At 44.1% G+C, this 72089-nt stretch overlaps 1 protein-coding gene across 1 annotated transcript; it reads left to right on the top strand.

Annotated features, from left to right (window-relative positions):
• The first annotated feature begins 40123 nt into the window (after positions 1–40123).
• LOC143810105 (transcription cofactor HES-6-like) lies at positions 40124–66108 on the top strand. Its single transcript, XM_077293004.1, has 4 exons — positions 40124–40261; positions 53529–53624; positions 57841–57919; positions 65420–66108. The coding sequence occupies exons 1-4, from the start codon at positions 40205–40207 to the stop codon at positions 65734–65736; spliced, it is 549 nt and encodes a 182-aa protein (XP_077149119.1). The 5' UTR covers positions 40124–40204; the 3' UTR covers positions 65737–66108.
• Positions 66109–72089: the final 5981 nt, after the last annotated feature.

Below are 72089 nucleotides of genomic sequence, written 5' to 3'. Positions count from 1 at the left end.
GGGACAGTGGTCAGAATTGTAAAAATTGGCCCGGTCATTAACGTGCAAACCACCCTTGGGGGTAAAGGGGTTAATGTGCAGAAATGAATTTACAGGTGATTTCTTGACATATGAGTGCTTACTTAAAAGGGTTGCCAGTCTGTGCACTGTGGAGATTTGCCAGTTTCAGACCCGGGAATGGAGGGTATGTATGATTTACATATGCCCTCAGCCAGTGGCCACGGCCTCGCTCTCTATACACTTGTATGGAGAGAGGTCAGCCCTCTACACAGATATGCCCACTGGCCGTTCGCGCCACTGGTCGGGCCTCAGCTCTATACAAGTGTATGGAGCAAGGCCACTCTCACTGGCCGTGAGTATGTATAACTCATAGATACCCTCCGCTTCCAGGTCTGAAACTAGTGAATCCCTGCAGCGGACAGTGTGTGCTGGGGGATTCATATTATTATTGGTTTTACTGAACAACCCCTTTAACACTCATAGGACACCAGAGAGCAGACCAAAAGAAGCCTGCGACCCTTACTGAGATCGCGCCGGAGTCATAGTGAAGGGTGTCGGAGTGGATGCCTCTCTTGTGCTGCTAGGTGGTAAGTGAATATAGGGGGGAGGGTTTTGGGGGGTATATATTTCCAATGGAAGAAACAACAATTTGTGGTGTTTCAGCTATTGATCTTACATATAGAGTATATATATAGTATATGTAGTGTGTGTGTATATATGTGTATATATATATATATATATATATATCTATATCTATAGCCCAAAGACTAGATTTGCAATGTGAACACAAACACCACAAATTGTTGCTTCTCCTATTGATAGAGAGGTATTGATCATAAATACCTGCGTGTAAGTTTGAATTACTATGATTTTTGAAGGGATTATTTGAGCATTACTTTACACATGCAATTCGTATTGATATATTTATCATTACATGTCTCCCCCCCCCCCCCCATATCCGTCCACTAGCTGATCAGCGTGACAGTATCCAGTTTTGTATTTGATCAGTTGTAGCTCTTACCTTCTGATATATTTCCCGCTGTGCACTTAAACGCTGCACGTAGAGACCTCTGTGGTTTTGTGAATAAAAAACTTTTGCGAATTACATAGCAGGGAAGCAGCAGACCTACCAGAAAAGACCTACAGTGTGGTTTGTGATTAATGGATGTGAGGAATATTCAATTCAGAAAACATGTACTTGTGATGGTTTTGTTGCTGTATCCATCTACTGAAAATGGTTCTGGGTGCTTTACCATGTACTGACAATCATTGTTAGGGCTCATTTCCACATGCGAGTCACACGTCCGTATCTCGCATGTGGAAACCAAGCTGTGGAGCCGGCACTCCAGAGCGGAGCGTGCGGCCGCATAGGAACACATGGAGCTGCACAGCTCCGCTCCAAAGTGCCGGCGCCAGAGCTTGGTTTCCACATGCGAGATACGGACATGTGACTCGCATGTGGAAATGAGCCCTTACTGTGTTTATGTACTGGCAGAAGGATTGGAGAGTAGAATGAAAGCAATGGTATGAGGCACCAAGTTTGAATATATTTTAATAAATTACTGTTTTATTCAATAACATTTAATTAGAATCTACTTTGAAGGGAATCTGTCAGAAAGGTTTTGCTACCCCATCTGAGAGCAGCATGATTCCAGCAAGGTATCACCAGGAGCAGCAATTTTTATTAAAAACTGTTTTCTCTGCTTTATGCCTTTAGACTTCCAGGTGACTCATGTACAGGAAAAAACAGTATTGGTGAGGTCCATGTACCATCTGTACTTACGTATGTGACATCCATGTGTCCGTGTTTCACATCCGTATGCTGGGAAAAGCAGTACAGTTTGTGCTAATTACAGGCACTGGCTGCTGGAATCAGCTCTCATCATTGTCGCTTGGTCTCCCTGAGATCAGCGCGACCAGGCGGCAATTATGGGAGCTGTATTCAGCAGCAGCTGTGTCTCTCCTATGTAAAATAAAGAATTTAAATTTAAAAAAAAATGGTGCAAGCTCACATGTAATTTTCATAACCAGCAGAGGGAAACTGCTGGGGGCTGATGTTAATAATCTGGGAAAAGGGACAATATCCCAAAAGGTTCCCAGGTTATTAATATCTGGTCCCAGCGGTTTGCTTATCCTTTCCTGGTGAATTTATGGGGGACCCCAGAAAAAAAATGACATCGAGTTCCCCTTATAAATTCTAACCAGCAAAGGCTAAGCAGACATCTGTGGGTTAATATTAATAGCCTGGGAAGTGGTAAGAGATATTGCCACCCCTCCCAGGCTACCAACATCAACCCTCAGCTGCCCCAGAAATTGCATATTCATAAGATGTGCCAAATCTGGCCCTTAACCCTAGCCTCGCTCTTCCCTCTTGCCTTGTTGCTGTGGCAAGTGGGGTTGGGGTTCGTAATGGAGAGGTGTCTATAAGAGGCCCTACGTCTAAAATCACTTTTATTAATTAAAACAAAGGCAGCACTATACCACCTGTAGTGACAATCAAAAACCAAAGAAAAACGTGCTCAAAACTCAAATACCAATATCCTTATGGGTGGTACTAGAAATCCTTAGATAGAGCACCTAAGCTTGCCCCTACCTGGCTGTGGAGGTTGACACCCTAGGGGGAAAAGTATTGGCACCCCGCTCCACGATGGCTCGCCCTATGGGTCCTGATGTACCCTGCAGCCACTAGGTAGATCCTCTACCCACATCCTAGAGGGACCCCTACCACTAGACATACATGGTACTGTGCTAAGGATTAACTAGACCCCCAATGTCTAAAAACAAAACATGAACACATATGGCGATATACGGTGTTTAGATAAACAATTCATATCTGTTGACAGTGGAACGTACTCTTCCGGAAGATGTGGTTGGTATTTAATGCAAATGACCAACCTCCACCTAGATATCCAATATGATGGAAACCATCTAGATTTTCATATGCATTTCATTTGTGTCTTTAAATGTTTCCAATCCGGGGGCCCCTCCTCTCATTTAGATGCATTTATAACCAGAAGTTATCTCAGATATATAAACACCACCCCGGTATGGATTGACAATTACAGCAAATCAAATCATTTATGGACACCATCGATACTCATCTGTTGCCTGTCCATCTGTCATTCACCATTCGCCATCTACACATCTTCCGGAAGAGTACGTTCCACTGTCAACAGATATAAATTGTTTATCTAAACACCGTATATCGCCATATGTGTTCATGTTTTGTTTTTAGACATTGGGGGTCTAGTTAATCCTTAGCACAGTACCATCTATGTCTAGTGGTAGGGGTCCCTCTAGGATGTGGGTAGAGGATCTACCTAGTGGCTGCAGGGTACATCAGGGCCCATAGGGCGAGCCATCGTGGAGCGGGGTGCCAATACTTTCCCCCCGAGTGTGCCAACCTCTGCAGCCAAGTAGGGGCAAGCTTAGGTGCTCTATCTAGGGATTTCTAGTATCACCCATAAGGATATTGGTATTTGAGTTTTGAGCACGTTTTTTCTTTGGTTTTTGATTGTCACTACAGGTGGTATAGTGTTGCCTTTGTTTTAATTAATAAAGGTGATTTTAGAGGTAGGGTATTTACATGATATTGGCTTTAGAACCCTGAATATATATATTTTTGAGTAAAGTCTATGAGGCCCCCATTACTACCCCCATAGTAACTATTGAAATAAACATACAGCAACAATAAAATCTTTTGTTTGAAATAAAATTCAACACCCTGATTTACACATTTATTTAAAAATAAAAAATCAGTTATACTCACCTAATCCATTGACGCCTATGTCCCCTGTAAAAAACAAAACAAAAATAATAAACAACCATATCTCTCACCTGGCCGAAGTAAAGATAATCCAGTCTGTGCCACACTGTAATCCATCTCAGCGAAAATTCACATGGTGCTAGGGGTGCTTTTTTATTTTAAAATAAATGTGTAAAAGAGGGTGTTGAGTTTTATTTCCAATAAGGGATTTTATTCTTGCTGTGTGTTTATTTCAATACTTGAAATGGGGGCGCCTTATAAACTCCTCTACATTACTAACACCTGAGACATCAACCCCAACCCTATAACCCCACTTGCCACCGCACAGGACAAGTGGGAAGAGCGAGGCTAAGCTCCCGATTTGGCACATCTTATGGATGCACTATTTCTGGGGCAGCTGATGGTTGATGTTAGTATCCTGGGAGGGGTGGAAATATTTCTTACCACTTCCCAGGCTATAACCCACAGCTGTCTGTTTAGTCTTTGCTGGTTAGAATTTATAAGGGGAGCCCTATGTTTTGTTTTTTTCTGGGGTTCTTCGTAAATTCACCAGGAAAGGCTATGCAAATAGCTGTGAGCTGTTATTATATCCTGGGACCCTTATGGGATATTGTCCCCTTTCCCAGATTCTTAACATCAGCCCCCATCCGTGGGCTTTCCCTCTGCTGGTTATGAAAATTACACATCAGCCCATGCCATTTTTAATTCTTTATTTTACACAGCAGGTGCTGAATACAATTCCCATTATTATCTCTTGGTTGCTCTGACCTCAGGGAGACCAAGCAACAATGATGAGAGCTGCGTTTAGCAGCCGACGCCTGGGGACAGCGTGAAATGTACTGCTTCCTCCCAGGCGCCAGTACATGTCACACTGATTACACAAGGATATCATCCGTGTGTCATAAGTGTGCACATCTGCGGCATGCATTTTGTCCATGCTGCTGATAAAAAACCTCTGATGTCTGCGGGTTTTTCACATGGACTGAACATGTGCGCCCCACCATAGAATACAATGGGTGTGCGTGTGTCTGTATTTGCGGCCCTTAAAAACGGATGTGTGAAGGGGGCATGCGATCTACCAATTCTCTGAATACTGAGCTCTTTATAATGCAAAGGGGTTAAAATGCAAAAGGGACCTTTTGGGCCCCTTAGATTTCAGGACCCAGGTGCGGTTGCAATTGCTGCACCTATTCTAGTTAACCCCTTTAACAGTAGGTAATAGCAGGAGTGTATCAGGGATCTGAATGAATTTGTCTAAGTGCCCTGTAGTTGATTAAAGAAAAAAAACCCCGTGTTTAATCCGCCATTACTCCAATGTTCCCCACCAGTCTTTGTTTACTTCCATGTAGTGATGACGAGTTGCACAAGTACTTGACTGCTGCAGCCAATCACCGTCTCCAGCAGCGATGCTTGCATGTACCACAAGAGACAGCTGAGGTGAATAAGTAGACATTTACTAATAGTAGCTGGAAATTCCCAAACTCATAGCTAGAATTCATAGGACCCCATAGCAAGATGAGATGTGCTCTCACCACCAAGTGGAAGAAAAATGCACCATTGGCATAAGTAGCAATAATGGATTATAGCTCCATATGTATATCCGAGAACACACATGATAGGTTCGTGAGCCAATTTTTCCTTTGTTCTGAAAAATTAAAAAGATATAGGCCTTCTCAAAATGAGGGTCCCATAGCTGCTGCTGCTACAGTTATAGTTATACCCGTGAAGAAGACGCATACAGTAGAAATGCTTAGAGCCATGTGCTGGCATTACTTGCCCACTAGAGGGCAGACTGTGTATAGAGTTGAAGGTATACATTGGTGTGAAAATGTCAGCTCATTCTTGGGTACAAGTGTGTTTGACAATGATTGGTACCGACCACTGTTACAGCCCATATAGGATGTCACCGTTATCCGTTCTCCCTAATTTTACTATAATGCATGCCAGCTTCATTGTTGCTTCATAGTTAAGTAGTTTTGAAACTTGGGTCCTTTAGAAAAGCTTGAGGAGGCGCAAATTCGTGAAGTGTTCCATATTATTATTTCTTTTTTTAAAAGAGAATTTCTATTCACTGATAGCAACCTGACACCTTGAATTAGAAAGAATTTGAAACCCAGAGAGCAGTAAATGGCTGAAACTATTAACAAAGATGACTGATGGCAAAAGCTGAGAAATTGCTGATGAAGGTTGTATATCTATAGAAGCGATGAGGGGACGTGAGATGCGAGCTGCACTTCACATGAGATAAGCCATTGCATCCCAAGGAATTACAGGGACTCTGCTGGCGCAGAATCACTGTTGAAACTAATTAAAGGCGCTCGGTACGTACTTGGCATGGCCAAACTTTTAACCCTTTCCCGACATACATTTTTATGTCATAGGCCAAGTCGCAAGCCAAGCCCACATCTTTCCCAGCAGATGATGGCTGTGATATTTAGCCATCATCTGCCTCTTAACAGCCACAGGTGAAGTGGAGCTCCACCTTCGGCTGTTAACCTGTTAAATGCAGCTGTCAATCTGTGACCGGCATTTAATGCGTGCCAGCAGAGAGGTGCGTCATTGTATGTGCCCATTGGCACACCCGTGACGTGATCGTGAGGTGTTGATGGGTTGCCATGATGGCCAGGGGTCTGCTGAAGACCCCAGTGTCTGTCATTACAGTACTCTTGTAAAAGCCAGCCTGTCGCTGGTGTTTATAGGAGACCGTGATTTTCGGTATACTCAGCAGTATTTGAATATAAATTAAACCGATCGGTAAATGGCGTAATGATAAAAAAAAAAAAAAAAAAAAAGCCCATCACACATCCCCATTGACCAAAAATTGGAAAAGTTACTTGTCTTGAAAAATGGTGACACAAATGAATTTTTTTTCTTTACAAATTTCCCCAAATTTTTTCACTACTTTAACAAAAAAAAATATACATGTTTGGAATCTGTGTGCTTGTGCTAACCTGGAGAGTCACATTGCCAGGTCCGTTTTACGATATACTGAACACAGTTTTAAAAAAAATACGGAATTGTGGTATTTTTTTCACTATTTTGCTCCACATGGAATTTTTTTTCTACTTTCCAGAACATCACATAATAAAATGAATGGTTTTGAATTGAATACTACAAGTCGTTCCAGAGAAAACAAGCCCTCGTATGGCTGTGTGGATGGAACAATAAAAACATTTTAGCTCTTGGATGAAAAAAAAATGAAGGTGCATAAATGGAAAATCACCCGGTTGTGAAGGAGTTAAAGGGACCATGTCGGCACAAGATGACTGTTCAAATGAAGTCCTGCTTCATGGTAGGGCTTATCATTACATACACCTTCTTCCCACCTGCTTGGGTCCTCTTAATCTCCATTCCATACACCCTTTGATTTGATTGACAGCTGTGGCTTCATAGAGCCAGAGGGAGGAGGAGATAGATGGAAACCAAGCAGGTGGGGAGGTGTATATAAATGGCCCCACCGTGATGCACCGACTGCCTGTGCTTGGTTTGAACAGTCTTCTGTGCTGAAGGAGTCCCTTTAAATGCACCATCCCACCTGCTTGTTTTCCATCTACAGAGCTCATTATAAATGAGATGTCAGAAAACCTTTTGTTTTCTTTCAGAATTTATATTTTTTTGTGGGTTACCATAGTACAAAATGCTCCCACAAATGTGGGCCATAGGTGACAAACAAGATTTGATATTTTGTAAATCAAAAAAGGTAATTTTCCTAACAAAATAATTTAAGACCATATAAGGGCTAATAGGAAAAAATGGATGTCACAGTTTTTTGTAAAATTTATCCTGAGTTCGCCAATACCCTACATGTAATCGGGAACTATGTTTCAGGCACAGTGTAAAGCTCATACGGGAAGGCAAACCATCTTATTGTGCAGATTTTACTATTATGGTTTGCGGCTGCTATGTTGCACTGGCAGAGCACCTGAGATGCCAGAGCTGAACCCTCTATAAGTGACCCCATTTTACAAATTACACCTCTCAATGAATTAATCTAGGGGTGCAGTGAGCATGTTGACACCACGGGTGTGTCACAGAATTTCATACAATTACCACAAAAATGTTGTTTATACGCAGTGACAGTTTAAATTAATGACGGACATAGCACATCATCATGCGGGAACTGACACCCGCTCATGACTGCTATGTCCATCTTTGGTCGTTAAGGGGTTAAAAAGAATTCAACCACAGGTAAGTCTAATTATTAATTAAACAGGTGTCCAACAGAGTTGATTTTAAAACCGTGTTACTTAACAAAGAAAAACCCTTCCTATTTCATGCTGTCAACCATAGCACCACATGGAAGAGAAATGTAACAAGACCTGAAATAGAAAATAATTTATTTACACAAGAAAGGTGAAGGCTACAAGAAGATCAGCAAAGTTTTACTTATCCGTCATAATGCTGTAGTAAAAGTGATACAAAACTGTAACAAAGATGGAACTGCAACCATCTTACAGAAACATCCAGGCCTACCACGGAAGTGAACACCTAAACAGGAGCTTCTTCTGATATGAAGGAATGAAGAAAATCAACATACTAGTTCACTGCAGTAGAAAGCCTAACAGTGCTGAATGTTTTGCATGACACAATGCGGCTTACATTGCAGAGGAATTACATGCATCGGTATTGTCCACGAAGGAAGCCTCTCCAAAAGACCATGCCCCAAAAAAGCCGCCTACAAATTGCCGAGGCCCATGTAAAAATATGAAGACACTGGGGCTCTATACTTTTGAGTGACGAGACCAAGATAAATGTTTTTTGTAACTGATGACTTAAAACTGTATAGCACCGCAAAGGTGAGGAGTATTGAAAAAAAAAAAAAAAATGCCTAGTGATTACAGTGAAGTATGGTGGTAGCAGTGTGCTTATGTGTGGCTGCATGACTCTTCCTGGTGTCGGGAACTTCATTTCATTGATGGTATCAGGAATTCCCAGGCGTACTCCTCTATATTTAAAGAGAAGATGTTATGATCACTCTGTGCCCTTGGTAGACGTGCACTTTTCTAACATCACAATGATCCATAACAGACAACTGCTGCATTCATGAAAAAGAATAAGGTTAAAGTGACTCTGTGGCCAAGTATGTCTCCTGATCTGAATCCAATCGAACACCTATGGGGAATTCTGAAGAGACAAGTTGAGCATCACACTCCATACAGGCTGTAAAAAGAGGTTGTTCTTGAAGAATGGAAAAAGATAGATGTTGCAAAATGCCAACTTGTTTTTCCATGTCTCGAAGACTTTTATGTTATGGGTTTAAAAAAACGTCAACAAAACTCAGTTTTAGCAAAATTTTGGAAATTGTTTTTGTATTTGGTGAATTTTCAAAGAGGGTGTACTCCTTTATGATGAGTACTGTATCTGTGCTCTTCAGGAGGCAGGAGACAATGGGTAAAACAAGTAGATGGGAAGATGCACTTAAATGTTTGACCTCACCAAGGGTGCACCGAGTGCTTGTACTTGGTATGAACAGCCATTCTCTGCTGACTGTCCTAGAAAATAACATATCTAGCAGCTCACAAGTCTATATCTATCCATCATTTACATCGCTCTTTCCCAAACTCCTTTCCTCATTGCCTCCCAAAAGATCATGTTCTCTTTATTGCGCAGGTGAGAAGACCTGTAGTAATTTCTGGTGCCTTCCTCCTGTGCAATAATAAAGAAATCCTGATAACACAATCTGCTGTGAGTATTGAAGTTTGGGAAACCCTGATTTACATGAATGCTGGAGTGAAGCGCTGGCCTCAGTGCTGATGTCTAATAATAATGAGCTGTCACAGCAGCTCATCACTTAAAGTGCAATTTTATCGTAACCGTGATGACTTACGGAGGGTCATTACTGGAGATGAGCGAATTTGATCACGTCCCTGCTTATTCAGCAAGCTATAGCGCTTATCGAATAGGCTCCAGAGGGAACCTGGATACATGGAGCGCTCCAGATAATCAGCTGTTCGGCTCCGCAGCTGCATGTGTCGCGGCTGTGTCACCGTCACAGCACATGTATGGAGAGCCTGCGTGTTGTCACTGTCACAGCACATGTACGGAGAGCCTGTGTACTGTCACAGCACATGTACGGAGAGCCTGTGTACTGTCACAGCACATGTATGGAGAGCCTGTGTACTGTCACCATCACAGCACATGTATGGAGAGCCTGTGTACTGTCACAGCACATGTACGGAGAGCCTGTGTACTGTCACCATCACAGCACATGTATGGAGAGCCTGTGTACTGTCACCATCACAGCACATGTATGGAGAGCCTGTGTACTGTCACAGCACATGTACAGAGAGACTGCGCATTGTCACCGTCACAGCACATGTATGGAGAGACTGTGCGTTGTCACCGTCAGAGCACATGTATGGAGAGCCTGTGTGCTAAGAAGAAAAGAAGTTTGAGCGGGCACCACTACAAGTATTAAACAAATTAGGAGAAGGGGGTGCAACTAATGCGCCAAGAGACCATGCAAAAGGAGAAAGAAAAGAAGCGCAAATAAAGTGCACACACAACCAATGTAAAGTGAAACACGGCTTTTATTGAGACCAAAAAAGTGCTAGCAAGACATAAAAACATTTAAAACACCTATAAAAAGACATACCCAAACAACAAGAACATCCCCTATATATGGGGATGAAGCTCAAGCAGACTCAAGGAAATAAATAAACCCAGATATTATATCAAATGTGAAATGAAGATCCGCAAGTACAGACATAAATACACAAATAAATAAGTATACAATCACCAATATGCTCAAATGAAAGAGCCCCTATGGATCTAGAAGTAGAAAATCATTTATTTATTTAGGTGGACAATATCGCCACACAGTGGCCATGAAAAAACATGAGGATCCATAGGAAGCAAATATTCTATTTAGAAAGCCAACATGATAGACCAATCAAAAAAATGTATAAATATATAAATGAGCCACAAGTAAGTGTTCACATTAGGCATTCAGCTCAGAAACCATAGGTAAGTGTTCACACTAGACAGTCAGTGTAGTTACCCATTCGATCTGAGATTACCTTGACGTTTTGGTGAATGGGCTCACAATATTTGCAAATCTTGTGCTAAAAATCTCATGTGTTTGTTCATTAAGTTCATAAGCCAGTATGCTATTCACACTTCACATATTTCACATTTTCCTATTTTTTAGCACAGATGAGTTTGGCCATTGACCTATTTTATATTTGACTTTTTTTGGCTACAAACTATTTATATATATATATATATATATATATTGTTCGGTCAGTTGATCTATTTACTATATATTATTTTCTGACTTGAACGCCCTGCCCTTCTCCATGTTTTAATTACATCTCAACACTATTGGTTCTGAGCCTCCTATATAAATGGCTTTACCCTTTCATTAGCCACAAGTAAGTGTTCACATTAGGCATTCAGCTCAGAAACCATAGGTAAGTGTTCACACTAGACAGTCAGTGTAGTTACCCATTCGATCTGAGATTACCTTGACGTTTTGGTGAATGGGCTCACAATATTTGCAAATCTTGTGCTAAAAATCTCATGTGTTTGTTCATTAAGTTCATAAGCCAGTATGCTATTCACACTTCACATATTTCACATTTTCCTATTTTTTAGCACAGATGAGTTTGGCCATTGACCTATTTTATATTTGACTTTTTTTGGCTACAAACTATTTATATATATATATATATATATATATATTGTTCGGTCAGTTGATCTATTTACTAAATATATAAATGAGTAATAATAAAATTACGGTCCATAATGCAAATAATAGCACATCATATTGAGCATATTGGGAATCACATACAATACATATAAATGCAGATAATCATACTCACTGGAGAGAGCCTGCTTGCTCCCAACGCGTGTCGCTACTCCAGGTAGCTTCGTCAGGGGAAGTGAAGGGATGTTAGTCACGTCAAGTATATATGGTCGTAAGTGCACTTACTAATAAGCTAATGATAGCCAGCACATGTGCCCGGCAATCATTAAGCAGTGGAACAGATCCATCGGGGTCACAGTGTCAATGGATAGTAGGGATTCATCAGTATCCAGAGCTTCCTTCTCACCAACGTATACTCCAGCTGCCCGGAAGTATGTATCAACAACAACTAGTGTGCTAGCGACGCCTGCGCAGATAAACTACCACCCCTGTACAAAATAGCGAGCGCCTATTCAGAAAATAGCGCATGCGCACTAGCTTGGGTCCCGGAGTTTGGAGACAACACAGCAAGGCGCAGGCGCAGAAGGCCAAACCACATCTAGAAGGTGGACGTCCACTCAAAAAGAAGCCCATGTGCGCTTTAGCAGAGCTACCTATAAGCAGAGGCTCCACACATTGCACAATATCGGCGGCCACAACTCCTGCACATCCTAAAAAACGGTAACTCACAACGCACAGGCTTATCAGTGCATGAGCACCAATACGAACCTCTCCTGAAATGGACAAGGCTCGAAACCAATGGTAAGCACAGGATTACAAGCAGAGAAGACTTTGCCTGCATGAACAAGAGATAGACCCCCACTCAGGGAAATGACTCATACATACTTAGCAAAACCAAGTGTGAGTTAAAGCTATATACATGGTACAATGGCAGTGACAGCAACGCTTGCGCCATAAGAATCCATAATCTCCATAGAAGCAGAATAATGCTACAAACCAGAAAGTACCCACAGACAACAGGGGGATCAAAAACTGCGTTAATAACGTCATGCTTATCATAGGTTGGAGAGCACAGCACAATCCTAATACCTCCAAATTTAACAATTTTAACACCACAAATACACAGTTCTAAGATATAAATAGAACATAGCAGAGTAATAAAACAATCTTACCACGAAGTGGCCAAGGCGAAAAAGGCAAAACAGAGTCAAAGAGAGTACCAAACCTTTAAGTAAGACCCACATAGGAACCAAACAGAGACCTCCATTACCTTCGATACAATATATTTAAAATTTTAATTTTAAATTTTATGGCAAGAGGAAACCGGTATAAAGTAAATCCTCATTAAGGCCTCCCGGAGCCACAGAACCAAGCAGATATATCCAACGGGCTTCCAGTCTAAGCAACTCCCCCTGACGATCTATTTTCCGAAAGTTTGTGGGGGCCTTCTGCAATCCCAGTACTCGTAAACATCGAATATTACTAGAATGGACCTGTAGGAAATGCATCGCAACCGTGGAGATATTTTTTCCTTTAGATAAATCCTGTTTAGCCAAGTTAATGTTTGAAATGTGTTGCTGTATGCGTCTGCGGAGTTCCTGCGAGGTCTGCCCCACGTATACCTTGGGGCAAGAACACACGAGAGCATAAATTAAATTGGAAGATCTGCAGTTCATATAGTCCTTAAGTGTATAGACAACCGCATCCCTTGGATTAGTAAACGAAGAGCCCCTGTCTACAAACGGACAGATGCTGCAGTCTCCACAAGGATACATTCCTCGGAGATGGGAACCCCTACCAATTCTCGTAGTGGGTCTCACAAAATGGCTCCTAGACAGGGAGTCCCGTAAATTGGGTGCACGTCTAGCTGTCAGTAAAGGAGTAACGGGCAGAAGGTCAGACACTCTAGGGTCAGTCTTCAAAATGTCCCAATGTTGTTTAAACAGATCAGAAACCAAATTCCAGTGATTGTGATATGTAATGATAAACCTCAAGTTATCGTCAGGACACCTCTGAGTCGCTTAAAGTAAATTGCCCCTAGGAATAGCCTTAGTGCGTTGAAAGGCATTTGAGATAATAGATCTTGGATAACCCCTCGCCCGTAGACGTTTTGAAAGCATTTCAGCCTGGGAATTAAAATCACTTAGTCGAGTACAATTCCGTCGAATTCTGTAGAACTGTCCAACCGGTAAATTCCTCTTCAAGTGATGTGGATGAAAACTCTTGAAGTCAAGAAGCCCATTGGAGGCTGTACTTTTACGAAAGAGGTCCGTATATATGGTGTTGTCCTGGCGAGAGAGCCTGAGATCCAAAAATTCAACTGTGGTGTGAGAGCCTGCGTGCTGTCACCGTCACAGCACATGTGGCCCCCCCCCCGTACATGAAATAGGATAAAGGGGGGGTCTCATGGCTATACGGGCCGTGGAGTGATAATTTGCAGTTTAAATTAATTGGATGTTTTATTATTTCCAAAAGAGCGGGTGACAAAGGGTTAAGGATTATAGCCTTTGTTTATTTGAGTTTATTTGCTCCAATCGGTTTGCTTGGCGCCGTTTCTACGGGCCATGATTGGTGGAGCTATTTATAGCAGGTTTCTATGATTTATAAAGCCGTGCTGAGGTGATTTTTCTGTCAGAACCATCGGTTTTTACTGAAGAGAAGAAGGTTTTTTCTTGTCATGGACAGCCTTTTTCAGCAACTTCTTTCTAGGGCCAGTGAGGAGGATGGGATTGAGTGGATTAAAAACTGCCTTTCCATGCGTGCATCAGGTTCGGTTCCTGATGTTAATCCTCTTACCTCCACTCAGAATGCGCAAGTTACTCCGTCGCCTCAGGCCCCATCTCAGCTTCCAGCTCCTTCTCTGCCTTCTTCATCCGGGACAAGGAATAGGAGACCTCCGGCGTCATTTTCCCCTTCAGCTTCTCCTCAGCGCTCTAGCCGCCAGAGTCAGGAGCGAGACAGGAAATCCTGCCGTTCATCTTCAGGCAAGTCTCGCAGCCCGGCGCGAGACTTTCCTCAGCGTCATGTTCCTGATCCGGGTACGTCATCTGAAACCGCCGGCAAGGCAAATAGGCGCCGCGGTCGTAAAAGCACTGCGGTGTCTTCCCCAGCTGACAGGCCGGCGGTTTTGGTGACTAATTCTCCTGCCGCCGACGATAACTTGCTTCCTTTACAAGCATCTGGAATCCCTCCGGCAGCGCTGTCATCTGAAGATGAAGAAGAAGTTTCAGCTCCGAGATCCTTTCAGCCGCGCTCGCCTAACATGGCAGGCTTGAGCGCGGGCTGCGCTTCAGACCCGCAGTCTAATGCATCAAGGAAGGGTGAGAACTTAAGTGTCCCCTTGTCAGTTTCCCCCTTTGACTTTAAATTGTTTATTAGAAATGCCGTTTCTGAGGCTTTGAGCGAGGCTATCACATCAGCCCCATCTGGTATGCTATTGAGTAATTCTATGGGTGCTCCTAATTTAAGCGCTACAGCTAATTTAAATACTTTTAAGGAGGCCCTTACATGTGACCTTTCACCTTTGGGCTTTCATCTGAGCTCTGCTACGAAGGAGCTCATTTGGAGCAATAGTTTTGTTGATTTATTCTCCTTATTGCCTCGTAAGGACCAATCGTTTAGATTTGAGAAGAAAGATGACAAACTAGATTCGGATGATTCAAAGCGGGGTCCTTTGAAATCATTTAATAACTGGATTCAGGCCTTCGCTATCTATTCGTCTGTTTTAGGTGAGAAATTTCCAAATTTATGCAGTAAGTTGTTTCAGCATCTTGACATCATTTTGGAAGCTTACAGGAATTTTGGCGGATCCGCCTGGCTCCTGTACGATGAGGCATTTAGACAGAAACTTGCAGTCCATCCGGATGTTTCATGCGGTGTGAAGGATGTTGGAATTTGGATAAATTTGATGTTGCCCCAAAGGCAATCTTTTAGCAAACAATCTTTATCTAATCCTACTAGGAAAGGTGTTTGCTTTGCATTCAATGAATCTATGTGCAAATGGAATCATTCTTGCAGATTTCGGCACGAATGCTCATTTTGCGGCTACTCCCACCCAGCATCCAAATGCTTCAAAAAATTGTCAGCTCAACAATCAAGTCCTAAAGACGCTAACCCTAAAAGCTCTGACTCCAGTGAAACTGGAAAGCATGCTTTTTTGGTTAAACAATTACCCAAACAAGGAGAGCAGTAGATTGATCTTTGATGGTTTTTTATTTGGTTTTTACGTCCCTTCATTTAAAGGTGAAGGTTGCAAAATTGTCAGGAATCTACCGTCCCTTTATGCACATCCTGATGTAGCCAGGGAAAAGATTTTTCATGAGCTGGAATTGGGAAGGATTGCAGGTCCATTTTCTACTCCTCCCTTTGAAAACTTTAGAATTTCTCCACTGGGCATTGTCCCTAAGAAAGAGCAAGGATCTTTTCGTCTAATTCATCATTTATCGTATCCTTCTGGATCCTCTCTGAATGATGAAGTGGACAAATCCTTATGTTCTGTGTCTTACGCCTCTTTTGATACGGCTATTGATATTTTGAGAAAATTTGGTTTTTGCGCCCTTATGGCGAAATCTGACATTAAATCAGCCTTTAGGCTTCTCCCAGTCCAACCATTGGGATTTAATTCTTTAGGTTTTTTCTTTGACAACGAATTTTTCTTTGACAAATGTCTCCCAATGGGATTCTCCTTATCTTGTTTTTATTTTGAGAATTTTTCTTCATTTCTTCACTGGGTTTTGGAATCAAACAGTAAGGATTCTGGGATTTTACATTACCTAGACGACTTTTTATTTGTGGGATCTGCTTCATCTTTAAGTTGTTTTCAAACCCTGTCCACTTTCCTTAAGATCTGTGAAAATTTTGGGGTCCCCCTTGCCAAAGATAAAACGGTTTTTCCTACTACCTCTATTGAATTTTTAGGCATCACTTTAAATTCAGTGAAAATGGACTGTTCCCTTCCTGCCGACAAAGTGTCTAAGTTGAGAAGTGCATTATTGAATTTTATCTCTAGAGATAAAATTACTCTTAAAGAATTCCAATCTCTATTGGGGTTGCTGAATTTTGCCCTTCGTATTATCCCTATTGGTAGGGCGTTTTCCAGGCGCATGTATGATGCTATAGTCGGTTTTTCTTCCCCTGGTTCTCATATTCGGATTCACTCAGAGCTCAAAGAGGACGCCAGGACATGGCTTCAGTTTTTATCAAACTTTAACGGCAGGTCTTGTTGGCAATCTGCTTTTGTTTTTGCAGATTCTATAAATTTTGGTTTTTCTGTTCACAAGTCTTTGGGTTGCGCAGTTCTTTTTCATTCTCACTGGTCGGTTTTTAAATGGCCTCAATCTTGGCTTTACAATCAAACAACTGAAAAATCTATGATCTTGGAGCTGTCTGCGGTCTTGCTAGGTATTTTACTTTGGGGAGATCTTTTAAGGAATTCCAGAATTAATTTTCTCTCTATGGACCAAGGGTTCATTATGGCAATCAACACCTTGTCTTCAAAAAATAAATTTGCAGCAAAGATTTTGAGACATCTAGTTTTGTTATGTCTCGAATATAATATCTGGATTAAAGCTAAAGCTGGTACAAGTGTTTTGAATTCTGCTACGGATTCGCTATGCAAAAGTCAGTGGTCCATTTTCTTTCTGCAGGTACCAAACGCAGACAAAGATGCAACTCCTTGCCCTCCGGAATTCTGGGACCTAATTGCAATGTAATAGATTACTTTATTCAACATTCCCTATCCGAACGATCATGGGCCGATTATTCGGCCGCATGGCTCCAATGGCGAAATTTTTGCAATTTGCATAGTTTGGATCCGAAGGTCTCCAATGCTACATCTGGTCTAAAGTTTATTGAGACTTTAGTTAATAAAGGTCTATCCTACTCAAGTGTATGTAAATCTCTTGCTGGTATTTCGTTCTTTCTTAAGCTTTTTGGAAGTACCCCATTGACATCCCTTTTTCCCATAAGACAATTTTTAAAAGGTTTTAGAAAACAACAGTTTAAACCGGATTCTAGACGTCCAGTGTCTTTTTCCTTATTAAGAGACTTATGTTTGTCCCTTTCTAAGGTTTGCTTTACTTATTACGAATCAATCCTGTTTCATTTGGCGTTTTTGCTTTCCTTTTTTGGTGCCCTTCGAATTGGCGAATTAATTTCTGCCAGTAAACTTCATCCTTCTGGACTCTTGTTATCTGATTTGGAACTTCATGACTCTCATATCTTGATATTTATAAGAAGGTCTAAGACAGATCAGATGGGTAGGGGTTCTAGAATAAAAATTGATTCGGTTCCTGGTTCTAATATTTGCCCTGTCATTACCGCTCGTAGTTGGCTTCAAATTAGGTCTAATGTTCCCGGCCCTTTATTTATACATCAAGATAATTCCCCTGCGACAATTTTTCAATTTAATTTCATTCTAAAAAAATGCTTATCATTATTGGGTAAAGAGCATCTTAAGATAACATCCCACTCTTTTAGAATTAGAGCTGCTACCGAAGCAGCTAGGGCTGGCCTTTCTGATTCACAAATTTGTAGTATGGGTAGATGGGAATCCAAAAGGTTTAGACTTTATATTCGACATGAGTTATATGATTATTAATTTTCTATTTAATTTTAGGCCCGCTGGTGGTTTGGATCATCGGCCACTCATTCGTATTTTGGGCCCAGAAGAGGGCTAGGCAACGTATTTATTTGGAAAATTTATCATTTGATCCTAATTTAGTCCTTATTTTTTGGCACAGTGTTCGTGGGATGAAATGGTCAAGTTTTGTTTTAGAGTTTAAGAAGTGTTTAACTTTGTTTCCTGCTCCCGATCTCGTTATCTTTCATGTTGGCGGTAACGATATCGGGAAAGTCAGGACCTTAGATCTTCTAGCTTTTATGAGGTCAGATGTTTCTTTTTTGAAACAGTCTTTTCCCAATACGGACTTTGTCTTTTCCGAAATAGTTCCAAGGTTGCTATGGTCTACAATCAATTGTCATTTTATGGATAGAATTCGTATTTGGGTGAACAGGAGTTTTAATAAATTCCTTCCATTAATTAACGGATTTTCATTTAGGCACATTGATTTGGAGGGTTTTCTTCCTGGCTTTTATAGACAGGATTTAATACATCTGTCCGATGTAGGATTGGATATCTTCAATCTGGGTTTTCAATATATGGTTGAAAAATGGCTGAGTTTGTTGGGGGGGGCCACGCTTTATTAAGCATGGCTTTTGGGAAAATCGCCCCTTGTTTGGGGCGGATTGGTCGTTGGTAAAGCTTTATAATTATTTATTGGATTATTTATTGAAAATTTGAGATTTATTTAACTTATGTAACCCATAATAAAACTCACGGCCATTTTTCATCCACTAAATTTTGTGTTTGTGTCAGTTATTTATTAAAGTTTAATCGGTCCTGTATGGCCATGTATGGGGAGCCTGTGTGTTGTCACTGTCACAGCACATGTATGGGGAGCCTGTGTGTTGTCACTGTCACAGCACATGTATGGAGAGCCTGTGTGTTGTCACTGTCACAGCACATGTATGGAGAGCCTGTGTGCTGTCACCGTCACAGCACATGTATGGAGAGCCTGTACTGTCACCGTCACAGCACATGTATGGAGAGCCTGTACTGTCACCGTCACAGCACATGTATGGAGAGCCTGTGTACTGTCACCGTCACAGCACATGTATGGGGAGCCTGTGTGCTGTCACCATCACAGCACATGTATGGGGAGCCTGTGCGTTGTCACTGTCACAGCACATGTATGGAGAGCCTGCGCGTTGTCACCGTCACAGCACATGTATGGAGATCCTGCGCGTTGTCTGTCACAGCACATGTATGGGGAGCCTGCGTGTTGTCTCTGTCGCAGCACATGTATGGGGAGCCTGCGCGTTGTCACCGTCACAGCACATGTATGGAGAGCCTGCGCGTTGTCACCGTCACAGCACATGTATGGGGAGCCTGCGCGTTGTCACAGCACATGTATGGAGAGCCTGCGTGTTGTCTCTGTCACAGCACATGTATGGAGAGCCTGCGCGTTGTCACCGTCACAGCACATGTATGGAGAGCCTGCGTGCTGTCACTGTCACACAGCCGCTACACATGCAGCTGTGGCGCCGGACTCCTGGTTATAGGGAGCGATACAGGTGCCCTCTGCAGCTTATTCGGTAATAAGCAGGGACCCAATCAAATTCGCTCTTCTCTAGTCGTTACCAAGAGCCAGCACCATTTTGTGAGGAATTGTGACAGGGCTAAACAACAGTCACATTTCGTCGATCCCCAATGAAAACTTTAATTCTCACGTTATATTTAAAATTACACAATGTTTTAAATGTATAAATAAGAAAAGTTAAGCAAGCAATGTGTTAGAGAGAGGTTGGCTTTTTAGTAGTATATTTATTTATTTATCATTTATTGACTCGATTCCTTTCCCAGATGAGTCATTCCCTTTCATGTTTTTTTTGTATTTCTGACAAGTAAGTACACTAGTCTCATCATGTCTAAAATATCTATTTATTAAAGTACGCAGTTTCTAAAGGTAAGTGGGAGATTAACCCAGGACCCCAGGGTTACAAAGCAACAGAGCTAACCACTGAGCCAACACGCTGCCCACACTGGTGCCCAGTGGCTTGTACAGGAGATGAAAGAATGAAATGTCTGTACAAAGTCACTGAACATCAGGAACATGTCAAGTAATATTTTGCCAAAGATACAATCTAGGATTCATTGTGCACTGATGCTCTGTATGACAGCACATGTAACCCCATCCGGCAAACCTCCAGAACGCATTTTTTTTCTTACTTTTTTATTATAATGTCTTGTTTGTGAATAGCAAGACAAGAATGAAAGAGTCTTGAACACTGATCAGGGGCAGATTAAGAGAACGGGGATCTGAAGAGCTAAAACCAATCTGTGGTCTCCTTTTTGGTGTTGGCTAAACCTACAACACCCTATACATTGTGACTCTTGACCTGTTTGCTCCTAGACGTCTCGGTGGCTGCCTAAATGATGTATGTGCCATAGATCCCGACAGCACCTCGCCTAAACTTGGGGACAACGAGGATGATAGAATCTCACCATTCCTTAGTGTGTGGCAACATCTTGGGTCGTGTAGAAATACCGTCTTTATACTTCCTGCAGACACAGAGTCTTTATATTCAGGGGCTTTCATTTGGAGATGATAACATGAGTGCACTAAGCTCATGTATCTGCGTTACTGATTACCATAGTCTGCGGTGTGAACAATGCAGCGGCCATCACGTCAGGTGTCTGTCACTGGCGGGACATCTGCTCCTCTACAGCAGATGTGCGCTCATGTATGGGACGGAGCGGGCGTGAAATGCAGACTAATAGCACAACACACATTAGGCCTTTTTTCTTACCTCGAAGATTTAACCATTGAAATGCCATGTCAATTGTCACATTCCACTGCAAGCTAATAGTTTGCCAGTGTGTGATGTACTTCGATAAATCAATCATACCTGTCCATGAAGAAGGATTTTCTACGCACAGTCAGCTAAAACACTGTACTATAATGCTGGGCCACTCACCGGGCGAATCACAGAATAAATGTGTTAATTCTTGACGTAACCAAGCAGAACATTTGAGAAAAAGCAGGAACTTTATACACAGGGAGGCACAAAGCTTAAAGGAAATCTGTCAGCAGGTGCTTGCTATGTAATCTGAGAGCACCATAATGTAGGGACAGAGCCCCTGATTCTAGTGATGTGTTACTTACAGTTGCCTATAGGAATAAAACAACTTGGGCAACCAGGTGGTAACTCTGCAGCAATAGTTATCATTGTGATGTGCTGCAAAGACAAGTCCGATCCATAAAGGCCACACCTGACAAGTATTACATGATCTTCGGCTAATGTGTCGGAGGCAGATAGCCGTGTAAACCTTCTGAGCTCCTCTTCAGGAGTCCATGTCTCCAGAGACAGATGCTTTTCTCACATGCCTCTCTGCTTTGCTGCAGCAACCAAATCTTCAAAGTTAGGACATGTGCACACAACGTTTTTTGTTTTTTTAATCGTTCTGAAACAACATTTTAAGTGGAAACTGCTTCAGGAAGCGCTCGTTCTTTGGGGAGTTTTTTCTTAGCATAGGTCATCAATATCATATTGGTGCAAGGGTACAACATCAGCATCCAAACCATTTTTTTTTAATTGGAGACTTTTTAAGAAAGGTGATATTTCTTAAGGCACCACTTTTTGTTTCAGCGCTGGAGTGGTGCTACTCATCTAAGTTCCCTGCCCCTAATATTATAGTCACCAGCTGCCGTTTTCAGCTGTTCCCAGTGCTGGTCTGGTTCCGCTCTGCCATCTTGTGACCACTACTTCTGACTAATGAGAAGTCAGAGGTCACCTTTACAAGCTCTCAATGTCAGTCTATGAGATCCTCGTTCTGGCCTTTCTAGACTTACATTGGGTAGTGATTTCCGGATCGCCCAGCAAACACTGGAGCCATCCGGCAGCTCACAACCTGCAGATGACCGATTGGATAGGTGTCGATAGCAAATGAAGACGGCGGCTGATGAGTATAATACTAGGGTCAGGGAACCTTGATCAGTAGCACCACTCCAGCACTGCAATAAAAAAAGAAAACACGGGAGGGGTGCATTAAATGTGTTTATATTAGGGTAGGGCAATTAATTTTCCCGAGGGGCCACATTAAGAACGTGACTGTTGTGGAGGGCCGAACCACCGCATGGTGCAGTACACACAGCTTCCAGTCCTTGGTTTGTTCCATTGTCTAGGTTTGGGCTAAATCATTGCCAAGCACAAGTCTCACTTTCCATGGAAAAATAGCTCCAAATTACGGTATTAATAGATAAAAAATATGTCCAGGCACAATATTGGCTTAAAATGCGTCAAAAAGGCACAAATACAATGATAATACTACTTTGCGTGTTAAATACTTCTTGCAGATCTGGCCAACAAGCCATCATTCCACCTGTCGTTGCGATGACTTCTGAGAACCTAAAGTGTCACTTTATAACAGGTGAATTCTCCAATGGTAAAAATTCATTCAATTCATTAAAAACCTGAAAGAGTTAAGGCTATATTCACATTGCATTTATAGGCTACATTCGTTTTATGCACCAAATGAAATCTGACATATGTGCCAAATTTAAAGCATAGTCCTGTGCCGCTATATGCCATACAATAGCACTCTTAGGCCACAATGCAAAAATATGTATAGTGGCCAATGTACAGTTCTGTGCAAAAGTTTGCTACAAAGTAAGAAGGATTTAAAAAATAGAAATGTTAATAGTTTATTTTTTACCAATGAACAAAATACAAACTGAGTGAACAAAAGAGAAATCTGAATTAAATCAATTATTGGTGTTAAGCATCTAATCGGCTCCAAATTTACTCTGCAGCAAGATAAAGACCCCAAATATACAACCAATGTCATTAGGAACTATAGTCAGCAGAAAGAAGAAGGAGTCCTGGCAGTGATGAAATTGTAAGGAGGTTGCTTTCCCTGCTCCTTGCCTGGAACCACTTAGTCAGACAGCTGGGTTGTTGGGGGGAAGACTTTCTGCCCTGGACAGAGGGGACGAGGTGACTGCTGGGAAGAGAGAGGGGAGTGGTCAGAAAAGTGCGGGAGAGAGAGCGCGCCAGAGAGGGGACAGCGTGCCAGAGAGAAAGCAGGCTGCAGCGCCGCGCTCCCCATGACAGAGTGCTCCCCGTGAGGGCACTAAGGCTGGAGTGAGAGTGGGGACTTGGAAGCCTCCATAATCTGAGAAGACTCTTGCCCTGACAGTGCAGAGACAGTGACTCAGTGCAGCCCTGGTGACCGCAGTGACAAGCGAAGATCCCTGAGTGAGATAAGTAACTGCCCAGTGTGTGTGTGACATCGTTACTACAGAGAAGCTGCCAGGCTTACGGAGACTCCTGCAGCAGTGACGAGAGACTGTGCTATTTCCTGGTTCCAGTTTCACTTTGAGAAGAACAGGCTGCAGAGGCTTAACCCCGGACTTTCCAGGAGACACAGAAGAGACTTCAGGATCTCAAGCCCTGCTGTTGACTGTATCCACATTGGGAAAAAGGACCCTCCAGTCAGGACCTCCCTGGGCTGATAAGTTACAAGGACACTCGTTAACCCTTTTGATTCCGCTTAACTGTTTACTGTTTGACTCTATTAACCCCCTGTTTACTCCCTGCGAGGAGAATTTTACCCCTGTTAATAAAACCCCTTCAACAGTTGGTCTGTCTGTTCCGTGGTGACATACGCAACCCTGCACCCTATTACAAAATGGCTCCACAGAGTCCTGCTCTCAACATCATCGAGTCTGGGACTACATGAAGAGAGAAAAGGATTTGCACCAGTGACATCCACAGATGATCTGTGGTTAGTTCTCCAAGATGTTTGGAACAACCTCCCTGCCAAGCTCCTTCAAAATCTGTGTTCAGGTGTACCTAGAGGAATATGATGATTTGATGCTGGTTTGAAGAAGGGCAGTCACACCAACATACCGATCTGATTTAGATTTCTCTTTTGCTTATTTACGTTGCAATTTATTAATTGTTAAACTAAACTTTTAAAAATTCAATTTTTTATGAAGCATTCTTACTTTGCAGCATTTTTTTTACACCTGCCTAAAACATTTGCACAGTACTACTTATGGAATCTGTAGGGATTTATTAACTTATTCAAAGTATGCATCTGACATAGCTCCCTCACAAAAATGTAAAGTGAACAGAGTCTAAAAACTGATAAAAAATTGAAGCTAAATCTCATTTACAAGTAGAATTTTAATATTATGTAGCAAAAAAATTAAATATTCATGAAGATGATGTCAACCAGTCTACTATGGCATGTAGTAAAAACAGAAACAATGAAACATATGGGTATTACACCCTCCTTCCCCAATAAAGAAAGTAAGTGGGGGTGTTGTTGATGCTGCTGCAGCCAGAATACAGCCTGGCTAATTATCATACCCCCATGACTAATATATACCAATGATAATATGGCCATGAAATATGTAGGCATGAACTTGTACATCTGCCATGTTAACCTCCTGCATAATTAATCTGCCATTGACCAAAGAAACAACTTTTTTCCTTTTAGAATTCTGTGCATTCCCGTCCTCAGCATCTGGTGTCAGGCTTGGCAGCTGTCGCTCGCTCATGGGAGAGGAGGGTAGAACCAAATCCGCAGTCTGTTGTGCTGAGCAGAGAATCCACAGACTTTTGTGAGGAGTTTTTCGGGAGGGGTATGTTATTGTACAGCAGGAAAGGCAGGTGATTCGGGTAGAGAATGAACCTCAATGGTTGGGCATGAGCTGTCTGCTTAGTGCCAATGTACAAATGTTACAGATATGTTCCTTTCCCAAACACTCCAGTAAGACAGGAGACTATTCCACTCCAATGTGAGCAATTTTCATATTTAGTTTTTGACACAAAATACATGACTGCTATTTGAGAAATGTATTGAGATTGTATGTCATTTATGGGACCTCATTAAAAGTGGACCTGTCATTTCTGGAGACTGCTCAGAATTAGCTGTCATATGTGTAGATGAGGAATAACTCTACGCCACGCTCCAAATTATTATGCAAATTGGATTTAAGTGTCATAAAGATGGCATTTTTTATTTTTCAATTAAACTCATGGATGGTATTGTGTCTCATGGCTCTTTTGGATCATTGAAATCATTCTCAAACACCTGTGATAATTAGTTTGCCAGATGAACCCAATTAAAGGAAAACTAAGAAAGATGTTCCACAGGTTTCAACCAATTTGGGAAATAACAGGATCTCTCTGCTACTGAAAAGCATTAAATAGTGCAATGCCTTGGACGAGATATGAAAACATTAGATGTTTCACAAAACTTAACTGTGATTATCAATCTGTGAAGATATTTGTGACTGATACAGAGCACAGACGGGTTTATGCAGATAAAGGCATAATGAGGAAGGTTTTTTGCCAAATTCATCAGATTAAGAGAGCAGCTGCTAAAATACAATTACGAAGCAGGAAGCAAGTATTTGAAGCTGCTGGTGCTTCTCAAGGTCCGCAAACTTAAAGATGTAGGATCCTACATGAGCTTGCAGCTGCATATAAACCTACTATTTGACTGCTTTTAAACTGTACTCACAAATAGCAATAATTGCAGTGAGCTCAGGCATACATGAAGAATAATTTTAAAACAGCGTTATTTACTGATGAGTGCCGTGCAACCCTGCATGGTCCAGATGGATGCAGTAGTGGATGGTTGGTGGATGGCCACCATGTGCCAACAAGACTGGGATGTCAGCATGAAGGTGGCATGTCATGTTTTGGGCCTGAATAATGGGGAGAGAGCTGGAGACCCCTTTATGGTCCCTGAAGATGTGAAAATGACCTCAGCAAAGTATATAAATTTATGGCTAAACACGTTTTTTCCATGGTACAAAAAGAAGAACCATGCCATCCATAGAAAAATGATCTTCATGCATGACATACTGCAAAGAATACCTCTGAGTCATTTGCTGTTATGGGCATAGAAGAAGATAAACTCAAGTAAGGCAGTACTGGGCTGGGTCGGGAATGGAGTGAAAGAAGAGTTTAAGTATAGGAAGAGTTAAAAGTATTAGGGGATAAGAGAATAAGGGAGGTTTATAAGGGGCTGTACACAAGGAGAAGGCAGCCATTTTAGGTATCCCTGAAGTAAGAAGCAATCTTACCAGGGCTGCAGAAATGGATCCCATGGGTGCCATACTCCAGCAACTGAGAGACGCCGCTGGGGTCCTGGGACCAGATGGGCTGCACGCAGCTACCCAGAACCTGGTCCAGGGGTTTGGGGATGACAATGTCTAGTCACCTCCTGAAGTTCGCCGGCCACGGAGGACTCGGCATCCAGTTCACCTAAGCCCAGAAGTTACCCCCAGGGTCTGGGTCCATTTAAGGAGCCCCTTCAGGCACCTTCAAGCATGGATTGTGGACTGGCTTGCCACCCACCACCGCGCCAGGTCTGGGAGGAATCCAGTTATGCGATGGGGCCTACAGTGGGGGGGGAGTCAGCCTCCTTCTCAACGATGACATCATATGGGACAGAAGCAGGAGCAGCTGTACCCTGGGAATCCCAGGGACCAATTTGGAAAAGCGCACCAAATGAACTGCGCAAAGCAGGGAAGGAGCGGTGATCCCAGCCTGGGGCCTCAACACCAGTATGTCAATGGGCTGCAGTCAGCTGTCCCGTCACTCATGGCCTCAGCATTGCTGTGCCTGCCTCAAGCAACTATCTTGTGGTCATGCAAGGTGTTGATACTATCAGGTGGCAGCTGGCTTGCCCTGCAACCAACAGTGTAATCAGGGATTTACTCGTATTGAGCCCACCTCTTTTCAGGGGGGCTCCTCTTCTAGAGCTGAGAGGAGTTCTGCACCAGAGAAGGGACATCATCACCAGGAACAGCTGCAGGGGACAGAGCACCCAGGCAGTTAGATAAGAACCCACAAAAATGTTTTTCTATAGTCCTCGGCTGCCTGTAAATAGTGGGGTAAGGGTCATGTATTGGAGGGGACTGAGCCAGGGGCTATCTCTGGGGGGCTGACAGAGGCATAAGAATGAAATTACAAGGAGAGAATTAGCAGTATTTTTTTCTGGGGAGATTCAAGGTGGGGTTTCACCAGCAACAGCATGGACAGGCGTTCCAAGATCAAGCTTAGGGATAGGAACAGATATTCAGAGTGCGGCTTTAGGGGGCACTGGGATGGGGGTTTTAGCATCGGAACCAGGTTTGGGAGTGGGAACAGGTATTTTGGGTGTGGCTTCTGGGGTCACTGGGTTGAGAATTGCAGCATCAGGGGGTGGCAAATGCTGATGGGTCAGTGTGGTATTTTCTGTACCGATGGCGGTGGAAAAGAACGATGTAATTAGGCTTGACGATTCAGCAAAAGGTGAAGTTTATGCATGTTTTGAGGGGCCACGGGGGGCACAGGAAGTTAGAGAAAAAATTTGTATGTTTTTTTTCCCCTGTTACTGGCGGAACGTTTTAACTTGGATAGACTTAAAAAGGATGACACTAAAAAAGATGAGAAGAGAAGGTATCACTTTATTCCGCGTACCTTCTCTAATTGGTTGCAAGCATTTGCTATTTTTGCTAGTGTCTTTGGAAAGAAGGTGTCCTTGTTGACTGCTGTCGCCCTATGGGGTGCTGCTCATTGTCTTGTGCTTACGTCTAACCCTTTAGCACCTTTTTGGAGTGGGTAATAAAGGGGGTTAAATCCCTCATACATTACCTGGATGACTTTTTGTGTATTTGTTTCGGAGCTTAGTACCAGGACAGTTAGCCTTTCAGCAATTTCCTTTAAAAGTTATATGTCGCAGATGTCGCTGTCCATGGTACTGAATACAAGAAATGACAACTGAAAAATGGAATGTACAAGTGAAAGTGGAAGTGTTACTGATTTTTTGGTTGTTGGTTTTTATTGATGGTGGTCAAGCTTGCACTAGGAAGCAGGATCCAGGAGAGGAAGTTACAAGTGTTTGGTGCCTTTCAGAAAAGTGAATTGTGATCTTGTGGGTTGTCTGAGGTGTCTGCTGTGAGTTTGACAGTGCAAAGGTCTTAGTTGAGCCACTTCTATTAGAGGCAGATGTGTAGAATCTGAGAGCCTGAATGAAACCATGAAGGGGGAACAGTGTGACCACCATGTGACTGCCGTGCCTGTGGGACAGAAACAGGAATCAGATGATACAGAATGCCTGAGTGGTGCTGCTGAGAGAAGCTGGTGAGCAGGTGACAGGACTGTGAGCTTTCATGGAGAATGGGAGATTGGCTACTATGATGGCTAATAAGGCCACTTCATGCCAGTACTGTAGAGTGGGTGGAATAGTGATGTGAGAATGAACAGTAACAGACAATTGTACATTTAGAAGACAAGTGCAAATATAGGAATTGTAACCCTCCTTATGTATAACAAGGTTCATGTGTTGCATTGAATTCTCTATAGAAAGTCAGCCTGAAGGAAATTAGAGTGATATCATTGCCAATACCCAAAACTTAAGTTGTGTGGTCTTTGAAGACTCTGTTAGTCACTCTGTAGGCCAGGGACGGTCTCCGGTATTTCCTCTCAACACTCAACCACTCATAGTTGGTGTGATGTTCATGACAATATGTTATTTTGAGTCACGTGAGCTTAGTTTAACATTTCTTCCGTTTGCAACCAGTCAATCAAATAATCACACTGTGCACTGATGTTAGCTTGGCCACAGCAGCCTTTTATTAACAATTATTAACAAACATTACAAAAGCAATGACCTCCAAGAGGGGTGGTCCTTGAAGCCCCATACCTATAAACACCAGGTCTACTAAGCCCACCATGGCCCACGTCATATATTAACTCCAGCTGCTATGCACCAGCTCAGAGGCACATATTAACTAACTTGGCCAATGAGCATAACCATTAACCATGTTCCCTTTAATCCCTACCCTGAAATTATTTAAACACCTGTCACCACTTAATTCTACCTGGGGGTGTCCAGAACTTCGTGAGATTCCCCCTCCCCACCGATCCACCATTGTACAACTTCGAGGGCCTCCCCCATGCCATAAGCATGAATGTTTTGCATCACTCAAACATTTATATCCCTCCAAACTTTGAGTCACTTCTCAATGCCTTCTGGTATTGCTAGACACCACATATCTATACTAATAGCATTTATATTAATCCCAGCCCTCCTCCAAAACTCGCCTTTCTAACTCCACATGGCGGACCACCACTGCATAATTTCTTACCATAAAACGAGACACTGCCCTGTTCACTTTTATCCTCGCTTTATTAACACCTTCAATTGACTGAGCTCACCACCAAACCGTCCTAGGATTGATATCAGACCAGATCGCAAGAACCTTGGGATACATTGCCCATAGCCTCAGTAAATCAAACTTAATGTATTTTACCAATTCCCTGCAAGCTCTCCTACCTAAATCATTGCCCCCCAAATAAATTACCAACACATCCAAAACCCGATCCAACCAGACAAAACAATGAAACTTCTGGAGGAATTGATTCCAAACCATACCTGTTTTCCTAATCCATCAGAGAATAGCCTCTTCCCTTGTGAAGCCCATTTGGTGGTCCTCCAGGCACACTGCTGCATGCAAACCTGCCCAGAATACAAATGAGTGCCTCGTAATCCACTCGAGCCATTGACTTCTGTAACAAAAAAATAAAACATAACTTTAACTTGTAAAAGTTTGATTAGCCCAAATTAAACCATGGCTGGACCGACAAATGACCTGAACCTGGCTGATTCCCACTGCCCAATCCTCTTAACCACTTCTTCACCTAGCCCCCTCCTGGCTGCCTCTGTACCTGCTCCAATCCTAAATGAAAGGACACAATAATCCTTTGGTGGAACACCCCTTAACTTCAGACAACACCTAAAAATGGTTATAAATTGAAAACGTGACAAAAACGATCTGTCAGCGTGAACCAATAAAGGGGAACTAAACACGCCAGACCTTGTTCCAAACTCATTCGCGCAGCAATCTGGACATAGCGCAGAGCTTCTGACCTCTAAAAGCACCACTTTACATCCCTTTTCCATTTTATCTGTTTTTGAAGACTGGATAAACACCTCGTCTCTATCACCGTATACGTCCACGTCTTCCCTCAAAAAACTCCTTTTTTAAATCTGGAAGGACTAACCAACTCCCTCAAACAAAAAGCACCAAATAAGGCTAACAAAAAAGTCAGTTTGAACAAGTCTATCTCCTATCGAGATGAACAAATGGAAACTTATTGCCTGTCTAATAGTAACAATAACTCAGAGGAAACTGTTCGTCTCCAGTCCCCACTTTCCAGCCCCCTATCTAGCCGTCTAACGCTTGAAGCTCCAGAAAAGATTTTGTCTCATCCCGAATCCCCTGCACTTTAAATCCGAAAGCTAAACCTGCCATAAAATTGTTCATCTTCAGAACTGACCAGCCTGGCTCCCAACAGTGACCCACTAACAACAATAACAAGATCTCCACCGTATTATACAAAGATGCCCTCCAATCTTCCCAAATTTTCCAAGCTTGACCACAGCGAGCCCATGTCCTAGCCGCCAAAAACAAAGAAATCGGATCCCTTACTGCCCGCAAGGAAGGTTCTACAAATTTACACGACATACCAGGCCTGTTGTCCTCGCCTGAGGTACCAACTTCCAAAATTGATCACACTGTGAATGAGAAAGATCATCAGCAATTGGATTTTTAACTCCTGGCCTAAACTTTGCCACAACCCACATGTGGAGAGTCAAACCCAGCAAAACCAACCGTTGTAAAATCTTCACCACCGGTGACAATGCTGACGATAATTTATTTATCGCCACCGCTGCTCTACTATGTTGACAAACAAGCCCAAACCTTCAGTGCTCACCACAGGCTCAATCCAAATTGACCTGCTATTGTATGATTCCACAAAAATTGCTTAAATCCTCAAGTTCTCCTGTAATTCCTTTTTAAGCCTGACAAAATGGATAGGAGATTTTATGCCAGCCGTCGCCAATGATAAACGCCGACAAAAACTCTACCAACTGGCATGGTTCTGCCCTTGAAGTTTAATTTTCCATGTAAAGAAAACGTAACTTTCTGTCATTCACTAAACCTAGACACTTCGCTAATTTTTCTTTGGGCAACCTACACTCCATGACCATTGTATCAATTACAATCCCCAAAAATCTCAATGATGTAATTGGCCCCTCCTCTATTCTGCAGCTAGAGGAACTCCGAATTTTTTGGACATACTTTCCATTGTGCATAGCAGGATGGAACAATTGGATGCCTGAGCCGCACCAATAAAGAAAAATCATCCAAATAATGGATGCAGGAATTCAAACCTGACAGTTTGTTAACCACCCATTCCAAAAAAGTCCTAAATGCTTTGAAGTAAGAGCAAAAAAGTGACCAGCCCATGGGAAGGCAACGATCAATGAAAAAAGCACCTCCTAAAAACAACTAAATAAGTGCATGCTATCAGGTAATAACCGGACTGCTGCCCCTATATCAGTCTTTGCCAGCAAGGCCCCTCTTCTGCAAAACCGCACCCACTCAATTGCCGCATCAAACAAAGTATAAACTATGTAGCATAACTCCCGATCTATCCCGGCATTCATTGAAGAACCTTTTGGAAAAGACAGATGATGTATTAACCTAAATTTATTTGGCTCCTTTTTTGGAACCACACCAAGTGGCAAAACCCTAAGATTACTAAAGGGAGCTGCAACAAAAGGTTCTGCCATCCTATCCATTGCCACCTCCTTAGCCAATTTTTCACAAACAACACTGGGATATTGAAGTGCTGATTTGAAATTCTTAGTGGATAACTTAACCTTGGTGTCAACAAATAGGATCTTAACACCATCTCTGAAACCCTCTTTTAACAAAATTAGAAAGTGCTTCATCTCGACCAGGCGTACCAGCGTCACCCCTTTTTTCAGAATTGTTTCCCTCTCTTTGTCTGCCCCCTTTTGAAGCATTTTGTTGAGCTGTGAGTGCCCCCATAGGCTGAACATGAATGCTTAAATTTACACTTGTTCCCGAATTTACAAGCCCCCTCATTGAAGAGGAAACACAGCCCTCTCTGCAACACTGCCTAGTGTCCTGACTGGAACCCCGGGTGCCCCCCTGTAAAGAACTGACTACCTTGACCTATCGTAGTAGGAGCCATCACCCTCAGGGCTGCCACTAGGAATTTCGGAACCCCATACTGGCAAAATTTTCGGGGCCCCCTTGAGACTCTGCCCAGGCTCCACCCCAGCCCCTCCTCCACCCCTCAAACTGTCCACAGTCCCACTGCTCTCTCTTGGAAAAACTCCACTTCTCACCAATCACACATTAACAGTTCCCATCACCAGATCACACATATAGCCAGCAGCTTTTGTTTTGGCCAAAAGATTTTTTAAGCTGCCAAAATGACAAAGTAGACTCTTTTGGCCGGACCCTACTCTACTCTAACCTATTAAACATTTGTTAAAATATCCAATACAATTTAGGTATTATTTATTTTTCAATTTTTAAACTGAACAATAGTATCACATACAAGGGACAAATACCACCACACCATGTCCAGACCCCATATTACCACCACAGTGACCGAATAATGCCACATACAAGGAATAAATACCACCACACCATGACCAGACAACATATTATCACCACAGTGCCCGAATAATACCACATGCAAGGAACAAATACCTGTGCACCATGTCCAGACCACATATTACCACCACATGGTGACCAATAATATCACATACAAGGAACAAATATTACCACACCATGACCAGACCACATATTACCACCACATAGTGACCAAATAATAGCATATCCATGGAACAAATACCGCCACACCATGGCCGGACAACATATTACCACCACATAGTGACTGAATACTACAGTACTGATCATTAATAAAAAAACACAATACTAATATTACTAAAAGTGCCATTATACACAGGAGGGCTGTACTTGGTGTGCAGGGTCTGTGTACAGGTAATGCAGTGATTACCGGTGACATTATACACAGGAACTCTGTATATAATGTCAGTGTACAGGTAATACAGTGATCACCAGTGACATTATACACCCGAGAACTGTATATATTGTACAGGTTATACAGTGATCAATGACTTTATACACAGGAGCTCTGTATATAGTGTCAGTGTAAAGGTATTACAGTGATCACTGGTGACATTGTACACAGGACCGCTGTATATAGTATACAGTGTATAGTGTCAGTGTACAGGTAACACACTGACTCACCAGTGACGTCTCTAGGTGAAGTCCTTCATGTTTGCTTTTCATCTTCATCCAGCACAGACTGCCATCACTTCTTCCAGCCAGGGCTAGTCTCTGCAGGAAATATCACAGTTATCTAGAGCTCCACTTGCAGAACACATTACATAATTTTTTCCAAAATTCTAAACTACATCAGATGAAGAAAAATAGGGCGACAGTGTCACTCTGTACAGTAACAGGACCGCCTCCCCATTTAAAACCATGTCCTCAAAAAATAAAATACCTCACTGCAGTAATAATATCCCTTAATTAGCCCCTATGGTAATAATATCCCCATCCTGACCCCCTTGTGTCTCATTCCTGGCTCCAGCCATATATTCTTCCATCCTGCCCTCATAAGTATCCATTCTGCCCCCATGTGATGTTCTGTCCTGCCCCATGATCCTGCCCCATCTGTCCCATGATCCTGCCCCATCTGTCTCCATCGTATCCATCCTGCCCCATCTGTCTCCATTGTATCCATCCTGCCCCATGATCCTGCCCCATCTGTCTCCATCCTGCACCATGAACCTGCCCCATCTGTCTCCATCCTGCCTTCTGTGTCTCCTATCCTGCCCCTGTCTCCTATCCTGCCCCTGTCTCCAATCCTGCCCCATGTCTCCAATCCTGCCCCCATGTTTCCCATCCTTCCCCTTGTCTCCATCCTGCCCCTTGTCTCCATTCTGCCTCTTGTCTCCATTCTGCCCCGTGTCTCCATTCTGCCCCTTGCCTCCATTCTGCCCCTTGCCTCCATTCTGGCCCCATGTCTCCATTCTGCCCCATGTCTCCATTCTGCCCCGTGTCTCCATTCTGCCCCGTGTCTCCATTCTGCCCCGTGTCTCCATTTTGCCCCGTGTCTCCATTCTGCCCCGTGTCTCCATTCTTCCCCCATGTCTCCATTCTGCCCCGTGTCTCCATCCTGCCCTCTTTGTCTTTATCCTGCCCCCATGTCTCCATCCTGCCCCTCGTGTATCCATCCTGCCCCCCGTGTCTCCCATCCTGCCCCTTTGTCTCCATCCTGCCCCCTTATTTCAAATCCTGCCCCTTGTCTCCATTCTGAGCTGGGAAGGATGGAGACACATAGTCCATGTGCCTCCATCCTGGCGTTGAAACACATTGCGGCTTGCTGCTTTCAATAAAAATGAAAAAAAAAAAAAATCTCTCCTTACCTTGCCGAGCTCCTGCGGCGAAGATCCCTCCTGGCATTTCAAGCATGCACTCACTGGTGAATGACAATGACGTCATACGCTGGCGCTGTACGCTCTGACATCAGCTTCCAGCCCGATTGGCTGACGGCTTCAACTACTGCCTTGCGATCCAAGTTCCCGAAACCTCGCCTGACAATGAAGTCGAGTAGAACCTGCAAATGAAGATGGGTAAGTCAAGAGTGGTCGCTGACTAGGGGAAGAGGTAGCAGATGGCGAGAGACCAAAGGCGACAGTACCACGTGATGCAAATTGGCGCCTGTTACATGCTAGGTGATGGTGGTTCAGTGACAAACTGGAGCTGTTGACCCACATAGTGCCATAGCAGGCACAAACCTGCAAAGGCCTGGTCCCCAAGCCCCACTACACCCTGTAGCATGGAGGCGCTAAGGCAGCCCAAGTTGAGACCCATGCCCACAGAGGGAGAAGGCAGGTGATGGCTCCAGAAGCTGGAGCAATATGCCCTGCTACAGAATAGGGCTATTGCAGAGCTGTAGAAGACAGAACAGATGGCATGAAAATGGAGAGAAGGGTCGCATGTCATGGACTTTGAGGAGAAGTGCTTGCACTTGGATGTCCTGACATCAAACAGGGATTCTGGTTTATAAAATAGTATGTAACTGGAGATGACGTGTACATCAACCAGACGGATTGTAAGAGAGATTATTTACCCCAGAGGCTGCATAGCCTATATCCTGGTGAGATGGTGAATTTCATGAAAATGGATGGACCACGATGCTGGTATGCCATTAGCCTTATTCTGCATTGACATAGAAAAGTGGAGAAAAGTGGAAGAGAGAGTTATAACAGGAAAGGCCAGTAAGAGAGAAAGAGAGAAAGACAGCTCAGGAAAGTAGAACTGTGGGAAGAGGAGGAGAACCGGATTTGCGGACCTCGCCTGCAGCTAGGAGTATTGACTGACCAACACGTCCACACAAGCCAGTAATGCAGCGGGTGCACCCAGTCAGGAAAAATCCTGGAACACAGACCTGTGCAAAAATCCACAAACGTCAGGGTGACCAAATGTGCAACAGCATATGTGTGCGTCAACTAGCCTCAGGCTGCACCACTGCAGGCTAAACCACCCTGCAGGGGTAGATATCCCCGTGAAGGCCTGCTCCTGACAGTTTGAGTGATCCAGAAAAAGAATGAAGAGTACACATGAGAAGCTACCACCAGAGCAGTGAGCCCCAGAAGGCCTATTATAATTTGGCATTACAGGATGCGCAGGAGTATGCCAAGTTAAAAACTGAAATTTTGGCACGCGCAGGGATGACTATGTATGTCAGAGCCCAAAGGCTTCATTACTGGGCATGCTTTGGTGACAAACCTCCCCGCTCTCGGATGTTTGACTTGTTGCATTTGGTCCAGAAATAGTTGCAGCTGGAGTGCTCTACTCCAGCCCAGATGATCATCCGCGTGGTCATGGACCCATTTATTCACTCCCTCCCCAGGTAGGTGCAGACCTGGGTTACCAAGGGAGATCCCCAAAATGCAGATGAACTGGTGGGCCAAGTGGAATAGTACCTGGTGGTCAGGAGGTCCCTAAGGAAACCAGGAGGTGGTGCATCCCTATACTGTGGTACACAGCAGGAACCTGAGCTCCAAAAAAGGGGTAGTAGAGCCACCACTGGGGGGAGTCCTAGATCCCACGGGGTCACTAAGGGTTTGTCAAAGGCTACTGTAAGAGACTTGCTTTGTTGCAGATGTCATAGTCCAGGACATATGGCCACCCATTGTCCCTTGTCCCCTGAAGAGATGGGCTGCAGCCTAGGGATGCACTGCTCCTACTATGCATATCCTGCCTGCAGTGTGGACTATCAGTCCAGAGAGGGGCCGCAGTCATGTCCTGTGACCATAAACGGAGTGCTGGTGTCAGGACTGTTAGACTCAAGGAACCTGGTGACCCTGATAAGGGCCACACTCCCCCACCAGTTGGTCTCAGGGAAACGTGGGCATCCATTGTATCCACAAGGACGCCAAGGACTATCCCGTTGCCAGAGTGACTATAAAAACTAACTGTGGGTTTGAGTCGCATGAGATCGGGGTAAACAGAGACTTGCTACACCCTGTGATAATCGGGCGGGACTTCAGTGTGTTATGGGACTCGTGGGGAAAGGCAGGGCTGCTAAATTACTCAGGAGGCACGTCAACCCTGATGAAACTCCATCGCATAGATAAACCCCACCATCGAGTTCTGCAGAAGTTCTATTGGCCCGGGTGTCACAGGGAAATTTTTAATTTCTGCTTACCCATATTTGAAGTCCCATTTGACCGGATTAAATGGACCTGGTAAGGCCCTTAGTTAAGTCTGCCAAGGGTCATCAATATAGCCTGGTGGTAATGGACTACGCTACACAGTACCGGGAGGTGGCACCACTGAGAAAAACTCCCCTGCCCTGAGTATAGCAGGGGAGCTAGTTCATATTTTCTCCTGTATGGGCCTGCCGAAGGAGATCCTGACGGACCAGGGGACATCATTTATGTCCAAGGTAATGAGGGAGTTGTGTAAGGCTTTCCAGATTACTCAACTTAGGATGTCATTGTACAGTCGGCAGACAGACGGCCTTGTGGAAAGGATCAATAAGACCTTGAAGTTCATGTTGAAGAAGGTCGTGGAGAAGGATGGCTGTGATTGGGATTGCCTCCTGTCATACCCACTGTTCTCCATGAGGAAGTCCCACAGGCCTCTACGGCTTTCTCACCATTCAAGCTGTTATATGGACGACGCTCCCGGGGGCTTCTAGATGTTGCAAAGGGGACCTGGAAAACAGAAGTTACACCCCACTGGGGCATCATCGAACATGTGGCCCAATTACAGGACCGGATCACAAGGGCGATGCCGATTGTGAAGGAGAGCCTCCTTCAAGCACAAGAAGCCCAGGTGAAGGTCTACAACCGAGCTGCGAGGCTGAGACAGTTTAGCCCTGGAGACTGGATGTTGGTATTGATCCCCACAATGGAAAGTAAGTTGTTGGCCAAGTGGCAAGAGCCATACGAAGTGGTCAAGAAGTTGAGTGACGTCAACTACAAGGTCCACCAACCAGGGAGAAAAAAGCCGTACCAAGTGTACCACATCAACCTGCTCAAACTGTGGGGAGACAGGAATCCGGTAGAAGCAACTTGTCTAGGGGCCCATCCTGAAGCCAATGTCGAGGATGTCAAATTGGCAGAGATACTATCGCCAGCCCAGAAACAACAGTGCCGTGAGCTGCTTCAGTGGAATCAAGACTTGTTTTTGGAGTTACCAGGATGTACGCAGGTTGTGGAGCACTAAATCCTGACGGAACCGCATGTGAGGGTGAACCAAAGGCCGTATCAGATTCCGAAAGCTTGCAGCGAGGTAATCTCCAAAGAGGTGAAGAGAATGTTGAGTCTGGGCATGATCAAGGAGTGAAAGAGCGGCTGGTCCAACCCTAATGTCCTTGTGCCGAAGCCGAACGGAGAGTGGTGCATCTGTAATGATTACAGGAAGCTCAATGAGGTGACCAAGTTCGATGCTTATCCGATGCCCCGGGGTCGATGAGCTTATTGAGAGGCTAGGGTCACCTGACGCGTGCTTTCAGTATACCTAGATGTCATTCGGATTACAAGGAGCCCCAGCTACGTTCCAGAGGGCTATGGACTAGTCCCCCAAAAGACGTACGGCACTGCTTATTTGGACAACATTGTGATATTCAGCCCGGATTGGGGAAGTCACCTGCAGAAGGTCCAGGCGGTACTGGATGCATTGAGGAAAGCAGGGTTTACTATAAACCCAGAGAAGTGCACCCTCGGGAAAGAAGATGCAAAGTACTTGGGCTATATTGTTGGAAGGGGTGAGATAAAGACACAAATAAATAAAAAGAAGGCAATCCAAAAGTGGCCGCAGCCGGTCTCCAGAAATCAGGTTTGGGTGTTTCTGGCAATTGTGGGATATTATTGGTGATTTATCTCCAATTTCAGCATGATAGCCACCCCCCTGATGGATCTTCTCAAGGGCACAAAATCAACGATGGTCAAGTGGTCCTCTGAAGCAGAGATGGCATTCCAAGAGTTGAAGCTTGCTCTGTGCAGACAGCCGTGTTGTCCCAAGAAATAGATGGTGATGAACATCCAGTCCTATACCTAAGTAGGAAAAAATCCTCCTGTGAGAAAAACTATGCCATAGTTGAAAAAGAGTGCTTGGCCATCAATTGGGCACTCGACACTCTGAGATACTACCTGTTAGGCAGAAAGTTCAGGCTAGTGTCAAATCATGCCCCCCTGAGATGGATGAGGGAAAAGAAGGGGAAGAATTCCCAGGTAACTAGGTTGTTTCTGGCGCACCAGGACTTTACATATCATGTGGAGCACAGGCCAGAGATGTTGCATGGGAACGCAGGTGCTCTGTCCAGAGTCCCCTGCTTAACCAGTGAAGGTGCCAAAACTTTAGACAGAGTGTGGATATGTGACAAAGTCACTGGTAAAGTAATGGTGGGTAGATATGTGTCACTGCGCCTAATGGCGACAATGATGTGAAACCAGAGTATTTTCCTTCAGCACACTACATGTTGTGATGGTTAAGTAAAATTTATGTACATGGGCTGGTTTTATGTGTGCATCCATAGAGTGGGTGGGAGGGTGCCCACCTTATCTCCACCTGCACTGCCATGTACTGACAGGACCTGTGTGATGCCACAATCATGTGGTGCAGTGTACTTGGAGATGAAACAGCCCAGGAAAGTGTTTGTGCCCTTGTGGCATGTTATGGACCTGTACCGTGAACACTATATCTGTGAGCGGGCTGAACCTGGCTAGAAAAAGGACTGTGTATTCTTCCTTATTTTGTTTTTCCCAGAGGACAGTGTTTATTTTCCCTTGATTGGTTTATGCTGCCTCAAAAAACCAAGCAAGTTCTGAAAGAGACAGTGTTCCGTTTATACCTCTGTGTCCAGCCGAGTGAGACGCTTTACCACACCTCCCTTACAACTTGACAATGGTGTTAGTGGTGGAATATTAATCAGTCCCTGACTCCAGTGTAAGAACCACTTTAGAAAAGTAAACTATTGTTTAACTGTTCATCTACAGCTACATTGTTGGTGTCTTCTAAACAGAAAGCCCTTCTACAGGTGCCCCTGCTCCTTCAATAGAATTTAGATTACAGCCATACCTTCCTCCTGACACATGCACTGTCGATTTGGCCGAGTGTGCATGGGTTTTCAGCAAAGAAAGGACAGTAAGAGACTGCCAGCAGCCTATCTTCCCTGACAACACAACAATTGGATGCCGAAATTCAGTTTGTTTGATCCTTTTCGCTTCAAAAATCATGTAAGGAAAAAATTGGTCTCTCAAACCCAAAATTGTCCAGTACCTGCTAACCTTTCCCTGATATATATATAGTCACTTTTACAGGCAACCTAAAGCACTACCACCCGAAAAAAAGTACTATGTGGTAACATCCAGTATTGTGCTCCATATTTTATCGCACCTGATATAGCCTACACCATCACTCTGATACTTCACTATGCACATGTGCATCTGGATTGGCCAAAACCCTCCATGTCTCGGCTTCTTCATGCTGTTTATCTACAAGTTGCATTCTTTTGATGAGGTTACATTGTGACATGAGGGCGTCAGGGGGTTGGTTTTATCTTCACAATAGACCCTGATCTGGACATCTGGTCTTAGGATTCTTGAATAGAAAGGGAAAGAGTGATCTATTCACATGCTAATGGAGGCCTGTATATAATGTTAGAGCGGGAAACTGTAGTAGAGACAGAAAAAGGCAGTGGGAGGTTAGAGAGGCACAACACTGAGATTCAGGACCAGTGTAGAGCCAATCCAGGGATCACACTGGGAAGCTGGACAGCACAGGCTGGTGGCAATGTCTGCAGCGGCTAAGGATCCCCTGAAACTATCCAATTCTAAACAAGAAAGAAAGGTAAGACCTCGCTCTGTGATGAGCTAACGGTATCAGTGCAGAACTTATTGGCATGGGAATATGCACCACCAGATGCTCTTGTTATACATTGGAGATCCGCAGTACGGCACAGTTCACATACACAATTGGGGGGCAGATTTGCAGCTGGACCCATTTAAATTTTGCAGCCGGGCTCTGCCTAATTGTCCATTGGGAAGGTTCACACACAGCGAGAAGCATCTTGTCAAGTCTGTGTATTTCAGAATCACAGCATGCGGGGTAGAAAAGCCTTCCATGTGTCTGCTGCACGGCTTTGTGTTGTATTCACGTAGGGCATAATAAAGGAAGACTGCAGAAATCAGCTGTAGCAGTCAGTGGTGTGAAGACTGGCTATCCTATAATGTATGGACCATTAATATGTATATCTATTAACTACAGGAACAATACTTCATACTGCCTTATTATGGCGTGTGTTGATTGTGTGGATTTCCACTTGCTACAATTGTGAATGTGCAGCTGGCAAGTGTAAATTCACACGTTCATGGTAGGGAAATCACAGCTACATTGGCCGGTGGACCTAAAGTAATATGTAATAAGAAAACTTATACGGTAAGTTTTTAAAACTTCAGTTCTAATTTCTTACATTGTGTCCATTCCTTCCGATCATAGTGAAGTTATGACACCTACAGCATATCTGTTTCCAAATGGACACCACTGACTTTTAATTGGGCGTATAACACTTCACTATATTATTTGTCCTGACAAAAATACTGAAAGAAAGGCAAATGACAGCAAGAACAGCTGGCAACCACCAATATGGCAGACATTTCAGCTCTCAGAAAGGTTGGCGCACTATTTCTGGGACAGATTAGACTAATTATACAGTGATACAAAATAGTTGTATAAATATGGACACATTAAGTCCCATTCATTGCCCAAAGGTGCCTATAGTTCCACTATACTGTTGTAGTTCTCTTTTCAGAAAAAGGAAGTCACTCAGGAGTCAATGAAAGGCTGCCCACGTTATTTGCTGGCTGTAAATGAAAGGAGTGACATATCAGTGTGGCCAAGGTAAGTATGACACTGTTGCGGGGGGGGATCTTAAAGAGGTTGCCCACTACTTGGACAAACCCTTTTGAATCTCTATGTTTCCACCCAACGAATAACATCTCTTCTCACCTCTGGTGTCGATGTTCTAGCAGTGTCAGCACTAGCTGATCCGGGGCTCTCGTGACATTGCAATGTCTGCTGCCATTCAACGCTGGCTTCACTGCCCTCTCCGGCACCGGAGGTAAGTATAAATGTTATTATTTTACTAGGCGGAAACCTAGGGATTCAGAAGGGAATTAAAGATGGGTGAACCCGAACAGTAAAGTTCGATGTCCGTGCCGAACACCTACTTTCGAGCATGGACACCAAACATGGACTTCACCAGGAAGTCCGTGTTACTGTTCGGGTTCGGCTGCCCAAACACCGGGTGTTTGTCAAGCTGTCAAGATGTGCATGAAAGCACAGCAAACATCGCTTCTGATCGGCGATGAAATCATCCCTGCCGATCAGAGAGCCTCGGTTCCCACGCTGTCAAAAGACAGCATGAGTGCTCAGCTGTGATCAGAGGTATAAAGTTTACCTCCGGTCACTGGTGTCAGCTGATGGGACTACAGCTCCCATCATCTTCTGCTTGCTGACGCTAATAACAGCGAGAGGGTTGATGGGTGTATTCATTAGCTGCTCCTGCACTGTAAATAAATAATTAAAAAAAAAACGGCGTGGGTTCCCCTGTATTTTCGATAACCAGCCAGGCAAAACTCACAGCTGGGGGCTGCAACCCTCAGCTGTTAGCTTCAGCAAGGCTTTGCCCAGCTATTCCCATTTGCCCTGTAGCGGTGGCAAGTGGGGTTCATATTTGTGGGGTTGATGTCACCTTTGTATTGTCAGGTGACAACAAGCCCATGGATTGCTAATGGAGAGGCATCTATAAGGCACCTATCCATTACTAATCCTGGTAAGTAAATGCATGGCCAGAATAAAGTCCTTTATTAGAAATAAGACTAACCACACTTTTCCATTTTTATTTAAAAATAACAAACACAGTTATACTCACCTAACGCCTAATTCCACTGAAAGCCCTCGTTTTCCTGTAATAAAACTAAACTAAAAAAGCAACAATATCCCTCACCTCTCTGTCATTCTGTCCCATGCCATAATCCATGCCTGGGGAAGAAATAGTTTTCAACCTGGACGGTGCCAAGATGCAACTGACCAGGCTGAGAACCACTGGGGAATGAACTGCTGCGAGCGTAGCCTCAGTGACTAGTGGTGACATCGTCGAGGTTATGTCTGGTCACAGAGGCTGTGTTCCCAGTCGGGCTGAACTGCCGTGACATCAGTGAAAACTCTCACAGGGATCTCACCGAGGTCACCGCAGTTCAGCCCGGCTGGGAACGGAGCCTCGGTGACCGGAGGTAACCTCTATGATGTCATCACTAGTCACTGAGGCTGCGCTCGCAGTAGTTCACTCCCCAGTGGTTCTCAGCCTGGACGGTAACATCTTGGCACCATCCAGGTTGAAAACTATTTATTCCCCAGACATGGATTATGGCGTGGGATAGAGCGACGGAGAGGTGAGGGATATTGTTGGTTTTTTTATTTTAGTTTTATTACAGGAGAACGAGGGCTTCAGTGGAATTAGGCGTTAGGTGAGTATAACTGTGTTTGTTATTTTTAAATAAAAATGGAAAACTGTGTATAGTCTTATTTCTAATAAAGGACTTTATTCTGGCTGTGTCATAATTAACCTTATAACTATAGGATTAGTAATGGATAGGTGTCTTATAGATGCTTCTCCATTACTAAGCCATGGGCTTGATGTCATCTGACAATACAAAGGTGACATCAACCCCACAAATATGAATCCACTTGCCACCACTACAGGGCAAGTGGGAAGAGCCAGGCAAAGCACCAGAATTAGCGCATCTAATAGATGTAGGCTGCTATTTTTAGGGTGGTGGGGTCAATATCCATGGCCAATTACGAGCCTGAGAATACGAGCCTCCAGCGGTCTGCTTTAGCGTAGCTGGTTGCAAAAATGGGGGGTCATCATGCCGTTTTTTAAAATTATGTATTTAAATAATTAAAAACTACAGTGTGGGGACCGCTCTATTCTTGATAACCGGCCTTGTTGAAGCTGACAGCAGAGGGTTACAGCCCCCAGCTGTGAGTTTTGCCTGGCTGGTTATCAAAAATACAGGGGAACCCACGCCGTTTTTTTTTTTTATTATTTATTTACAACGCAGGAGTGGCTAATGAACACACCCATCAGCTGCTCCTGCTCTCGCTGTTAATAGTGGCAGCAGGTGTCAGATAATGGGAGCTGTATTCCCATCAGCTGACACCAGTGACCGGAGGTAAACTTTATACCTCCGATCACAGCTGGGCACTCATGCTGTCTTTTGACAGCGTGGGAACCACGGCTCTCTGACCGGCGGGGATGATTTCACTGTTGATCAGAAGCGGTGTTTGCTGCACTGTCATGCACATGACATTGTGGCAAATACTGGATGTTCGGGCCTCCCATTCAAGAGAATGGAGTTCGGGTTCAGGTACTGTTCTGGTACCCAAACCCGAACTTTTTGTAACTTGTAGTCGAACTCACTGAACCTGAACATTCAGGTGTCCGCCCATCTCTGAAGGGAATGTCTGAGTAGTGAGCAACCCATTTAAAGGGAACCTATCATGTCCGATAATGCTATTAACCTGCAGATGAAGGATTAATCTATAGGTGTTCGGCCGCTATATTAAAAGCGCAGCACCCAGGAGAAAATAAACTTTATTTCCCCTTGGAGTTGCTGGCTTTCATTCATAAAGGTCTGCCAACGTAGCTTCAATCATCACTCACAATAAAATACGCCCTGATAGTTTAACCCCTTAAAGGGAACCTGTCACCACGTTTTTGGAAGATGGGATAAAAATAGCGTTAAATAGGGGCAGAGGTGGGCGTTACATTAGTGTGTGTGTTATGCGTTTATTACCCACCTAAGTTGCCGAAATAACTTTGCAAAGTCTCCGTTTTCGCCTGTCAATCAGGCTGGTCAGGTCGCATGGGCGTTGTCTTCCCCCAGATTTGGCGTAGTTTTCCGTTGGTGGCGTAGTGGTGTGCGCATGCCCAAAGTCCGGAATCCTCTTCCAGGGGATTTAAAATAGCGCGGTGTTCGTTATTGCATTGGTGATCGGTGGGCGCGGCCATCTTCCTTTGGCCGCGCGTGCGCAGAAGCGGCGCTCTGCTGGCCGCGGCTTCAGGAAAATGGCCGCCGCGATATCCATCTGCGCACGCGCGGCATCCCGCGGCCATTTTCCTGAAGCCGCGGCCAGCAGAGCGCCGCTTCTGCGCACGCGCGGCCAAAGGAAGATGGCCGCGCCCACCGATCACCAATGCAATAACGAACACCGCGCTATTTTAAATCCCCTGGAAGAGGATTCCGGACTTTGGGCATGCGCACACCACTACGCCACCAACGGAAAACTACGCCAAATCTGGGTGAAGACACCACGCCCATGTGACCTGACCAGCCTGATTGACAGGCGAAAACGGAGACTTTGCAAAGTTATTTCGGCAACTTAGGTGGGTAATAAACGCATAACACACACACTAATGTAACGCCCACCTCTGCCCCTATTTAACGCTATTTTTATCCCATCTTCCAAAAACGTGGTGACAGGTTCCCTTTAATGACCAGAGGTATTTTTGGTTTTGCATTTTCATTTTTTGCTCACCTTCTTCCCAGTGCCATAACTTTTTTATTTTTTAGTCAAAATGGCCATGTGAGGGCTTGTTTTTTGTGGGACGAGTTGTACTTTTGAACGACACCATTGGTTTTACCATGTCATGCACTCAAAAATGGAAAAAAATTCCAAGTGCAGTGAAATTGCAAAAAAGTGCAATCCCACGGTTGTTTATTTGGTTTTTTTTTCACCATGTTCACTAAGTGCTAAAACTGACCTGCCAATATGATTCTCCAGGTCATTACGAGTTCATAGACACCAAAGATGTGTAGGTGCTTTTTTATTTAAGGGGTGAAAAAAAAATTCCAAAGTTTGTTAAAAGAAAAAAAAACGCGCCATTTTACGATACCGTAGCGTTTCCATTTTTTGTGATCTCGGGTTGGGTGAGGGCTTATTTTTTGCGTGCCAAGCTAATGTTTTTAATGATACCATTTTGGTGCAGCTGTGATATTTATATCGCCCATTATTGCATTTAAATGCAATGTTGTGGTGACCGAAAAAAACGTAATTCTGGCATTTTGAATTTTTTCTCGTTACGCTGTTTAGCAATTGGGTTAATTCTTTTTTTATATTGATAGATCGGGAGATTCTGAATGTGGCAATACCAAATATGTGTGTGTTTATTTTTTGTTTGTTTTATTTCGAATGGGGCGAAAGGGGGGTGATTTTAACTTTTATATATTTTTTATTTTTTTAATATTTTTTAAAACAGTTTGTTTTTACTTTTGGCATACTTCAATAGTCTCCATGGGAGACTAGAAGCTGCACTTGTCCAATCGGCTCTGCTACATACAGGCATTGATCAGATCGCCTGTATGTAGCGGAATTACTCACTGCTATGAACTCCGACCACCGAGCAATCTGGCACTGACAACCATAGAGGTCTGCTGGAGAACTCTGGTTGTCATGTCATCCGTGACCTGCGATAACATGATGGGGGTCACCGATGGGCGGATTTCCGGAGCATTTGCCAGAAGCGTGAGTTAAATGCCGCTGTCAGAGTTTGACAGTGGCATTTAATGGGTTAACAGCAGCGGTTGGTTCGCGATTCCACCCGTGGCTGTTAGAGGCACATGTCAGCTGTTCAAAACAGCCGACATGTGCCAGGAAAGATGTGGGCTTACTGCCGTTGCCCACATCAAAGGGAGGGAGTCCGACATCGGCATACATTTATGCCCGATGTCGGAAAGGGGTTAACTAATAGTCAGCTTTACCGTGCATCAGTGGAAAGCGAGCTGCCAGTCAAAGTGCCGGGGCGTGTTTACACCTGCAGCTCACAGTGTAGTTAGTGATTTATGACTGAAGTTGTGTTGGCACACCTGTATGACTGAAAGACGGAGGCTCTCAGGGGAAATAAAGTTTAATTATGGAGGCCGGGCTCCTTCATAATGCTAATAACCTGCAGATTATCCCTTTATCTGCAGGTTTATAGTGTAATTGGACATGACAGGTTCCCTTTAATTTTGTAGGTACCGTTGTGTCTTGGACTATACATTATAAAGGCACTGGTGTTGTGCATGCCAGCCTTAATGACGGCACCACTGGAGTGAGATGCGCCTAATTCATTAAGATGTTATTGGATTAGGTTTATTTTACAGCTGTCATGTGTCTCCGCCAGAAATGTTACTTCAGTCAGAGACTTGATAACATTTCTGGAGAAAAAGTAGCCTAAATTTTAAAGAATATTCCAATTGATCTTTGTCACACATCATCTCACCCTAATTCATCTCATTTTGGTAAAGCTGACCAGGACTGACGTAAAAATACAAAAAGTTTTGTGGAACTTCAAGTTGGGCAAAAATTTCAAGGTGTTTTACACCAGAAAACTGGCAAAATGCCTTAATGAATTAGGCCCTATATACTTTATATGTGTACTTCTGTGGCTGGATTTATTATATGGGCAAGCTAAGGCTAGCGCGATGCACATTAGATAAGTTCATCTCCTTCAACTCCTCCATATATAGAGTCATGGACAAAAGTGCTGGCACCCTTGAAATTGTTCCAGAAAATGAATTATTTGTCCTAGAAAATGTTTGCAATTGCACTTGTTTTGTTATACACATGTTTATTTCCTTTGTGTCTATTGGAACAACACAAAAATCAGAGGGGGAAAAAAGCAAAATTGGACATAATTTCACACAAAACCCCACAAATGGGCGGAGCAAAATTGTTGTCACTTTTCCAAAATTGTTTGTGAACAACTTTGTTTCAAGCATGTGATAAGTAGCACCAATGACAAGTAGCATGTGAAAATCACACCTGAAACAAGATAAAAAGGTAAGAAGTTTAATCAGTCTTTGCATTGTGTGTGCCACACTAAGCATGGAGAACAGAAAGAGAAGAAAACTGTCTGAGGACTTGAGAAAATTGTTGAACAATATCAACAATCTCAAGGTTACAAGTTCATCTCCAGAGATCTTGATGTTCCTTTGTCCACTGTGCGCAACATAATCAAGAAGTTTACAACCCATGGCACTGTAGCTAATCCTCCTGGACGTGGACAGCGGAGAAAAATTGATAAAAGGTTGCAACACAGGATAGTCAGATGGGGGATAAGCAGCCCCAATCAAGTTTCAAAGAAATTCAAGCTGTCCTGCAGGCTCAGGGTGTATCAATGTCAGTGTGAATTATCTGTCTACATTTGAATAAAATTAAATGCTATGGCAGGAGACCCAGAAGGACCCCTCTGCTGACACAGACATAAAAAAGCTAGACTGCAGTTTGCCAAAATGTATGTGAGTAAGCCAAAATCCTTCTGGGAAAGCATCTTGTGAACAGATGAGACCAAGAGAAAGCTTTATGGTAAATTACATAATTCTGCTATAAACCATATACGAAATGAGGCACAAGAAAAGAAACACAGTACCTACAATCAAATATGGTGGAGGATCAAAGATGTTTTGGGTTTGTTTTGCTTCCTTTGGCACTGGGCGCCTTGACTGTGTGCAACGCATCATGAAATCTGAAGATTACCAAAGGATTTTGGGTCAAAATGTAGTGCCCAGTGTCATAAATCTGGCTTTGTGTCCTAGGTCGTGGGTCTTCCAGCAGGACAATGACCCCAAATAAAGTTCAAGAAGCACCCAGAAATGGATGGAACAAAACACAGGAGAGTTTTGAAGTGGCAGCAATAAGTCCAGATCTAAATCCCATTGAATACCTGTGGAGAAATCTTAAAATTGCTGTTGGAAGAAGGCGCCCTTCAAAAGAAGAGTGGTCCAAAATTCCAGATGACAGGTGTAAGAAGGTTGTTGATGGTTACAGGAGGTAATTAGTTGCAGTTATGTATTCCAAAGTTTGTGCAACCAAATATTAAGTTTAGAGTGCCAACGGTTTTGTCCGGACCATTTTGCGGTTTTATGTGAAATTATGTCCAATTTGCCTTTTTTCTCCCATTTTTTGTGTTGTTCCAATACATACAAAGGAAATAAACATGTGTATTACAAAACGTGTAATTCCAATCATTTTCTGGACCAATTTCAAGGGTGTCAACACTTTCATCCATGACTGTATGCATGTTCAGCCAGACACATTTTCTTAATAGGAAGATGGGAATAAGCAGTGAGTTATCTCCTAGATGACAAAAGGAGTTAAATTTAGCAGAGCGCTATCTCAGGTGAATGGGCACCATAAAGAGAACACATCATCTGATCCATGCTGCTCAAACCACAAGCAGCATGAAACAAATACTGGTGTTTAAGAGAGAATATACTTTGAAGATGCGGTTGGGGACCATAGCCTGCGATGTGACGAGTACGGCACAACCATCGCCCGGCTCTTACAAGCACTGCTAGAGGTGATTGACTTGACAGGTCATTCCATATGTACATACAAGGGAGAGACCTGTCAATCACCTGCCGGAGCGTTTCATATGTAAGTATGCGGCTGCCCATGGTTTGGACAGCGTGAATCAGGTGACAGGTTTCCTTTAAACTGCTTCATGACCGGGCCTATTTCTCATTTTGCACCTCGAGTTGTGAAAAAAAATTCACAAGTTTGTAAAATAGAACTTGGCTTGTGTCACTATTTTCTGACACCCGTAACATTTCTACTTTTGCGTTAATGGAACTGTGTGAAGGCTTGTTTTTTTGTGTGGCGAGCTGACAATTTCAATGATACCATTTTGGGGAACATATGATGTCTTAATCACTTTTTATTGAATGTTTTAAAGAGGTGGATGACTGAAAAGTCACAATCCTGGTGTTTGATTTTTTTTTCTCCTTGTAATGTTTACCAATCCGGGTAATTAATTTTATAATTTGATAGATCTGACTTTTATGTATGTTGCGATATAAGATATGATTATTTTCATTCTTTGACATGCAGTAAAAGGTAATTGAATCAAATTTGTATACATTTTTCTATTTAAATTTTTAAAAACTCTTTTTCATTTTTTTTTTAGTTATTTAGTTTTTAGTATTGCAGTATATAGTGTAATTACCGGTATACTCTAAAGCAGGGATGTCAAACTCAAATACACAGAGGGTCAAAATTAAAAACTTGGATAACGTCGACAGCCAACAAAAACATTAAAACAATGTCTACAATTGAGGACATTTTCCCTTATCAAATATCACAAACCTTTTCATATGGAAACAAACTTAAAGGGCTAGTCCCACAAACAAAGTACATTTTAATGGCTAGATCTTAGAATAAAGTAAGTTCCACAATTGGATGTGCTAAAAAAAAAAAAAAGATATTTTCCAGAGATAAAATGTGCCCCTGCTGAGTACTGTGCAATGGCTGTGTCTGACTGTGCAGGAACATGGTGTGATCATACCACAGCTCCTGGGCAGGGGAGGACGCAAAAGAAAGTATACGGACAGGACAGCAGGGGATCACAGCTGATTCTTTCTGTGATATAAAACAAGTTTTTAACCAGGCAGGGAAATGTTTTTCCTTAGGGTACCGTCACACAGTGAAATTTCCATCGCTACGACGGCACGATTCGTGACGTTCTAGCGATATCGTTACGATATCGCTGTGTCTGACACGCTACTGCGATCAGACATCACGCTGAGAATCGTACGTCGTAGCAGATCGTTTGGAACTTTCTTTCGTCGCTTGATCACCCGCTGACATCGCTGGATCGTTGTGTGTGACAGCGATCCAGCGATGTGTTCGCTTGTAACCAGGGTAAACATCGGGTAACTAAGCGCCGGGCCGCGCTTAGTAACCCGATGTTTACCCTGGTTACAAGCGTAAACGTAAAAAAAACAAACAGTACATACTTACATTCCGGTGTCTGTCTCCGGCGTCTCAGCTTCTCTGCACTGTGTGAGCGCCTGCCAGCCGGAAAGCGAGCACAGCGGTGACGCGGTGATGTCACCGCTCTGCTTTCCGGCTATGGTGCTTACACAGTGCAGAGAAGCTGAGACGCCGGGGACAGACACCGGAATGTAAGTATGTACTGTTTGTTTTTTTTACGTTAACGCTGGTAACCAGGGTAAACATCGGGTTACTAAGCGCGGCCCTGCGCTTAGTAACCCGATGTTTACCCTGGTTACTCGGGGACTTCGGCATCGCTCCAGCGCCGTGATTGCAAAGTGTGACCGCAGTCTACGACGCTGGAGCGATATTCATACGACGCTGCGACGTCACGAATCGTGCCGTCGCAGCGATGGAAATTTCACTGTGTGACGGTACCCTTACAGAAACAAGCAGCAGGGATCCTGTGCTGTTATGTCTGTATACTGTCTTTTGCATTGTCCCTTCAGGATCAGACACAGCACTTACACAGTACACAGCAGGGACACATTTATAAGATTATCTCAGCACAGGAACATTTCTTTGTAACATTTCCAATTGTGGAATGTATTATTATTCCAAGACCTATTGATTAAAGTGTACTTTGTTTGTGGGACAACTCCTTTAAGTTTTGCTTTAACATTGAACCTGCTGATCTGCTCTGATGCACTCTGGTCCAAGCCAGATTCCAGGCATCTCATCTTGGTTGCTAGTTGACTAAAAAGAAAGCAACAGCTCTTTGTCGCTGCAAAATGTCTGGTTGTTCTGTACATCCCAATAGGTTTTAATGGAGCTGCATGCTGCACCACTACTTCATTCATACTCCTCACTGCAGGCAAGAGATTGTGACGGCCCCAACGATCAGACATTTATCACCTATCCTGAGAATAGCTGGTAAATGTGTTTATTAGTACACTGTATTTTTGTGAGATCTGATGCACAATATTTCACATTCTCTTATTTTCTCCTTAGCAATGTAATCCAAGTCACCTCTTAGCCAGTAATTAGTTTTATTATAAGGATAAAAGGATTATTGATCTTCTTTCTTCAGTCCTGATCTGACATCTTCTGCATGTTGGGTAAGACGGCTGTGAAGGCAACTGTCCAAAGCTGGCATGTATTGTGAACATGTCCTATTCTGATTAAAAAAAATATATATTCACAAAACCTGGAGAAATGTCCAAATGTGGCACAGCAGTACCCCAGTACGACCAATGTCAGATAGAAAGAGGCACAGTACAACCCCCTAGGGAGGAAGTACCATCATTGAAAGTTGTCAAAAGATATCCAACGGATAGGGGAAACTAGTGGACTGGTCTCAATGCAATGAGACTGCCAGATAACAAAATGCATCACTCCTATTTTTTCTGACCGTTTCTGAAGGAACTCGGTGTCTGAGCCCTAGCTAAACCATGTGGAGATTACTCTTCTCTTCCTCAGATTTCAAACGCCAACGTGGATAACGTTGCAGATATGTTACAGCCCCATTCATTGGTGCACAGCGACGATAACAGGATAAGGACGGGCACATCACCGCCTGTGTCACGACTGACGATGCGACCTTGAATCCTAACTCCCCGCCCACATATAGCGAGCCACCAGTCAGATCACATGACCGAGGCATTGTTGCGGGCCAAGTGTAAACAGTCATCGGGTACTTCCTCGAAGATCAAATGTAATCACCTTGGGGCCCGGGGTTTGACATATGTGCTCTAAGGCATCAGAGGAGTACCAAGATGATAGTGACGGGAGCCTTCAGTAGGACCCTGACTGCCATACTAACCCACTGGTTCCACAAGATCACGCGGTTGTGGGCTGATGATAGCCGTAACACGCTCGCACCTGATGTGACGCCATTGAAATGCAACTGTCAGAGACTGACAGCGGCATCTAAATTATTTTCACAGCCAAGCTTGGTTCAAGGGCGTATGTTAGAGACCAATGCCAGATATTTAATATTTCTTGCATTAGCAACATGTGGAGGAAGGAAAAGACACCACACTCTATTTAACATATGCCAAGAGTGGCTAGTGAATAGATTAACCCCAGAAATAGTCCATATAATAACATAGCACACTCCAGTCTTCTATTGTTGCAATACAGGAAATATTTATTTACAGAATCTATATAAGTCCCAAAAAATTATCCAAAGATACAGTGGTAAACAGCTTGTAATAATTCAACGATCTGTGAAAAAATGTGACGTTTCAAATCTTTCTAAGCTTTGGCTGCACTGTCACAAGATGCTGAAATAGAAGAGTATGAAGCACTTGTAGAGCTATGGGTCTCCAAAGGGCAGTAATGCTGGAGCCGCTGTCAAGGTTGCTGGAAAAGCGTCACACTTGGTGAACAGCCAGCTCAGTTTTGTGTTCACTGAGCACGAGGGTACGTTCACACTAGTCAGGCATGTTGTGGATTTTAATGCAACAGTGCAAAAGTCTGGTAAGAAAATCCACAGCATATCCAATTTGTGTGGACATGCCTTAATTTAGTAGAACATGTCTTCACTCATGGTGTAAATATCAGTAGTAAATTTGCCTTTTATTGGGCTAACAGATTCCCAAAATCTTTTAAGTAATTGAGGCATCTGTTAGAATAATAAATCACACTGTCAATGTCATGAATACTTTTGATTGGATTTTAGAAAAACTGGGCAATCCATTATTAATATCCCCAGGGTACAGCATAAGGAGCTCCATACATATCTTCCACACAGGTACAGTTCTTTTGTTATCAGGAATCAGATAACTGCTGCAGTCAATGCAGATAATGACCCATGTGTCACCTGACCTGGTGTCATCTTTAAACTCTTCCTGTCAGAAAATAGGTTCCCACTATTAGGTTCCTACAACTGTAATTCTTTCTTTACTTTCACTTTTGCCTTTGACCAGGAAGATGGCGGTGTTCGCTAGCATTTACTCAGCTAGTCATCATCTTCAACCTTATACTTCTCTTGTCCATTTCCTTACACTATCAATATGATAACTAGCTGTTTATGCAGGTCCATTGTAAAATCACTTCAGCATACTTAGTCCATCATACTTTTTGGAGCTGCCTAGCCAGCAAACGTGCTAGCATAAATTATTCATTATACCCTTGGCCTCTAATGTGTTGCTCTACAGCTACTGTATAGCTACAACTCCCAGCAACACCCTGAATTTTGTGTCCAGTCATTTCTAAAACTACTATATATATATATTAGATGAAGCTTATGATATCCTACTCTAAATCAACATACATTTTGTATCCATCAATTTAGCTCAGAAAGCCGCTCATTGAACGAAAGAGAAGAGAACGAATTAACTCCTGTCTGGAGCAGCTGAAAGAAACTGTGATCAGAGCATTTCATCTTGATGTAAGTAACATGCTTACAGAACATTTCCCCCTAACATCATGAGGAAACTTTTGTCACCTTCCTAGTGAGACAATTCTTTTTAGATATATTATGTATGAATTCATTGACTGCTCAGGGATCTATATTTTCAAGGGGATGATTTTTAAAGTTTTGTTCTTTGCAAAAGTTAATCTATCACCTCCAGGAAAGCATCATGAATTAAAATAGACCACAAAAACAACCTCTATCAAATGTAATGTAATTAGGAAAGCTAACAAAAATTGATCAAAGGGAACCTGTCACCCCCAAAATTGAAGATGAGCTAAGCCCACCGGTATCAGGGGCTTATCCACAGCATTCTGTAATGCTGTAGATAAGCCCCTGATGTATCCTGAAACATGAGAAAAAGAGGATAGATTATACTCACCCTGGGGCAGTCCGGTCCGATAGGTGTCCCGGTCCGGGGCCTCCCATCTTCTTACGATGACGTCCTCTTCTTGTCTTCACGCTGAGGCTCCGGCGCAGGCGTACTTTGTCTGCCCTGTTGAGGGCAGAGCAAAGTACTGCAGTGCGCAGGCGCCGGGAAAGGTCAGAGAGGCCCAGCCCCAGCGTGAATACAAGAAGAGGACTTCATCGTAAGAAGATGGGAGGCCCCGGACCAGACCGCGACACCCATCATACCGGGACCGCCCCTGGGTGAGTATAATCTAACCTCTTTTTCTCATCTTTCAGGATACATCGGGGGCTTATCTACAGCATTACAGAATGCTGTAGATAAGCCCCTGATGTTGGTGGGCTTACCATCGTCGATTTTGGGGGTGACAGGTTCCCTTTAATTTAGAGATAAAAGTCTGGTCCTTTATAAAAGCGAGACTGAAAGTGGCTGAAGAAGGGGGCTCCCTGCTGTCTCACTGTTAGACAGCTGTGTGAGACTCTGATTCTGAGCTGAGAGATGTGTGAGGGAAGACTGGGAGTGTGCAACATGGAAACACAGGGATGTCCGTGCTGTTAACATACTTTATGCAGGATGTTGTTCTGTATGAAGAGCTGTAAGATGGATTACTGTGAATAATGAAGCAGCAGGAGGAGCCTACAAACAGTAACTGAGGTAAATACTGTCACAGCTTCTCCTCATTGTGTTGTGCTTGTCTCTGTATACTCTTTGCGAGAAATTCAGATTAAACCGTTGCAGGAAAATGATTCCTTCATTTGCAAATTGACCCTTTATAAACAGTTATGTCGCCCACATGCAGACTAACTGTTTACATGCAGATGTATCCACCTCATTTAGCTGAACTCATAATCCATGGGAACATAGCTTATAAAAAAAACAATATTCAGTTATGTTCCTGGCAGGAGGTGAGGAAACTTTGTACCTGATTTCTTATTATCGTTTTTCTGATTCACTGCCCATTGGGATACGTTGGTGAATTGATTTACCATGTTTGGAATTCTCCTTGGTGAATTTATGAGAAAAATATGTGACAAAACTACCAGTATATATGTTTTTCTGATATACCTTACAGTGGATCTGGGGCTATAGAATGGACAGGGGATCACACACATGACTCACCTATCCCCCTATCCACTGTATTCACTTGATATACCGATGGCAAAGCACTAAGAGCACTTTATGCCATAAGCTCTGAAGAATGAGAGGGTTGAATAATCATTAGGATCTGCAAAAAGTATATGGTGAATATATGGCTCTAAACAAAAAGGCATGAGTTAGCATCCACTCATTGAAAGGAGAAGAACAAGGTATTCAAGTTTAAGTCCTCGGGTAATTTGGACTATGTCTTATTAATATTTTGTGTGCTGAATACAGCAGCTAAGACATTTATAGGTACTATACACTCCACTGTTAACCAGTCGAGGTCACTTGTGTGGAAACGTTCTTTTTGTGATATTGATATTTCTATTTTTTGGTGGTTTTATATACTTAATTAAAGGATAAGTTGTAATATCCCCATTTTGCTATACCAGTTATTTATTTGATGAGTCGGATATAATTCCCTGCGGTACATTACAACAAGAAGACGCCAGGTAGTTATACTGGACCAGTAAGGTCTCCCCCAGGCAAAGATTTAAAGCAGATTGAGGTTTCAAGTGTTGTTCAAGTTCTTGTGATGAAGAACCAAGAAATAACTAATAATGAAAACCATAGATGCAATGGTTGGCCAAGGTAACTTAGTGCAGCAGATGAAAGACACATAATACTTCTGTTCGATCCTCGCAAATCAATTCACAGAGTGTTTGAATTTGCGTGGAACCGCGAATTTCAGGAAATACTTTCTAATATAATCTTCCATGGATGAATCCCCTCATTTCTACTTAACATCATCGAGTCTATGTGGGAATACATGAAGATACAGAAGGATTTGCGTGAAGCCTATATCCACAAAAGATCTCTGGTTATTGCTCCAAGTTGTGTGGAACAATGTCCTTGCCAAGTTCCTTCAAGAACTGTAGGCATGCGTTACTGAAAGAGTTTGTAATTTAATGCTTTTTGGAAAAATATTGACTTGATTTAGATTTTTTTTCCATTAAGTTTGCATTTTGTTAACTTCTAAAAGTAAACTTAACGCTAAATTTTGAAAGCATTCTTACTTTGCAGCACTTTTTACACATCTGCTGAAAACTTTTGGCTAGTACTGTATAGAGTACTAAAAAAAAGTCTCAGGCTATATGCACACGTCCGGAATTGCCGCGGAAATTTCAGCAGCAATTCCGCAATTTTGCCACGGGTAAAATGCATGCAGAATTGGCATGCGTATTCCCGCTAAACACTAGCGTTTTGCAAGCGTAATTAGCTTGCAGAATGCTAGCATTTTCCAAGCGATGAAAACTGATTGAAAGGTTGGTCACACTTGCCAAACATAGTGTTTGACAAGTGTGACCAACTTTTTACTATTGATGCTGCCTATGCAGAATCAATAGTAAAAAGATCTAATGTTAAAAATAATAAAAAAAATAATAAGTCATGATATTCTCACCTTCCGGCGTCCCCGGCAGTCTTTCCGCTCCTCGCGATGCTTCCGTTCCCAATAATGCCTAGCGGCAATGGCTTCAGATGACATAGCGGTCTCACGAGACCCACGTCATCACAGGTCATTGCCGCAAAGCATCACTGGGAACGGAAGCATTGCGAGGAGCCGGAAGATTGCTGGGGACGCCGGAAGGTGAGAATATCACGATTTATAATTTTAATTCTTTTTTTAACATTTATATGGTTCCCAGGGCCTGGAAGAGAGTCTATTCTCCTCCACCCTGGGTACCAACCGCACATGATCCGCTTACTTCCCACATGGAGGGCATAGCCACATGGGGAAAGTAAGCGGATCAATGCATTCTTATGTGTGCGGACTCCCCGCGATTCCGCACAAGGAATGAACATGCTGTGTTTTTTTCCGGAATGCGATTCCGCCGCTGAAAAAAATGCAACATGTGCACAAAAATTGCGGATTGCATTCTAATAATAGGATGCTTAATGTATGCATTTTTTTCGCGTTTTTATAGCGAAAAAAGCGCGAAAAAATCCTGAACGTGTGCACATAGCCATATAGTTTCATCTACTGTCCCTTTTTATGTTTTTCTCATAACCATAAGTCACCTTTAAAAGTCTAATTTTGCTCTGAAGTGGAAAAAAACCTTTTCACTTGTAACCTCAGGTTGAGGAAATCCTTAAACTTAAAAAAATATATCTGTATTTTCACCCAGAGGAAAGATATATGGTGTAGTTTTTATGCCCTACAAGTTAACATTTCCTTACTAGGCTAATATGTGCAGGAACTGTCACAATTTTAATGTTCTATAACTTGTCATCCACTCTATTTTATTGTGTAATTCCTCATTAGTATTCTTCCAGGACTATATGTGCTGGAACTCCATTTCACTCACCAACAAGTCATGTAATATTCATTGTCTAATGACTTGCCTGCCTTGACCACTTCTCAGTTATGCCTGTATGCAGTTTTTCAGACAGGGGAGGAAGAGCAGAGAGACATAGAGCAGCCACTACTTCCTATAATCCATCTCATAGATAGAAAGGAGAAACCTTCTGAAAACACAAATAAATAGATTGTGTTGCCCCTCCATGCACCATGCAACTTTTTATTTTCATCCTGGGTTTTCATTTTGAAGGCATGTTATGTTCACTTTGCTATTAGTGTTGTGTCAGAAATGATGTATGAATTCAAGACAAATAGCTACGTACACTATCTTTTTATACTTTCAGCAGTCCAAGCTGGAGAAGGCAGATATCCTGGAAATGACAGTGAGACATCTGGAAAATATTCAGAAAACCAGAACCACAGGTGAGAAGTCACACAGACTAATGTTTTCACCTTTTTTGTCTGTTTTGCATTTACAGGTTTTTTTTTCCATAAAGTACATTTCAATTAAAAGATCTTGGAAAAATAATAAGTTCCACAATTGGATGTGTTAAAAAAATGTTCCCGTGCTGAGATAATGTTATACATTTTCCTGGCCAAGGAGATAATATAAATCATTCACAGCATCTGCTTTTTGAGGTAACACATTTGCCTGCTTGTTTTATCACAGGAGTGTTTCTGGCAAGTCATCAGTCCTGTGAGCTCATCGTAAATCAAGTTAGTGACCTATATGCTCAGCTGCCACTGGAGCACCTACGTCACTGACTAGACTTTGTGATGAGCTCAGAGGGCTGGAGATGAGACAGAATCACTGACTCCTGTGATAAAGCAGGCAGGGAAATATGTTACATCAGAAACCAGCAGTTGCAAGCCCCTGCTGTTACATCTGTATATTGACTTATCATAAGTGACTTATGCTTCCTCTCCTGGCAATTGAGCTGTGGTATGTGTAGACCATGAACTGGAGTAACTCTGTATGGTCAGACACAGCAAATAACATTATATACAAGGGGCACATTTATCTCAGCACAGGAATATATTTTTAAAACATGCAATTGTGGAACTTATTATTCCAAGATCTATTGATTTAAGTGTACCGTATTTTTCGGATTATAAGATGCATTTTTTCCCCCCAAATTTGGGGGGGGGAATGGGGGTGCATCTTATAATGCGGATATTCCTTACCGATACCGTTGCTGCAGGCCGCAGGCTGGGATAAGGGGGTGTCCTGCGGTGCTGCGGGGGTGTCCGGCTCTGCTGGGGTGTGTCTGGCTCTGCTGCGGGTGTGTCCAGCATTGCTGCGGGGGCTCTCCCGACATTTTGTGAAAGGCCAGAGCCCCCACAGTTCCATGGTTTCCTGTGTGGTGGACTCCAGGAAAATGGCAGAGATCTTGGTGCCGAGATCTCCATCTGCGCATGCGCCGCCCCCCGGCAGTCATTTTCATGGAGTACACTGCACAGGAAATCATGAAACTGCAGGGGCTCTGGCCTTTCACAATATGTCGGCAGAGCCCCCACAGCACCGGAGACACCCCCGCAGCAGCTCTGGACACCCCAGCAGCAGCGCCAGACACCCCCACAGCGACGCCAGACACCTCCTCAGCAGCACCAGACACCCCAGCAGCAGCATCGGACACCCACAGCGGTGCGCCGCACATCGGAACGCCCCCTCATCGCAGCCTACAGCATCATCCCACTCCTGCCTCCTCCAGCAGCGACCCTGGTCCCTTGCTTCACCACAGCCACCACCCCCGGTAAGCAATAAGACGCATGGATTATAAGAAGCACCAGTGGCGTAACTACAAAGTTATGGGCCCCGGTGCGAACTTCCAAATGGGGCCCCCCCCTGCAGCCCTGCCATACAACTCAATGCAACCCCCATAGAATACAACGCAGCCCCCCTCATAGTATAATGCAGCCCCTCCATACAGGGGCAGTGAGAAAGACACGAGCAAATGGTGACGAGGGGGCAGGGGAGAGGGCACAAGGGGGCTAGGGGAGACAGGCACAAGGGTAACATAGGGGGGCTAGGGAGCAATGAAGACAGGCACAAGGGGACACATGGGGGCTAGGAGGCAGGGGAGAAGGTTACAAGGGGACTAGTGGGCAAGGGAGACTGACACAAGGGAACAAGAGAGACTGACACAAGGGGACTAGTGGGCAAGGGAGCCTGACACAAGGGGCACACAGGGACAAGTGGGCAAAGGCGACTGACACAAGGGGCACACGGGGACTAGTGGACAAGGGATACAAGCACAAGGGGACACAGGGACAAGTGGGAAAGTGAGACTGACACACAGGGACTAGTGGGCAAGAGAGACTGGTACAAGGGGACAAAGGAGACAGGCACATGGGGACACACAGGGACTAATGGGCAAGGGAGACTGGCACATGGGGACAAGGGACACAAGCATAAGGGGACAAGGGAGACAGGCTCAAGGGGACACACGGGCCCCTGACCTGCCAGAGCCGCTCGCAGCGGCGACTGCTGCGACTGTGGTAATTACGCCCCTGCCTCACACACACTACGATATCACACACACACATATAGAGAGGGACAAGGAAGGAAGGGCCCCCAGAGAGGGACAAAGAAGGAAGGGCCCCCAGAGAGGGACAAGGAAGGAAGGGCCCCCAGAGAGGGACAAGGATGGAAGCACCCCCAGAGAGGGACAAGGAAGGAAGCACCCCCAGAGAGGGACAAGGAAGGAAGCACCCCCAGAGAGGGACAATGATGGAAGCACCCCCAGAGAGGGACAAGAAAGGAAGAGCCTCCAGAGAGGGACAAGGAAGGAAGCATCCCCAGACAGGGACAAGGAAGGAAGCATCCACAGAGACGGATGAGGACTGAAGCGGCCTCAGAGACAGTCAAGAAATTAAGCGTCCCCTGAGAGGGAAGAGCACTGCAATTGTGCAGTGATGAGGAATAAGGAGCTCATGATCCCCATTCTAGTGATCGGTCGGAGCCAGTAGTGGTGCCCCTAGTCACCAGACATTAACCTCCCCTTTAACATTCCGGCCACTTTATAAATTTATTGTACGCATCAATGTTTCGGCCACCTGATGTGCAGGGCACACACACACACAGGATGGTTAGGAGCGCCACTGTGCAGGAGAACTGCTGTAGCATTATCTGTAGTGTTGAGCGATACCGTCCGATACTTGAAAGTATCGGTATCGGAAAGTATCGGCCGATACCGGCAAAATATCGGATCCAATCCGATACCGATACCCGATACCAATACAAGTCAATGGGACTCAGGTATCGGACGGTATTCCTGATGGTTCCCAGGGTCTGAAGGAGAGGAAACTCTCCTTCAGGCCCTGGGAACCATATAAATGTGTAAAATAAAGAATTAAAATAAAAAATATCGCTATACTCACCTGTCCGACGCAGCCGGGACCTCGGCGATTGTAAGCGGCAGCGTTGTTTCTTTAAAATTCGCGCTTTTACTTGCTTACGTGAATTCCCGGCTTCTGATTGGTCAGGGCGGCCATGTTGCCGGGACTCGGACCAATCACAGCAAGCCGTGACGAAATTACGTCACGGCTTGCTGTGATTGGTCCGCGTCCCGGCAATATGGCGCCGTGACCAATCACAAGCCGTGACGTCACGGGAGGCTGGACACGCGCGCTTTTCAAAATAAGCGCGTGTCCAGCCTCCCGTGACGTCACGGCTTGTGATTGGTTAATGGCGGCCATGTTCCTGGGACGCGGACCAATCACAGCAAGCCGTGACGTAATTTCGTCACGGCTTGCTGTGATTGGTCCGCATCCCGGCAATATGGCGCCGTGACCAATCACAAGCCGTGACGTCACGGGAGGCTGGACACGCGCGCTTTTCAAAATAAGCGCGTGTCCAGCCTCCCGTGACGTCACGGCTTGTGATTGGTTAATGGCGGCCATGTTGCCGGGACGCGGACCAATCACAGCAAGCCGTGACGTAATTTCGTCACGGCTTGCTGTGATTGGTCCGAGTCCCGGCAACATGGCCGCCCTGACCAATCAGAAGCCGGGAATTCACGTAAGCAAGTAAAAGCGCGAATTTTAAAGAAACAACGCTGCCGCTTACAATCGCCGAGGTCCCGGCTGCGTCGGACAGGTGAGTATAGCGATTTTTTTTATTTTAATTCTTTCTTTTACACCTTTTTACATTAATGTTGTTTCGATACCGATATCCGATATTACAAAAATATCGGATCTCGGTATCGGAAATTCCGATACAGCAAGTATCGGCCGATACCCGATACTTGCAGCATCGGAATGCTCAACACTAATTATCTGTCTTTTAGTTTTTGGGATCGCCACGAAATGTGTACATTTATTTTATTTACCCCCTACCAAAATCTCTCCTGTCCAAGTAAATGATTATAACTAGTATTTTTTCATGTTCATTAAGATCAGCATGAACAGAATTGCATATCTTGGCTACATACGACTGTGGTAATTACGCCCCTGCCTCACACACGCACACGCACACGCACACACACACACACTACAGATATCACACACATACTACAGATATCACACACACACACACACACACATACTACAGATATCACACACACACACACACTACAGATATCACACACACACACACACACTACAGATATCACACACACACACATATTAAAGATATCACACACACATACTGCAGATATCACACACACACACACACACACACACACACACACACACACCAGCCCTCTAACCTCTCCCCGCGCTCTGCTGCAGCATCTTCCTCTGACACAGCCAGACGCTGAATGATGACGTCATCCAGCGGCGCTGTCTGTGTGAGAGGAAGCGCGGGCAGGAAGCAGGAATACAGATCGCTGCAGCTCCGCAGCTATTTTCTCTTGTAGGCAGCGGATCTGCAGGGATTTCTTCCTGCCAGCCGCAGCCAACATGCAGGGGCCCCCCTCCACCTCCGGGCCCATATGCGGTACGTCCACACATTTTGGGAGCCGGCGCTCTGCAGCTTCTCTGTGCCGGCTGTCAGCTTGACAGTCGGCACAGAGAACAGCCGACTCCTAGACCGGGGGCGGCAGAATGCAGCCGCCGGGGGAGACACTGCGGACCGCCGAATTAGGCGGCCCGACTGCGCCCCCCTGCCGGCTGCCCCCCCTGGATACGCCACTGCCTGGGCCCCTGACCTGCCGGGCCCGGTCGCAATGGCGACCTCTGCGACCGCGGTAGGTACGCCCCTGAGAAGCACCATGTGAAAGGACGAGTTTCCCCCTAGAAATAATAACCTTATAGTTATTAAAGGAGGAACTCTCCCTACACCTCTATTGAGGTCCGATATTAACTAATAACGCCGAACTTGACTATTAATAATTAATATCCACTTAATATACCTCAACGTTATCTTTTCCTTATACTATATATTAACAGAGACAAAACAGTGTAACATTAAAGGGTATTTATTACACAAACAAGTCTGCAGTCTGTTACATACATATTTATACCCAAGCTGGCGACTATAAATATAAATATATATATATATATATATATATATATATATATATATATACAATATACAGATACTGCAACTCTAATACAGTAATATCACTACAGTATACAGTGATATCCCAGCAATATCACACAGTAATAACCCACAATATCCAGTAATATCACAACAATATCACCACAATAAAAATGCCTTTTCATTCAGCGCTTTATTTTGTATGCCCTGCACACCATCTGTGATCACTGTGTGATGTCTACCCTCTGGGTCCGGCGTGCTGATTTGTGCAAACACTATTTATTGCCGTCTGGCTATCCCTCTTCAATTTCACCCTTTACATTTTGGGGTAATCACTAAATCCCCAAGGCGTCATGTAATTAGCGCTTATACTTGCGCTCATAACATCTCTTCTTTGTACGTACATTGCCGTTCAGCCATCTTGCTTCACCCAGCAGCTCTGTGAAGTCTCCTTCGGCTTTTGCCGTACTGCACCTCGGCATCAGGTGACTTCCGGGTCCGGTGACGCCGGCCCGCACAGCTGCTTGCGATTCAGGCTACCTAGGTATGCTATATATGTGTTTTTTTGTTCATCACATTACATCCCCTCCTGACGAAGCCACTACAGGTGGTGATACGCGTTGGCTTTAGTGCCCCCGGACTTTGGCCCCTCACCCTTACTGGTCATGCTCTTTAGGCATTCATTTTCTTGGGGTAAGCCTATTCTGTAGCCTGGCTTAAGGCTTCAACTAATCTCTACAATGCTGTGAAGTTGTAATAACTTGTTCCTTATTGGCACATGTAGATATGTGAGCGGGCCTTGGACATTCCTGCTTTCGTTTCATCTATTGCACTAAGCACTTTATTTCCTTTGCAGCTGATTATTCAAATTGGGCATCCATTCTTATTGTGAGATTTGGCATAGGACTTTGTATTTCCCTTAGGGGGTTGGAAAATTTAGTACCCACTTTGCGTTTTTTATGCATGGGTCAGTTTTGATATTAGACTATTGTCAGTATTTTGATGTCATGCTTTGTATAATATATTGGTGTTCATCTGGGTTCTTGTCCGGCGGCTAGTCTCTATTGTGGGGATGTATATTACTGCTGTTGTTAAATTTTGGGTGCTTGTGGTTTCCAATAAACTTTATTTTTGTGTATATTTTGGTGGTCCCGGCTTTATAGCATGTCTTCTTTTTCTCTTGGTCTTCTATTACTGTTTGTGACATGTTCCAGGTAGATCCCAATAGACCATTATAGTAGATGGTGCCCTCCGCTTTTTTATTTTCAGTATCACACAATAAAAACCCACAATTAACTGCCCGGATTACCCAAATCACACATGCCATATCAGCCCTCCCAATCTATAGTTTACTATCCCTAAGGCCTAAGAGGTTACAGATTATACTCAGTCATGCGGGTCCATCATCATTCCAGGAAGCAGACAAAGCAAAAGAAACCAGAGCCACATGCTCTTGTCCCTTTTAGGCTACTTTCACACATCAGGTTTTCACCGTCAGGCTCAATCCGGCTAAATTAAAAAAAAACGGATCCGGCGAATGTTGCCGTCGGATCGTTTTTTTGTCCATAGACTTGTATTAGTGCCGGATTGTGCCGGATGACCTTGCGTTTCGTCCGGTTTTCGCCGGATCCTGCAAATCTGCCGTTTCCGGACAAAAAGGCCATAGCAACGGCGAAAAAGTTAGAATGGAAGCCTATGGGAGCCGAAAAAGACGGATTCCGACGCCAGATTCCGTTTTTTTAAACTGAGCATGCTCCAAGATTGCATGCTCCAAGGTCACAAGTCTATTGTCCACTGGCAAAGGTACATCCCCTCAATAACCTGTCTTACCAACTCATGGCAGACCTACTTTGCAATACAGCAGGCTGGAGGAGGGGCTTCGCTCCTCCATGTGGGGGTGTATATACACAAAATATGCATTAAACACATTTCAATATGAAGATATATATTTTGGGGCACTTCCTTTCTACACACCACCATTTTATTAAAAAAATTTTTTTTTTACTGTTTTTCTCCTCAATATTTGGGGTGCGTCTTATAATCCGAAAAATACAGTACTTTGTTAGTGGAACAACTTTAAATTGTATTCAGAAATAAAAACAGATCCTTTAACACAATTGAATAGTATAGGTTATTACAGACCAATCATGTAGTAGTCCTACAAGCATTTGTTGGACTGAATAGGAGTTATTCAAATCTCCAACATTTGGATGATCTTTTGTATACTCACCTTGCACCTCATTGTGTGGAGACCAAGGATGGAAATCCATTTCCCCTATGGTGGCCATCCATGGTGAGTTCAGTGGATGTTCTAGCTCCTAAATGACACTGAATCGCCCACTTATGACATGTTTCTTAGGTAGTCAGTTCTGTGCCAACCTCCAGGTAATAAATGGTTGTATTTACCTGTGTGACATCCTTTTTTCTATCTTTTCTGTCAGGTGAGGCCTCTCAGACTGTAGACAGCCATCAGAGATTCAGCACGGGATACATTCAGTGTATGCATGAGCTCCACAATCTGCTTCTAAACTGCGACTGGATGGATCCAGCCCTCGGTGCACGGCTTCTCAATCACCTGTTAAAATCTCTTCCCGAAGCCATGGATGCAAAGTCCGAGCTGCCCCTTATAAATGAGGAAGGTGCCGGGAGGTCTCCCTCACCCATCCTGAAACCTGAAGCTGGCACAAAATTGCAAGTTAATGGACCGCAGAAACATTGCCCTCTCATGGGCTCACTGCAGATGTGGAGACCCTGGTAACCTTGTCGTGCCACCTTAGTTAAAGGGGCCATATAGTGCAGACTGGGTGACGCCATAGGCAGACTCACTGTAACCCTCTCTCCTTAGCGTGTTTATCCACCCTTACGGTGTATTTCACTTGTACCCGGCAGTTACATTGGATATAGGAGCAGAGAGTGAACCTGTTGTTGGCTGTAGATTGTCTTCCATACAATATAAATATATGTATCTTATAGATATGCTTTAACACGTTGGGGTGCATACCCCAGTAGGTGTACTAAAAACCAGGCTCTTCTTGCTGGAGCCCTACGTTTGTAGCCTGCATTGTAGAAGGCTTCTTTTTCCCTATTTATTACAGAACATGTAACATTTCTATTCATATTATAATCTACAACATCCGATTTCTGAATAAAATATAATATATTCATCAAATTGCATCTTGCTTTTCATTTACTTATCAGTCATATGATTTTTTGATCAGCTCATGTATTAAGTGACTGAATGTGTGAGATTCCAAAACTGCTGTTCCTCCCCTTATGCAGCATCCATAGATGTACTGTGTGTGCAGAACTGGCGGCTAAAGAGAAAGGGAACAGCTCTCTAGTGCCACCTACTGGAGGCAGAAATCTTACACTTCAAAATTTAACCTGCCTTGCTGAATAAATTAGCCCTGGAGACCTTGTCTCTCTATGCATAGGTTATTTGCATATCTTTTTATTTCAGGGTGCATGGCCTGGCTTATAAGCCTCCCTATGCTAGCTTGGTGCTCTCCAGAAGGACACATTTTAACCCCTAGAACTGTAATGGAACATGTCCATGTAATGTAATTGAACATGGTGCTTGCAATGAAACAGTCTACATGACAGGATTATCTTGCTGAGGTTTCTCTATTGCTTCTCCTGCTATTTGTTTGTGTATTCCACTTCTCAGCTTTTTTACTTTTCAGGGTCCGGGGGTTTTCACATGTACCAAAGGTCTTGTTGGGTTCCTTTCTTTCCTTTCATGTATGACTGTGTGAACACCTCTTTAGCCCTGTGTCTCACCCTCTGTGTGGGTGCACTCCATTCTGTTGTGGTGGTTTTGGGTTACTTGAAGGTGCAGTTAAAGACACTCAGGATCAGCCGACTTTGAGTGCGGGCACCATTGCGTAATTTTATGGTGCCAACCTCGGCGGTCAGGCAGGGACAAATCAGTGTCAGGTTAGGGTTTGCCTAGTCTGTATACGAACCTGTGAGATTTTACATATCCCCTAGTTTGTTCATCTCTATGTTAGTATTAGGACTCAGTCATAACATGCTGCATTCATAAAAGCTGATTGAGAGACTTGGGCCGGCAAGATAAATAACCACCTTGGATCTAAAGTAGGGATATTGGCTAATTTCCATGTCGCAAGAAGAAAGTTTTTTCCACACCCTATGAATGCTTCCAATATATTGGGATTCAGACTGCAGGGAGCTCCGGCCTCCTTCCAGAGGCGCATGGACCGGATCCTCACAGCCCATAAGAATTACACTGCCGCTTGCGTAGACAATATCATAATCTTCAGGCCGGATTGGGTAAGTCATCTGCGAAAGGTACAGGCGGTGTTTGATGCTCTCAAAAAGGCAGAGTTCTCTATAAATCCAAAAAATTGTGTCATAAGGAAAGAGGAGGCCCAATACCTTAAGTGTGCAGTAGGTAGAGGCGAAATCAAAAACAGTTCAATAACGTGGACGCAATCCAAAACTAGCCAAGACTACTCTTAAAAAAGCAAGTTAAGGTCTTTCTGGCAATTGTGTGGGAACTACAGAAAGTTCATTCCAAACTTTGCTATGGTGGCTGCACCCTGATCGACCTTAAACTAAAATAAGTTATGGCCAAATGGATGTCAGAGGCTGAAACAGCCTTCCAAGAACTGAAAGTAGCTCTGTGTAAGCAACCGGTCCTGCTATCTCCTGACTTTAAGAAGGAATTTGGACTCCAAACGAACGCCATAGAAGTCAACCGAGGAGTGGTCCTTTCTCAGGTGATACACAGAAAGGAACATCCTGTTCTCTACCTGAGTAGGAAACTGTCAGCATGTGAGAAAAATTATTCCATTGTAGAAAAGGAATGCTTGGACGCATTGCAATACTATCTCTTAGGGCGAAAATTTCAATTAGTGACAGACTGTAATAAGAAGCCATGACATATCTGGAGAACTCTTGCAGGAGGTGCCATTGATAAGGAGAAGCTGCCATCTGCTAGCCGGCCATAATCGAGCGCAAACAATGAATGCTAGAAGAATTACAGGGGGAGGGACCTTGTGTGCTGGACTGGAACAGGTGACCCACAGGGAAGACTTCCCTGGTATAAAAGCCCTGAACACCCAACCACAAGGAGATTTGGCGTGAGGGAAGGGAGCAGGGCAGACGTGCTCCAGAGACACCGCTGAGACCAACGTGACAGGCCTCAGCGAGGAGTCTATGACACACTGGCAAGGTCAAGATTACCCAGAGGATATCCCCGAGTAAGGCTTATACTGGTCAGAGCCAGAGGCTGCACCTTGTGCTGCTCAAGTCTACGCAGCCCGACTTCACATGTCAAGAGCAGAGGCCCAGTCCTCTCTGCCTTAAGTCTGAGAGACTTCTACCGATGGTCAAGCCGAGAAGAGCCATGCGGAGACTGCGACAGAGAGGCATGCCTGTGATTGCAGAAGAACAGTGCGAGTGAGCAGGGCTATCACTTCTAGCTGTCATCAATGGTACCAAGTTCGGCTGGGATTAAAAGTTGGGAGGGGGCCAGTAGGTGCGTGGGAAGCTTTAATAGACTATGTCAGGAAGAGACTTGTGGCCTAATGGGAAAACTTGGCGACCCCCGCTAGGGCCAGAGCTTTGTGTGAGAACTCAAGTGGTGACTCCCAAGGCTGGGGGCAATTCCTTTGTGAAAAGGACACTAACGTTAAGCAGTTAAGGACTTTCTTGTTTATTTTAAACCTCTGGTTATTCCCTCTACTGTTAAATTGCATAGCTACTAACACTAATTGTTTAAAAGTTACGGTGGTGTATAATTAGCATTATATCTACCCCTGGCTCTTTCCGCCTCGTGATCTCTGCTTGTTGCATCCAGACACCTGCATTACAAGACTATGCCCTATTCAGGTGGATGAGGGAGAAAAAGGGGAAAAATGCTTGTGTTACCTGCTGATTTCTAGCACTGCATGATTTCCACTTCCATGGGGAATATAGAGCCGGGAACTTACATGGTAATGCTGATGCTCTCTTATGAATTCCATGTTTAGTGGTAGAAGGTATCAAGCCCCACGGATTTAGGCAGAGGGGGGAGCTATGTAAGGTGGCTGCCGGACACATAGTGGATGGGAGATATGTATCACAGAGGTGCAAGTCTGTGATGTAAACCTGGAGTAATACTCTAGTAGACATAGTACTAAGAGGGGTTAATTGGTCATGACAGGTTGATTGGCAGCAGCTGAAGAGTAGGGAGAGACTACTGGTCATCATATCTCCACACTGAGTGTGGTTTACATTGTAAAATGAGGCCTGTTTGTCTCACAGAAGTCAGTGTGTGTTGAGGTTTGCAGATCTCCAGCATTATGTGCATTTGGTAAAATACTAGGATGCTGGACTCTAACGCAAGTGGGCAAGCCCGCACCATTGTATAGATTTGTTACTTTATGTTTCACTTTGTGCCGGACAAAGGCTGTAATTGAGTTTTCCTGTTAGGCTACTTTCACACTAGCGTTAACTGCATTACATCTCAAAACGTCTTTTTTCCGAAAAAACGCATCCAGCAAAAGTTTTTGCTGGATGCGTTTTTTCCCCATAGACTTGTATTGGCGATGTATTGCGACGGATTGACATACGTCGTGTACGTTTTGCGACGGATGCGTCGAAATTTGGCGATACGTCGTCGGCAAAAAACGTTGCTTGTAGCGTTTTTTGTCTCCGCCTAAAAAACGTGTCGCGACGCATCCTGCGGCATGCGTCGTTGGCTACAATGGAAGCCTATGAGCGACGGATGCGTCGGGACACGTCGTACGACGCAATGCAGCGCTGCAATACGTTTTTTTACACTGAGCATGCTCAGAAGCTGGATTTTGTTGCCAATTGGCCAGACACCCCCAAATCTATATAAACCTGGCCTGGGCCTTCAACCCCACATATATGGCCACGTATATACGTGGCACTTATATACGTGGCACTGATATACGTGGCACTGATATACGTGGCACTTATATACGTGGCACTGATATACGTGGCACTGATATACGTGGCACTGATATACGTGGCACTTATATACGTGGCACTTATATACGTGGCACTGAAATACGTGGCACTGAAATACGTGGCACTTAAATACGTGGCACTTAAATACGTGGCACTTATATACGTGGCACTTATATACGTGGCACTGATATACGTGGCACTTATATACGTGGCACTTATATACACTCACCGGCCACTTTATTAGGTACACCATGCTAGTAACGGGTTGGACCCCCTTTTGCCTTCAGAACTGCCTCAATTCTTCGTGGCATAGATTCAACAAGGTGCTGGAAGCATTCCTCAGAGATTTTGGTCCATATTGACATGATGGCATCACACAGTTGCCGCAGATTTGTCGGCTGCACATCCCAAAGATGCTTCATACAAGGCAGGATGGATCCAGGGCCGGACTGGCCATAGGGCACTTCTGGCAAATGCCAGAAGGGCCGGTGCCAGTGGTGGGCCGCTCAATCCGCCGCCCCCGCCGTCGCATTCAACTAAGTTGAATGCAATGATGGAGGAGAGAGCGTCTACAGACGCTCCTCTCCCATCATTCCCCGCTCTGCCTCTGACACTGCGGGTGCGCGATGATGTCATATCATCGCGCACCTGCTGTGTCCCGGGCAGACTGCAGCTGCTGAGACAGGAGCAGGAACCAGGAAGCAACGCTGGGCACGAGGAGAGGTGAGGAGAGTTTTTTTTTTCTGGACTGTGGGGCCATTCTCGGAGGAGGTGAGGGGAGGAAGAGAAGAGATGTGGGCTGTATATAGTTCTCTGTGGGCTGTGCTCTGTGCTGTATACTGCTGTGGGCTGTATATAGTTCTCTGTGGGCAGTGCTCTGTGCTGTATACTACTGTGGGCTGTATATAGTTCTCTGTGGGCTGTGCTCTGTGCTGTATACTGCTGTGGGCTGTATATAGTTCTCTGTGGGCTGTGCTCTGTGCTGTATACTGCTGTGGGCTGTATATAGCTCTCTGTGGGCTGTGCTCTGTGCTGTATACTACTGTGTGCTCTGTGCTATATATAGTTCTCTGTGGTCTGTGCTGTATACTGCTGTGGGCTGTATATAGTTCTCTGTGGGCTGTGCTCTGTGCTGTATACTGCTGTGGGCTGTATATAGTTCTCTGTGGGCTGTGCTCTGTGCTGTATACTACTGTGGGCTGTATATAGTTATCTGTGGGCTGTGCTCTGTGCTGTATGCTACTGTGGGCTGTATATAGTTCTCTGTGGGCTGTGCTCTGTGCTGTATATAGTTCTCTGTGGGCTGTGCTCTGTGCTGTATACTACTGTGGGCTGTATATAGTTATCTGTGGGCTGTGCTCTGTGCTGTATGCTACTGTGGGCTGTATATAGTTCTCTGGGCTGTGCTCTGTGCTGTATATAGTTCTCTGTGGGCTGTGCTCTGTGCTGTATACTACTGTGGGCTGTATATAGTTCTCTGTGGGCTGTGCTCTGTGCTGTATACTACTGTGTGCTGTATATAGTTCTCTGTGGGCTGTGCTGTATATAGTACTCTGTGGGCTGTGCTGTATATAGTACTCTGTGGGCTGTGCTGTATATAGTACTCTGTGGGCTGTGCTGTATATAGTACTCTCTGGGCTGTGCTGTATATAGTACTCTCTGGGCTGTGCTGTATATAGTACTCTCTGGGCTGTGCTGTATATAGTACTCTCTGGGCTGTGCTGTATATAGTACTCTCTGGGCTGTGCTGTATATAGTACTCTGGGCTGTGCTTTATATAGTACTCTGGGCTGTGCTGTATATAGTACTCTGGGCTGTGCTTTATATAGTTCTCTGTGGGCTGTGCTGTATATAGTTCTCTGTGGGCTGTGCTGTATATAGTTCTCTGTGGGCTGTGCTGTATATAGTTCTCTGTGGGCTGTGCTGTATATAGTTCTCTGTGGGCTGTGCTGTATATATTACTTTGTGGGCTGTGCTGTATATATTACTTTGTGGGCTGTGCTGTATATATTACTCTGTGGTCTGTGCTGTATACTACTGTGTGGTCTGTGCTGTATACTACTGTGTGGTCTGTGCTGAATACTGCTGTGTGGGCTGTGTTATCTACTACGCGAGCTGTGCTATAGTATGCAGGCTGTGCTGTATACTATGCGGTTTGTGCTATATAAT

The sequence above is a fragment of the Ranitomeya variabilis genome, chromosome 2 (assembly GCF_051348905.1).
Source record: "Ranitomeya variabilis isolate aRanVar5 chromosome 2, aRanVar5.hap1, whole genome shotgun sequence".
Lineage (NCBI taxonomy): Eukaryota > Metazoa > Chordata > Amphibia > Anura > Dendrobatidae > Ranitomeya > Ranitomeya variabilis.
Note: the sequence above shows the minus strand (reverse complement) of the source record. Positions and strands in the feature narration are given on the sequence as shown.

Excerpts from the sequence above, each read along its gene's own strand:
- LOC143810105 (XM_077293004.1), top strand. The coding sequence starts at position 40,205 with ATGTCTGCAGCGGCTAAGGATCCCCTGAAACTATCCAATTCTAAACAA. Across the intron at positions 40,262-53,528 it reads ATTCTAAACAAGAAAGAAAG|CTCAGAAAGCCGCTCATTGA; the intron begins GTAAGACCTCGC and ends CCATCAATTTAG. Across the intron at positions 53,625-57,840 it reads TCAGAGCATTTCATCTTGAT|CAGTCCAAGCTGGAGAAGGC; the intron begins GTAAGTAACATG and ends TTATACTTTCAG.